General features: G+C 41.6%; 2 protein-coding genes across 2 annotated transcripts; both read right to left on the bottom strand.

Annotated features, from left to right (window-relative positions):
- Positions 1–20950: 20950 nt before the first annotated feature.
- Positions 20951–43756, bottom strand: Mup4-ps4 (major urinary protein 4, pseudogene 4). Its single transcript, XM_087551800.1, has 6 exons — positions 43645–43756; positions 23108–23148; positions 22667–22800; positions 22364–22437; positions 21147–21248; positions 20951–20976 (listed from the first exon to the last, which is right to left on the bottom strand). Exons 1-6 carry the CDS (start codon positions 43754–43756, stop codon positions 20951–20953), a joined length of 489 nt encoding a protein of 162 aa, XP_087407926.1.
- Positions 43757–45044: 1288 nt separating this feature from the next.
- Positions 45045–47767, bottom strand: Mup4-ps3 (major urinary protein 4, pseudogene 3). The gene is made up of 7 exons (XM_087551801.1): positions 47645–47767; positions 47575–47614; positions 47334–47407; positions 46552–46662; positions 46104–46205; positions 45890–45935; positions 45045–45132 (listed from the first exon to the last, which is right to left on the bottom strand). Exons 1-6 carry the CDS (start codon positions 47700–47702, stop codon positions 45910–45912), a joined length of 411 nt encoding a protein of 136 aa, XP_087407927.1. The 5' UTR covers positions 47703–47767; the 3' UTR covers positions 45045–45132; positions 45890–45909.
- Between the last annotated feature and the right edge of the window lie 24322 nt (positions 47768–72089).

Raw genomic sequence — 72089 nt, forward strand, 5'->3', positions numbered from 1 at the left:
ATGCAAATTGTCTTGTGCTAGATGCCCTTGAAAATCAGCACTTTTGTTTCCTGGGCCTCTGCCTAACCTAAAACTGCTTATATAGGAACCAATAAAGGATTTTTCAGGCAGCTGTTGCATGGTTGGAAAAGGTGCTCACATACTTCTCAGCTGCATGGGGTAGATGGAATAAGGGGCTGGGAAAGACTCCAGTAATATCCAGAGTCCTGGAATTTTGAGACCTTGTCAAAGATCTTTCACTCAAGGTAATTACCAAAGGGTCCTGGTCATAACCATCCAGAGGACACCAGACACCAAAGAAACCTTCATTATGGATAGCATGGTTTCTGCAACAAATGATTATCCATCTTCTTAATTTCCAAATATAAACCTTAGCTTAATGGTTCCAGAGTAACCGTACCTGCTCCATACACATATACCTGCTCTAACCTTGCCCAAAATTTTCATCCCAGGGATGCAGGGATGGTTCAATATATGAAAATACATCCGGCTGGAGAGATGGCTCAGCGGTTAAGAGAACCCGACGACTCTTTCAGAGTCCTGAGTTCAATTCCGAGCAACCACATGGTGGCTCACAATCATCTGTAAAGAGATCCGATGCCCTCTTTTGGTGTATCTGAAGACAGCTACAGTGTACTTATATATAATAAATGAATAAATCTTTAAAAAAAAGAAAATCCATCAACCTAATCCACTATATAAACAGAACTCAAAGAAAAACCCCACATCATTATCTCATTAGATGCTGAAAAATTCTTTGACAAAATACTACACCCCTTCATGTTGAAAGTCCTGGAGAGGTTACTAATTAATGGCATATACTGAAACATAATGAATGCAATATACAGCAAACCAACAGCCAACATCAAATTAAATAGAGAGAAACTAGAAGCAATCCTCCTAAAATCCAGGACAAGGCAAAGTTGCCCATTCTCTCCCTATTTATTCAACATAATACTCAACATTCTAGCAAGAGCAATTAGACAACAAAAGGAGATCAAGTGAATAAAGATTTGAAAGGAAGAAGTCAAAGTGCCACTATTTGTAGATGACATGATTGTACATAGACGATACCCAAATTTCCACCAGAGAACGACTACAATGGATAAACAACTTCAGCAAAGTGCAGAATATAAAATTAACTCAAACAAACCAGTAACTCGCTTTTATATATATGATAAACAGGCTGAGAAAGAAAATAGAGAAACAACACCCTTCACAATAGTCACAAATAATATAAAATATTTTGGTGCAACTCTTACCAAGCAAGTGAAAGATCTGAATGACAAGAACTTCAAATCCCTGAAAAAAAGAAATCGAAGAAGACCTCAGAAGATGGAAGATCTCCCATGCACATAGATTGGCAGGATTAAATTATCAGAATGCACGAGACAGTTTATTTCCTAACAATATAAACCAGAAGTACATTTTATATATGATCATTTTGGTGACAGAATTCAAGTTTATTTATGGAAAATGTATCAGAATTTAACATGTATGAGGAAAAAGTGTATTTTCATGAAATTGGAGTCCACAAAGAAATAAGGTGCATGCATACATGAAGTTTATGCCTATGAAATGATGTTGGTTCCCTTAGAATTTACAGCAGAGGGTTTCTGGGTAAGTCACAGCACTTTAAGTCACCATGATTGTTTGATTTGATGCTTCCTCCTTTGAAACAGTGGTTAAGAGCACTAGACACTCATGCAGGGGACTGGGGTTTGAGTCCTAGCACCCACGTGGTAGCTCATGATAGTCAGTAACTTAAGTTCAGCTGATTCAATGCCATCTTCTTGCCTCTGTGGGTACATGCATTCATCCAGCGAAAACACCCATGCACAAATAAAAATAAATTTAAGAAGAAAGATGGACAATTATAGGAAAGAAAACAATAATCACAAATTAGTGAACCCACATTAGTCGGCCCTGAGAACGCAGGTAGTGAGTTTTCTAAGTGACTACAGAGAACTGGGTGTGGATTTTGATTCTATCCCTTCATACTAATGGCGGTTAAAGTTAATTACTCTTTTGGGTTTCAATAAAACCACCAACAAAGCATAAAATTCTTTTCCTGAGGCTCTACGGGAGAATTTTACAACAGTGGTTGTCAACTACTACATACCACAAATCTGGGTACCTGATTGTTCACAACATGTTGGTCATTGATGAAACCACCAAATACCACCTACAATGTATTCTGCTAACTCTACCTACTTGCTAGGAATGACAAGCAATTTCCCAAAATGGGAGTAAAAATGAAACAAAATGTTATTTTCAAACATTGTAGCACTATTCCTTCAGCCTGGTAGCCTGAGACAGAGCTCTGTCCTGGGTTTGGAAAATACATGAATAGTTGAAGAGCTTAGGACAAAGAAACCATTAATTTTATCTCCTCAAAGTACATCCTTGGTAATGTGCTTTACAACTTACAAAACTTTAACATACAAACAAAAGGCTCCCATCCTTAAGACACCGAGATAAACCAAGCTAGGACAAAGGGCAGTGCTGAAGCAACTATGTTTCCAATGTCTTCCTGGACAGTAGCTTCTCTGATACTTTCTAACTTTTTCTGTCATCCCATTCTCCTGTACTTTTAAATGCTGGTAGGAGCAAAGACTCTCAGAATCCAGCAATGAAGAATGACTTGATATTTGACATACTTACTTCATCTGGAACAATCAAAAGTTACAACTATGTAGTCTTGCTTTCAAAAATAATTTGAGCATGTTTTTATGATTTTATATTTGTCTTTTACTTCTTGTTATGAGCTCCTTTCCTCATAATTGTCTTTTTCTCCTGCCACCAAATCCCTCTTCTTGAGTCTTCCTCCTGAGTGTGTGTGTGTGTGTGTGTGTGTGTGTGTGTGTGTCCCACTGAATTTAATTAGGGTAGCTGGCAGAAGCTTGGGTGGAAACTGTTGATTAATTGAGAGCAATATACAAGTAACTACATCATTGAAGATGCAGACTGTTTTTTTTCCTTGATTGTGAAACTAGAAAACAATTAAATTAATATTTTTTGACTCAGATTTTATTCCATTTAATTTTTTATCAAATCTTTGTAATCTAGGTAGATTAGATCATTAACTTTTGTTTTGTTTCAACTTTTGAAGATGAAGAAACTCAATTTCAGAGAGCTCAAACAATGCTCTAAGGTCACATATTGGTTCTGCTTTAGAAATCATATTCATTTTTGTTTCTTCCCAACTTCACCACACAGATCAGTGATTTCCACGGTGGAAGGAGTATTGTTGAGTATGGACACAGTAAGTAAATAGTGTCAGCTTTAAACAACAAGCAACAACAACAACAATTGGATCCCACAGAATCATAATGTCTAGAGAACCAGAAAGTCAGATTTTCAACATCACTTGCCTTGATCTGTGTTTGTGGTAAAGTATAAGAGAGACACTATCCATCAGACACCGTAAGACTTCTGGAGGCTTAAATAATAATTTCATTACTTTTAATCAATAAGATTTGAATAACTCTAGACATTAAATACAAGTAAAAATGACTTAATTCCAGGTAAGGCAAGAAAAAAAGCCAAGAAGCAGGGTAACAAAAATGAGCCGGTTGGAAAAGTGACTTGGCTTTAAACAGGATCCACATACTGTAATTAAGGTAAAAATAAGTCTTTGGAAAAGGTTTTATTCTGACAGCATTAATTTGGTTCTAATATGCCTAGCATTGCAGCAAGAGAAGAGGTGTCTGCCGCATTTTCATTTTCTGAATAAGAGCTCCAGGGAACTGCCTATGGCTACGGTCAGAGACTTGAGTTTAGTGTCTCCCTTCACAATTCTTGTTCTGCCCCAGCATAATTATGTAGTTACAGTAATAACCCCAATTGAGTCTCCACAACAGGTCAAGCATAGTAAACAGATTAGCCTCCTTAATATTCATGAAACCCTTAGGATGCACCCCTCATTTTATGCATGAGGAAACTTAAGTTCAGTAATTTTAAGTAACTTGTCCAAAGGCACACACAAGAATAGAAGAACTGGGACTCACAGCCAGATAGTTCACTCCTACAGCTTCTGCTCCACTGGCTCTCAGATCAGAAGTGAGGAGAACAATCATATACCATGGAAGAAGTGCTCTTGTTGCAAAAGCTTGGCCAAAAACAAAAAAAAAAAAGCAGGGGTTGAGAAAAAGCATGAGGAAACATCAGAACTGCCATGTAAGCAGTCAGTGCTGCAACAGAGTTGCAGACAACCCTTCTTGGGTATGTGATTCCAATTGTACCGGTTCAGTAGGTATTGGTTATCTTGACCACCAGTACGAGTCATGAAAATAATAGCTACATTAGCTAACAGCAAACTAGACTTCATTGGATGCAAAAAAACTCTCAGAATACTTAATTATTATTTGTCCTTCTACAAACTAGACATCTGCGTCAGTAAGTGGCACCAGGAACACGAGCTATTTAGACCAAACAAATGCTGTGCAAATGCTCATTTGAAAAAATGAAAATCCATATTGACTAAAAATTGTTCATTCCATGGTTATCTAGTGTCACTTTCTCCAGTTTCTGTTTGGATTCAATAGGTGTTCTTTAAGTTGTCACAGAGTTTTGTTTTGTTTTAAATCAAATGAACATTCATAAGTAATTTAATAGATAATTAACATGTGACTGAAATATTTGAGACAGTATTTTATACCTATTAAGGCAACAATTTCTGCAATGTTTGTAAGCTCAGATTCAACATCTAGCAATCATTTTAATCCCTAGGATATCTTCTAAGCCCGGAAGTATGCTCAATGTTGTATGTTGTTGTGCAGTTGAAATTCTGAGCTATTAACGTATCTGGGCATTAATGTCTTAATCTCTTATAAGTTAGATAGAAGATTAAATTAGTCTCAATACTTCTTTATTTTACAAACACTGATATATTTTCTAGTCTTATATTATGTGCAACAAGCAATATACATACATATATATTTATACACACACACACACACACACACACACCACATACATGAAGAATTGAGATATTCTTTGTAAGTAATTTAGCATGATGGCTGGCACATAGTAAATGCTCAAAAAACATTTCGCTCCTCTTTTCTCCTCAGCTCAGATCCTTTTCTACTGTGTAACCTCTTTTTGCTTTGGTTTCTAAACCATGCTAACTTGTCCTCTGCATTGCCTTAGAACCAAATAAGAGATGGCTTTAGGGTTACATTTTCAGTAATCAAACCTTACACATGGAAATGTCTATTGTAATTATAGTCCTTATGCACAAAATGCAAGGTATTTTTCTGTTTGCTCTTTGGGAACGTTGGCTGTGACTCCTGCAGTCATAAAGATTATCAAGAGAAACATCACTCTGATTTATTTCCCTTATGTCTTAAAATGGTCTCAAATCGAAGCTCTGCAGGAGCCTGTCATATTAAGCTAGTCGTGAATGCAGAATAGCTGCAGATAACTTTCTGAGGTGTTTTATTTGAGCAGTCATAACAGGCCGTTCTAAGAGCGAGAAGGATGTATTGTGAAGGATTGACAGAAAATGATTTTTCATTCTGTTTTATAAATGTCTATTTTTTTTCAGATGTTTTCTCTGGTCTGAGGCTCACCTAGTGATATTTGCTTTATTTTTTTCCTCTGTGTTGTTTTCCAGCTGTGATGTGAGGCACGATGAATGAATGCCACAGTCAAAGTGGCATCATACCGCTAAAACCAACATCAAGCACTTTTGGTGGTCATCAAGAACAGTATGGCTTTGTTCTGTGTTTAATGTCTAAGATGTGGACTCTGCTGAGGTGTCTCATTTGATACAGCCTTATAATCTTCCTTTTTATTAGCTGTCTGGCAACATCATCCCACTGACTTCTCGGTTTAAATCTTGTTGACTCTCCTAATACAAAAAGACAAGATACTGCCCCTGAAGATATAAACTTTTAGTCTCTTTTAGGATAGACAGACTTTTTTCCAATAGTTTTTTTTCTTGAAACATAATTTCTTTTTATTTCAACAAGAACAGAGACTGTCTCTTTTCCTCCTAACAAAATATTATGCATTTTAATTACCCAGATGAGCAAGATTTCTTGATATATACAGATTAATCCTTGAGATTGTTTGAAAGGGCACACAATACATTGTACATTCTCCTTCACTTGTTCACTTCAATTAGATAGCCATCTATTGGATTCCTGCTATAAACCACAAAGTGTTAGGTATCATGAATAGCAAAAGAATAGTTTTATTTAAGGAATAAGTAGAAATGACATAATGATATTACAGCATGTTAAGTGCTTTGCTGGGAGTGTGAGTGAAGTCTTGGAGTGTAAAGTATTGAAGTCTGATTTGAATGGCTTTTCAGACCAGGTAGAGAAATATTCATGGCCTGTGTTAGTGTGTGTCAGAAAGCAGACAATGGGGAAGGAATTCTTAGTAAGAGGGGATATGGAGCTGAGGGTGGGTAAAACAAAGAGACATTAGGGCAGAGAGAATTGTCACATAAGTGAGAATGGGAGAATTGTTTGTACACTGGGAAAAGTAACTTCAGCATCCCCTTATGAAAGGTCCTGAAGTCACATTGCAGATTTTGTTAAACAGGCCTCCTGGTACGTGTGCACACACGTGTGCATGTGAGTGTGCGTGTTTGTGTGTGTGCATGTGTGTGTGTGTGTACAGAAGTTTAAAGAGATCAGTATAAGAGGCCTGGGAGAAAGCAAAGCAGAAGACAGGTAGAACTGATGGGCACAGGGAGTGTAGGGCGCTGTGGAGGAGATCTCTGCACCTCTTTTGGAGGGACAGGGTGCTATCCCTTCTTTTTTGAGTTAAAGAATAAGGACTAGACATGCAATGTACAAAGGAAATCCCCACCTGGTATTCTCTTTCCTTTTTCCTTTGTGGTTTTTCTGTATAAAAATGGATCCAGTTTCAAGATAGTTTAGAGTGCTTTTAGAAGGAGAGAAAGAAGAAAAAGTAGGAAAAGAGAGGATGCCGGAGTCAGGGTCCACCTGAGTGTAACTAGGAAAGATTGTAAACAAGTGAAGGATTCATGGCTAGACTGATGGCCCTCTTGAGAGACCCCCACTGCGTTCAGAGTGGATGAGACTCCATTCTCAGTGTGCCTGCTTCTCTTTATCCCGGTGTGAAATATAGGACAGAGTTTAGCTGAGAATTCTCTAATTCTCCGTTTCCCCGTGCTTACTGCTACCATGCTTATATATCCAGCTTACCTCTTGAACAAAGCATTTGTCCCAAATGAAGGCAATGTCACACTCCTTGCATTCCCAACTGAGTCCCCCCACACTGCCTCCATCCTTCACCTTGATATGTGCCCTAGAGTTGTGCCCGAGGGACCGTATGAACTCAGCAGTCCCCTGTGCCCTCAGACAGCCTCCCTTTTCTTTAGATTCAGGTACGTTTGGCTTCTTGAGCCTTTGCCTGCTTGTATTTATCATTTAGGTCCCCAGGCCAAAATGCACTTCTTTTCCACGTAAGACATTTTACAATATTCGAACTGCTAGCATCTCTCCTCGCTTCTTCCAGAAAGAAATGAAAATCAATGTGGAGGGTTTACGGCTTTGTACTAGACAGTCAGCACCATCTACCTGCAATTGCTTCCTTATAAGGAAAGAGGACCTGTTGAGTACTGCAAATCCATTGTCCTGCTGATTGTTTCCCTCTTCCTAATCTTTGTCTCATTCTTCTCTACCCCTGTTGATGGTCTGCCCAACTATGCTTCCAGAATATACTTTCACTGACTTTTCTTATTCTTTAAGTATTATACATTTTATTTCTATTTCTTTAATTTTTTCTTTATTAAATTATAGTATTGTATTTTATTTTGGAGAATATGATGTCTCCAACTTGTGGACATTGTAGTTTGTCTAACTCTTTCTGCCCAGTCTGCTTCTCTCTGTTTATACTGCTGTTCCTCTATCATGAAAACAATCCCCTCTGTGTGTTTTAGAGGACCCAAAGAGCTACAGTCACATAGTGAGATCTACAAATTAATAAGCCCGAGTATAACCCACAAACAAAACAAAACAAATCAAAACAACCATACCCCAATGTTATTTACTGAAAGAAGTAAGTATGTCTGTGTCCACAGTTATTTTTTCCTCTGGGTTCAAAGTCTCCAGAAAGTCTCCTATTCTCCTCAACTACATATATGAGATCGACTTTTATAATTCTAAGAGCTAAGTAATACAGATAAGTTAAAGTATTATTTTTTCAACAACCATACTCTATTACCCATCCATCTATCCGTCTATCCATCCATCTATCTACCTACCTACCTACCTACCTACCTACCTATCTTTTCATTCCTCCCTTCTTTCATACATATACAGTCTGTAGGGAGTTGTAAGGGCCAAAGTTAACCTGTAAGCCATACTGGCTCAAGGACAGAAAACTTCCTGGAATTCTGGAGGCTATGATTCTTGTGAGATAAAAAGCCACATATTTTTTCTCCCCTAAACGAATTTGAATAACTCAACAGTACCAGGCGCGTTTGGTTGGGTGCATCTGGAAGGCACATGTCAAGATTTAGTCTTTTTAAAAAAAATGTTTATATAGATCAACTTCTTTTTTATTAGATTTTTTATTTACATTTCAAATGTTATAGCCTTTCCTGGTTTCCCATGTATAAACCACCTATCCCTAAGCCACCTCCCTCCCCTTCCTTTTATAAAGATGTTCCCCCAACCATCTACTCACCCCTTCCTGCCTCCCCACCCTGACATCCCCTAACACTGGGTTATCAAGCCTTGGCAGGACCAAGGGCTTTTCCCCCTGTTGGTGCCCAACAAGGCCATCCTTTTCTACGTATGCAGCTGGAGCCATGGGTCTGAACATATATACTCTTTGGATGATGGTTTAGTCCCTGGGAGTTCTGTTGTTTTTAAGGGGTTGCAAATCCCTTCAGCTCCTTCAATCCTTTCTCTAACTCCTCCAATGGAGACCACATTCTTAGTCCAATGGTTGGATGCAAGCATCTGCTTCTGTATTTGTCATGCTCTGATAGAGCCTCTCAGGAGATGGCTATATCAGGCTCTCTGTCAGCATGCACTTCTTGGCATCAGCAATATAGTCTGGGTCTAGCTGTATGTACATGGGCTGGATCCCTAGTCTCTGGATGGCCTCTCCTTCAGTCTCTGCTCCAAATTTTATCTCCATATTTCCCAAGATGTACTCTTGCCACTGACTCTATATAGGCTGGAGGTATGCAGGCAAGAAATATGTCATGATATATGCTTGCTCCTGATTGGACCTGAATGAATATATGGAGGCTTTATGAGCCTTTTTAAGCCTCTGCAAATGTGATTATTCACCATTTAAGGGAACTCCAGAATTGTCCTGACCAGAGATCATCATCCTGTCTAATATTTGATAAAACCTTGTTTAAATTTTGGCTCAAAACATGTGGAAATTGTCTCTTTCTCCAGATTCTCAGGTTTAGTAGAGTCAAAGGAGCCTTGAGCTAATGTGTAAGAGTAAGCTGATCCCGAATGGATGTGTATTATTACACGGGACCAATCCCTCAGACTCACAGGAACTCACACAGCCTTTATCAGATCAGGTCAGGAAATTGGCAAATCTTTGCTCTAGTCTGTGAATGGTTGTGGATCTGGGTTGTTGCACAGTGGGTGCATCTCCATCTGAGAAAACATGACCACCACGATCCCAGCTTTTATGTGCATGTGTCTTTATGTGTTTCTGTTTTTCTTCAATCCCTCATTCTAGGCCCAAGCCATGATGAACGCAGCAGTAATATTTTATCTCTCAAAGTGTCTGAGAAATTGGTGAGGGGTTGTTAATTGGATTTGTGGTGTGAGAATGAAGAATGGGGGTCTAGTTGCTCCATTTTTAGACTTTCAACTTCTATTTATCAGTGCTTACTTACTTTTCTTTTTTTTTTAAAGAAGGAAAATGTCTTTTTTTAAAGATTTATTCATTTTTTTATATATAAGTACACTGTAGCTGTCTTCAGATACACCAGAAGAGGGCATCGAATCTCTTTTTTTTTTCTTTTTTTTTTTTTCGGAGCTGGGGACCGAACCCAGGGGCTTGTGCTTGCTAGGCAAGCGCTCTACCACTGAGCTAAATCCCCAACCCCCGCTTACTTACTTTTCAATCTTTACCTTTAGTATATCTGATTTCCAACCTATTAGAAGGTTCTGCAATTCATACACTTACTGTATGTTTGTTTCTGCTGCAACTGTGGGCTGTGTGGAGAGAAATGCTTTTTTTCCAATCTATTTTTCCTTATTTATCTTATGATATTAGGTGTACCTACATCCTGTCCTGATTACTCTGACTGGTTAAAGTTCTGTTCCCTATTCTTATTTTATTTATGGTTTGTGAGGAAGTAGTGAGATAAAAGCTATGTTCAGCTATACGTGAATTCACTATTCCATCCTTTATTCTTGTGACTTCTACCTAGCTCTTCTGCCCATAGCATGGTCTTACAGTCATCACCTTACTTTCCTTATGAAATCTGCATAATTACATAATCAAGAGAGTATTTTACATTGGCATAAATTTAGCATTTCTACAATCTTTTTCATCTCTCCATTTCTCACAGGAAAACTCAATGCCAGATAAAATCAGAGAGGTTTTAGAGAAAGAAGGAAAGGTTTAGTCAGAGAAACTAAGTTTAGCTAAATAACATATTTTAAAAAGTAGAAAGAGAAGATAAATGGTGACAACTAAGGATTGAAAGAATGATTGTGTTCTGATGAAGATTCAAAACATTTCTAGGTGGAACACATTTGAAAGGTTATAAAAGAAATTTATGAAGGACTTGCTTTGAGTTATCAAACTGATAACCCATTTAATGGTTTTCAAAGTCTTCAAGTCAATGCTAGATTTTTTTAAATTTATAGTCACATATAATTGATGCTTTCTTGATTGACATGCTGCATATTTTTTTAGAGCAAAAGGGGTTATTTATAATGCTCTAATTTATGATGTTCAAATCTAAACACAATGCTGCCAGCATGAAAATATTTAAATATCTCTAGCATGGAAATACTATCCAAATCTCCTTTCAAATGAAATGTAGTAAAAAACCAAAGGAAATTAGATTTAGAATTTGTAATAAAAGGAAATTAGTTTTCTATTTTTTTACATATTTTTCTGTATTAAAAAAAGAAAAGTCAATTCATTTGGTGTTCAATCTTTGAACTTCATGACAATCTCACAAACATGGTTTCAATGGGTGCTTTCTTTTCTCATCTCATGCCCAATACCTTAGTTGCCAAGTAATTGATGCTGTGTGTCAAATCATGATGCTGTTTATGCTAAGCAAATACATTGTTGTTGAGCTACATAGAAGTCCCAAATGAACATTTTATGGGAATCATTTGGACTAACTCCTCACATAAATCCTAAAATGTATATATGTAAAATTCATATCTACTTTTCTTTGTTTGCCTTCTGATCACACTCAGAGATATCAGTCCCAACCCTGCTGACATTCATCATCCACAGTGTATCAATAAATTGCAATAGGCTAGATGATGGTCAGTGTTCTTGGTTAGATTTAGAGTCACAGTGGAACTATCCAACATTTACTCAGAATTTTCAAATGTAGTAAAAATAGAGAAAAATGGCAAACATCAACTCTACCATCCAATAAGTTATTACGGAGTCAGCGAAAAAAAGAAAAACCAAACAGGCCTTGAGATGCTTAAGAATGGAGACAATTATAAGGCAAAAAGCTGGCATTGGAATGTAGTGTTTGAGAAGATTTTTATCCCCAACAAAAGGCCTTCTCTTGACTTACTGGTCTGAATGTTTTATTGCAAGTAGGGCATTAGGGTTTGGGACTATGATCACTATTTAGTCATTGTCTGCTCTATAACCTAGAAACACATACTTAGCCTCTGTGTGCCTAGACCTTATTAACTGAAAATAAAGATTAAAATTAAGATAGTCATGATAGATTTTATGTAGAAAAAAATCAATGATTTACTTTCAGGAGAAGGGCATGGCAGTTGGAGTATATTAGGGGGCCAGTAACAATATTTATACAATGTTTACATAGTTAAGAACCTTTTTGGCAAAATAACTAGCATCACAAGCACTGGACCTCTTGAATATCCAAGCATCCTGGATGGGAATTAAGAATTATCTAGAATCCCACCTCCTTCAGTTTCTCTATAATGACATTGCACTTAGAGGATCAGAGTTAATCATCATTCCATCTCAAGCCATCATTGATGTTTTAAATCCTTATAGTGAATGGCTCCTAATCATGGTGTTTCAGACCATGTATGAAACCCAAAGAAATTATCATATTGGTAGTTGGTAAAATCTATACTATTTCTCAATTTGTTAGGCTGAAAATCCCAAGGTTAGGGGACAGACTATCATTGTGTAAGATAAGGGCCTGCTGAATCAGAAACAAGGCCTCTAGTGTCCTCACATGATAGGGAACAAGTATGGAACCCATTTCACAAAGGCAATATCCCTATTCATGAGCCATTCTGCCTTGTCTTCCCGAAAGGTCTCATTTCCTACCTTGTCTACCTTGGAGATCAGGACTTCACCATGTGAACTGGGTGTGTAAACCAAAGTCCCTTGTTATTTCACAGCGGTACAACACTTTCATTGAGTGCGCTTATTTAAATACAGTTTAGAATGTCTATTCTCAAGTGCCCCATTAGGAAGTTTTAGGAGGATCTTCTTCCACTTGCATTATCAAGCATTTAATGAGTTTGATTATACGAAGTTATGCTATCATTTTCCCCATTATCTTAAAACCAGTAATCTGTCTTTACTTAAAATCTAATCATGATGCACTTACATGCTTACGATCAGCTGTTGTGTATTGATTGTATATGGCAGCTCTTGAAGCTGACCAATCTCCGTTCCCAAGCTATCAGTCAATAGACTGTGGAGTTCCACTTGCTTCACTGAGGCAGACTGAACAAAGTGGAAACGCTTCACTAAGTTATTGGTTTTGTCCTCAGTATGACACTCCTTACCAAAAGACTGCTGGTCCAAGGTTTATTTTTATGCCAGATAGATAGTTTGACATATTGCTCCAGTCTCAACCAAGGAGCATCACTCTCCTAGCCTGTGATGGTACCTGAAGACAGACACACAGATTACTACATACCTCCCAAGGAAGAATAAGTACTTATTTTTGTTCTTTAATATTTACTCTCCTGATGCATCTTAGGACTTCTTATTCCTTTACTCTGTCAGCTAAAGAATGGTTCTCAACATCTACTAACATTCACCTATATTATATCAATATGAAGCCTCCTCGACAGTTGTTAGCTCTCACATCACCAAGAAAGAGGGTGTGTCCACACACACAGCAATAGCTTTGCGGCTTTGAAGTGAGATTGAAAAGTGGTCACCAAGTTTCTATCCTTCTGTCTTATTATACCTTGGTATTACCTTTCTTTCTTCATCAAAGAAACTCAGTGAACTGAGACAAATGTATAAATTCAAATAATAACCCCTAGCCTCATCAAGATGTAGGGTATTTTCAGCTCATTGGAGGCTTTCCTCATGCTTCATTGCATTGAACCAGAACTCACTAGAAATTAGGTCTTCTATTTAAATAAGTACCATTACCTTAAATTCAAAATTCCCCTGTGTGGATTCCTGAGTAGAGAAATGGGAGCTCGGTCAGCAAGAATCATCAGTCATTCCATTATTTCTTTTCTTACTATTAACATTTATTGATGGAATGGATACACACAAACACATTTTTAAAGCTCTTATGAGCTATTCTTATTCCAGTTCAATTTTTGTCTGCGTGTTTCTTACCACAACTTGTAATTGTCTGTGTACCTATGGATGTTCACTTAAAATCTATCTCATTACTGGACTTGAGACCATATGGAATTAAGAATCATGATTTTTTTCTCTTAAGTTTTAAATTTTTGACTGTATATTTTTCAGGAATGCAAGACACTTTATTTGTACCTTGAGAACTCTATCAATTGGACTTGATAATTATTATCTGTACAGTGATAATAAATACCTGTATTAGTCAGATTTCTATCAGAACTGATAGAATGAACACACACACAAACATATATATATATATATATATATATATATATATATATATATATATATATATATAAAATTTAGTAAGGAACTTATTGGACTGGCTTACATGCTGTTGTCTGAATAATCCAACAATGCTGTGTACTGACAGAAAGGTCAAGGATCCAGTAGTTGTTGAGTCCATAAACTGGTCTCAGGAGTCCCAGTCCGGTGCTAGATTCCTAGGGAGGTCCTAGAGCTCTGCAAGTTTTCAGTCCACATTGGGATTCTCAAGATGTAGGTGTTAACAACAGCAAAGGAACCTCTCAGGATAGATAAACTGTCCAATGAGCATGTGGGCAAGTAGGTGAAAAGCAAAAGCATCCTTCCTCTGTGTTGTTTTTATGTAGGCTGCCTCCAAAAGGTGTGACCCATATTTAAAACGGGCCTGATGACCTCACATGAGTGGTATTGGAGTGGGTCTCCCACCTCAAATAATCTAACCAAGAAAAGAAATATTCCCATGGGTGTGTCCAGTTGCTTCAGTTTTAGTTACTTTGAGACACCATGAAGTTAGCAATTAAGATTAGCCATCATAACACCTTATTCATTTGTAGAGCACTATCAAGTATCTATTCTAGGTAGGTGAGCTGTATTGAAGGATGTAAGGGTGGAAAAGAATTTGTACTAAAGATAGTGTATTTTATGCTAACTCTACAGCTATATGTGAACAAAACTTTCCTGGTATTATCATCTTTTTTTATTTTTTTTACTAAATGGAGTATTTCTTATTTACATTTCAAATGTTATTCCCTTTCCCGGTTTCTGGGCAAACATCCCCCTAATCCCTCCCCCTCCCCTTCTTATGGGTGTTCCCCTCCACACCCTCCCCCTATTGCCGCCCTCCCTCCAACAATCATATTCACTGGGGGTTCAGTCTTAGCAGGACCCTGGGCTTCCCCTTCCACTGATGATCTTACTAGGATATTCATTGCTACCTATGAGGTCAGAGTCCAGGGTCAGTCCATGTATAGTCTTTAGGTAGTGGCATAGTCCCTGGAAGCTCTGGTTGCTTGGCATTGTTGTTCATAAGGGGCCCCGAGCCTCCTTCAAGCTCTACCAGCTCTTTCTCTGATTCCATCAATGGGGGTCCTATTCTCAGTTCAGTGGTTTGCTGCTGGCATTCGCCTCTGTATTTGCTGCATTCTGGCTGGGTCTCTCAGGAGCGATCTACATCCAGCTCCTGACGGCCTGCACTTCTTTGCTTCATCCATCCTGTCTAATTGGATGGCTGTATATGTATGGGTCACATGTGGGACAGGTCCTGAATGGGTATTCCTTCTGTCTCTGTTTTAATCTCTGCCTCTCTATTCCCTGCCAAGGGTATTCTTGTTCCCCTTTTAAAGAAGGAGAGAAGCATTCACATTTTGATCATCTGTCTTGAGTTTCATGTGTTCTATGCATCTAGGGTAATTCAAGCATTTGGGCTAATAGCCACTTATCAAGGAGTGCATACCATGTGTGTTTTTCTGTGATTGAGTTACCTCACTCAAGATGATATTTTCCAGTTCCAACCATTTGCCTACGAATTTCATAAAGTCATTGTTTTTAATAGCTGAGTAATATTCCATTGTGTAGATGTACCACATTTTCTGTATCCATTCCTCTGTTGAAGGGCATCTGGGTTCTTTCAAGCTTCTGGCTATTATACAAAAGGCCGCTATGAACATAGTGGAGCACGTGTCTTTTTTACATGTTGGGGCATCTTTTGGGTATATGCCCAAGAGAGGTATAGCTGGATCCTCAGGCAGTTCAATGTCCAATTTTCTGAGGAACCTCCAGACTGATTTCCAGAATGGTTTTACCAGTCTGCAATCCCACGAACAATGGAGGAGTGTTCCTCTTTCTCCACATCCTCGCCACCATTTGTTATCACCTGAGTTTTTGATCTTAGCCATTCTCACTGGTGTGAGATGAAATCTCAGGGTTGTTTTGATTTGCATTTCCCATACGACTAAAGATGTTGAACATTTCTTTAGGTGTTTCTCAGCCATTCGGCATTCCTCAGCTGTGAATTCATTGTTTAGTTCTGACCCCATTTTTTAATAGGGTTATTTGTCTCCCTGCAGTCTAACTTCTTGAGTTCTTTGTATATTTTGGATATAAGGGCTCTATCTGTTGTACGATTGGTAAAGATCTTTTCCCAATCTGTTGGTTGCCATTTTGTCCTAACCACAGTGTCCTTTGCCATACAGAAGCTTTGCAGTTTTATGAGATCCCATTTGTCGATTCTTGATCTTAGAGCATAAGCCATTGGTGTTTTGTTCAGGAAATTTTTTCCAATGCCCATGTGTTCGAGATGCTGCCTTAGTTTTTCTTCTATTAGTTTTAGTGTATCTGCTTTGATGTGGAGGTCCTTGATCCACTTGGACTTAAGCTGTGTACAGGGTGATAAGCATGAATCAATTTGCATTCTTCTACATGTAGACCTCCAGTTGAACCAGCACCATTTGCTGAAAATGCTATCTTTTTTCCATTGAATGGTTTTGGCTCCTTTGTCAAAAATCAGGTGCCCATAGGTGTGTGGGTTCATTTCTGGTCTTCAATTCTGTTCCATTGGTCTGTCTGTCGGTCTCTGTACCAATACCATGCAGTTTTTATCACTATTGCTCTGTAATATTGCTTGAGTTCGGGGATAGTGATTCCCCCTGAAGTCCTTTTACTGTTGAGAATAGTTTTAGTTATCCTGGGTTTTTTGTTATTCCAGATGAATTTGCAAATTGTTCTAACTCTTTGAAGAACTGGATTGGTATTTTGATGGAGATTGCATTGAATCTATATGTCGCTTTTGGTAAAATGTCCATTTTTAGTATATTAATCCTGCCAATCCATGAGCATGGGAGATCTTTCCATCTTCTGAGGTCTTCTTCAGTTTCTTTCTTCAGAGTCTTGAAGTTCTTATTGTACAGATCTTTTACTTGCTTGGTTAAAGTCACACCGAGGTACTTTATATTGTTTGGGTCTGTTATGAAGGGTGTCGTTTCCCTGATTTCTTCCTCAGCTTCTTTCTCTTTTGTGTAGAGGAAGTCTACTGATTTATCTGAGTTAATTTTATACCCAGCCACTTTCCTGAAGTTGTTTATCAGACTTAGTAGTTCTCTGGTGGAACTTTTGGGATCACTTAAATATACTATCATATCATCTGCAAATAGTGATATTTTGACTTCTTCTTTTCCGATCTGTATCCCCTTGACCTCCTTTTGTTGTCTGATTGCTCTGGCTAGAACTTCAAGAACTATATTGAATAAGTAGGGAGAGAGTGGGCAGCATTGTTTAGTCCCTGATTTTAGTGGGATTGCTTCAAGTTTCTCTCCATTTAGTTTAATGTTAGCAACTGGTTTGCTTTATATGGCTTTTACTATGTTTAGGTATGGGCCTTGAATTCCTATTCTTTCCAGGACTTTTATCATGAAGGGGTGTTGAATTTTGCCAAAGCTTTCTCAGCATCTAATGAGATGATCATGTGGTTTTGTTCTTTCAGTTTGTTTATATAATGATCACGTTGATGGTTTTCCGTATGTTAAACCATCCCTGCATGCCTGGGATGAAGCCTACTTGATCATGGTGGATGACTGTGTTGATGTGCTCTTGGATTCGGTTTGCCAGAATTTTATTGAGTATTTTTGCGTCGATATTCATAAGGGAAATTGGTCTGAAGTTCTCTTTCCTTGTTGGGTCTTGTGTGAAAACCTGGAATTTTTATGAAAAACATTATTTTTCCATATTGGGGATTAAATCTAGGTCCTTGTGAGAAATCACTCTCTAGTCTGAGCTTTATCCCCAGCCCTAATGAAAGTTTTCAAATTACTCTTTGAAGAATCCCAAGCTTACCACCAAGGAACTAGACTTACTTGCACAGGTTCCTGTTTTCTTGAGTCTGTGCATACTACTTGGGCTGTTCTTATTCACTCTCCCTGAAGAACACCACTCTTCTTCTCCATCGAACTTAGAGACTAGGCCTTGTCTGGGATCTTGATATCCTACTCATAAGAAATGGTAGACACTGAGGGTTGGACCAACCATTTCAGAAATCAAGCCCAAACTTTTTTACTTCAGGGTATTTCATGGCTAATGAACATATATGTCTTCTGATGTTTCAAAATAAGCATGCCCATGAACCTCCCTTTTAAGTACACCTTCCCTTTTGGAGGCAATGGCACAAGCATCATTCCTAGCACTTGTTGCTATTCTGTCTAAGCTCCACCCCCACAGCTACTTGGCAGCAGCCAGGTATACTCTGCCCCACAGTTGCCTAGCAACAGCCATATATAGTAACTGACACTATAAAAGGAGCTGCTTCACCCCCACCTCTTATTCCCTCTTATCCTCTCTTTCCTCTCTTGCTCTTTGTTGTTCTCTGTTCTTGCCCCATAGCCTCCATGTGCCCATGACTGGGCCACCTTTCCATTCTTCCACTCTTCTCTCATTAAACCTTGCCATGTGAACCATGGTGTCTTATTACTTTCTGTCCAGGCATGGGCTGAGATTCAAAACCCTAACACTACTAAAAAGGAATCAAAACTCCCTGACTGACCACCACCACCACCACCACCACTGCCAAAATAAAACAAAACAAAACAAGAAAATATCAAGGGGAAACATGAAGGACTTGAGGAAGAAAGGACAACAGGGAACATGTTCTGGGTGGTGGGGAACTGTCTGTACCCATGGTCCTAGATTGCTGCAGTTCTCTAGCTTTGTATCCTTGTACATGTTTCTCTGCCCAGGTTCCAGCTGCTCCCATTCCTTCTGAAGAAAAGCCACAGACACATCCATGAACCTTACTGACTCCTATCATTCTTATTCAGTCCACAGAGAATTGGACAGTTCGACCATATCAACCCTCGCCGCTTCCCTCTCTTCTTCTTTACAAAGGGATTGGCTGTGTCTCTGGTGTTTAGAATTTCTTCCTTGGCTGTGAATGTTTCTACTATTTCACATCTCATTTCCACAAAGTGTTTGGTATCGAAGGGGGAAGGCTTTAGGTGAACTCCAGCTGCCATGTTGACATGGGACTAGCGAGTTTGTCTGTAACTTCTCTGGGTTGCGGTCCCTTGGCTTATGGCACCATTATCAGGCCATTTTTTATCTTCCACAGAGCCCTGGACTGGAACTGTTACCTAATTTGGTAAGTATTCTCAAGGATATCTTAGCTTGTGAACAATTTGTTTTTTTGTCTCTTAAATTTTTGCCAAGACTAAAAGTGAAAAGCCAGGCACGGTGGTGCACGGGTGCGACTAAAGCAACTGAGGAGGCTTTGGTCAGAGAATGATGTGGACCGTGGCAGGGGTGGGGGAGACAGAGAGACACAGAGAGATTTCAGCATAATTGGTTGGCTCTCTGAACAGCGTTTTGCCATATTGTAGCAAACCACAGCAAGAACTTGATTCAGGATCCTGAGCTTGAACCAAATTTAATCTCTCGATGTAGGGGCCAGAGGATGCTATGGGGTGCTGGGCAAACTTTTGTCTTTATCCATTGGGCCTCTAATGACCAGACGTCCCCCAACCCCTGGCATGTCCCGAACCAGGTTGAGCAGCCATAGCCTTAGAAAGATGTGTCTCTCCTCGATCTATGGGAAAAGATCGTCTATGGATGGAAGAATCGTGCAGCAAGTCTCATGCGTCTATGGTCCTTATAAAACCTCTAAGGCAGGAGCCCTAGAGAGCATTCATCAGGTCTTGGGACTGCTCCAGAGGTGGTGAAACCCTGAGAATCAGCTTAGATTCTGGGACATGAGGAAAGATCATGGGTACAGGACTCAGGAGGTGCCCTCATTCTCTCATATGTTAGCCCTGTGGACACATAGACATACATTTAAGTGCAAGGGTAATCATTTATTGAACTGCAAGAGCAAGAAATTTGTGCGGAATGATCATGGGTGGGGCAAAGAGAAATTTAAGAAAGCTTTTAATTCTCGATGTGTTGTCCTGGGTAACTAGGGAAAATGCTGGAGAGACCAGGATTGCACTTTTCTGTGACACAGGATGGAAATCAGATCGCAGAATTTATCTCAGGATGCTCCATGGACAGGAAATGGTGATGCTGGAGTCCTGGTGAGAAGTCTCCACTCAGCACTGAGTAATCCAGGAAGAAAATGCAGGAACCCATTAAGCACTTCTTGGATTGACTTCTGGACAGAGAGGCACTCTTGTATAGAACAAAGGATGAAGAAATATATCTTGCCCTGCAATCTAATCAACATTATTTGCCAGAAAACGGGGATTAAAGCATAGAATAAATGACTCTTTCCTTATGGATGGCCTATGAAAAATGAAGTAACGAAAGGTCTGAGGCTTGTTTCCACAACCTTCGGCATAAGAAGCTCTGAAGAATGGTCATTGCCTTGAGGACTAATGGTGAAAGCCTTGGCCACTTTTAAAGACTTTCCTACATTATCTGAGTGAAGTCTTGGGAAATGGGAAAGAGGGGTCAAAGGAGTCTGCTCTCCAGAATGGAGGAGAAGTAGAAATCATGCAACTCCACTTCCAGGTAAGAAGCCAAGGTTGTATGGAGTTCAGATGAAGATCTTATTGTCCAGAGTGGGATGCAGTGGGACCACAGACTCTGAAGATCAGTCATACTCACATCCTGCTACTCTCCGTTTCAAACTTTAACTCTTAATGACACTTAACACATCGCTGAGCCCTTTTTACACAACCATGCAGCAACTATGGAAAACTCACTCCCTTGTTTTCTTGCCTAAATGCTTGGGTCACTTTACATTAGAGCTCAAAATAGGACCAGATAGTCACAAATCCACATAATTGAAAGCCATTTTCAAGCTCTCCTCAAAGACTCCTTATCAAATTCTTCTTATAATAACTTGGGGGCACAATACTAACGCGTTTGGAAGGGTCTGGTCCATGCCCACCCCCTCCCTGCTCTCACTGAAGATTGCCCACCTGGAGGCTCAGGCCTTTCTTCAACCTCGGGCCTGGAGACATCGATCTGCAGGGTGAGAACAAGAACGTGTTCAGGTACCAGGTCCACGTTATTCCTCGAAGAGGAAATGAGGTGCCTCTCCAGCTTTAAACAAAGGGCTGATAGCCAATCCCCCAGGTTCATTTCTTCTATGATATAGTATTCAGGACGAGAAAAATAAGTGAATCCTGACTTACCAGTGTTTGTTTGGTCAATGATATTGTCCCTAGTGATTCCATGCACCACACATAGTTTTGCAAACTTTTCCTTGATGTCCGAACTAAGATCCTTTGTTCTGCCTGTGAAAAGAGCAGCAGTTAGTGTAGCAGCTGTGTCCTAGGCATTGACACAGGACTAAGTGAGGGGAGAGGGGCTCCCCGATAAGGGTGAGAAAATGGCTGGTGACATGGTTGACAGGTGTGGGTACAATCTATCCTGAATGTGGCACCCATGGAATGGCCTTCTAGCACGGGGAGAGATTTCAGAGTGTGCCCATCCCTGTGCTTGAGGCAGGGTGCAGGTGAGCATCGTCGACCTTCATGAAGTGAGGAAGAGGCAGGACCAAGCTGGGAAGACCATATTAAAGCTAGAGTTTCCTTCCTGTTTTCCCACCACAAGATCAGTGTCCGTGTGGAAATACTTTACCATAGAGCACCATCACCTGGAAAGTTTCTCTGTTCCTGAAATTAACAAGTGAAACGTGACATATCTGTCATAGACTGTATTAACTACAGTAAATGTATTCCCTCCGTCATCTGTGGAGGAAATGGGACACAGCTCAGAAATTCTCTGGTCTGCAAGAAATTATGTAAACCCTTTACTTGTTCTACCCCAAACATAAAAATAATTAAAATACATATCCTGGAAGAGATGGGGGGCGGGGATATCTGCTGCTTCCCATCTGTAGCTTTCTGGACTTGATGAAGTAAATTCTAAGGAAGAGGCTCTAGGAAGACGCCCACTAGAGAACACTTAGCCACAGCAGGGATTACCTCACTCTCATCATCTCTGAGGCTCATCTGCCTCCCTCAGCACCTTCAAGGGACACATCTGACTTTCATAAGTCTGCCGTCTCACATGGCTACATCCTGAGCAATGTACACTGGTGCTAGTTACTGGGAGTATCAGACTCCACCTCACCATACTTATCCCCCTTGCCTGCCACAGGGTCCTAGCTACTAGATGGACCCCATGTCCCTGGCTAAATCAACCATGTCAGGAAGTGCTTGAGATTCTACAAGGGGTTGTGGTAAGTTCGCTAGTAGAAAGTTTGACTGGGAGGTGCAAGTTCCTGAGTTCAAACCCCAGCAACACACACACACACACACACACACACACACACACACACACACACACACGATAAAGGTAGTAGGGTTTACTAAATTCCTTGTGGATAGACATTCTATAAACTTACACTCAACAAAATATTCGACATCCTTTGGCGTTTTGTAGGCAACCAAATATAGTTCCCTGCATTCTCCATTTTCCCTGTAAAACAGAGCAAGCTGATGCTTAGGGGATTTTTGATCTGGCTGGCTTCTTCACCCTCTACTCTATAGGTATCTCCAGTTTCTGATTCCATTTTACTTTTGAATATTTTTGCAAAATTAGCAAAATGGCTTTTTTTAAAGGTTATTTCATTTCTGTCTGATACTTTAGCAATCACGAACTTGCTCTTATTTCTTCTTCTTCATCAAAGGGGAGACACCTCACTTACTTAATACGGAACTTGAAGCCTAAGGAATTCTCCAAGACATCGATGTGCTGCATAAAAACTCTCATGCTGCCGTTCTCTTCTATCTTTTCTCTTTTGTCAGAGGCCACGACATTAGAAAACCAATCCCCATTGAGCTGTAATGGATAAGAAAATGCGTAAGGGAGGAGGGGGCAGGGATACCGCATGGACATGTTTCTTCTTGGTTTTGACTTGATAGAGTTGTCACAATACCTTACATTCTGCCCCTGACTCTCAGTGAGAGCAGAGGTCCCCAAAGGTTGTTATATCTGCAGAGCATACAACTGGTCTTACTTCAAGGTCTGAAGCCATTCGTTTGTCTAATAGAACAAGCCACTGTACGCATCCCCTCAGAGGACCTGCTTGGCTACAAGAGTTCCCAAAGCACTCTCTGAGTCAGAAGTTACTATTCGCTGAGCCTACCTTGTCCACATCGAGGTTCCCTCTATCGGAATTAGCTTCTTCTGCATGGCCACAGACCAGGGTCAGGCCCAGACACAGCAGCAGCAGCTACAGCTTCATGTTGGTAGGGAATAGAATTGCCTCTCTGTCGGGACAATCTCTCTGTTGATGGTGCCCACACTCCACCTCAAGCACTTTGCTCCTCTTTATACTCTCTCTGGGGTCGAGTGTTTTTTAATTTTTCCTTCTCATATGGGCCTCCTTCCCTCAGGCTTTGTGGAATGTTTTCTCATGTACTGATGTGAAGCCAAGGATTGTTCCTGCCCTTTTCAAACTTGGCAATCTCATCTCCTATGGATTGATTTTATCACTCATACATTTCACAAAACATATTCCCAAGAAAAACAATGGATGTTCTAGAGGGCCATCTGGAACCAGATGCAACTTTGGATCTGACTTGGAATCAGAAAGCCAGTTATGGAGTGGGTGGGTACTGAACTGGAGGTCAAGCATGGAGAGAATCTTTGCTCCAAGACTTGAGTGGAGTGTGGAAGAAGCTGAATTACTTGGGTTTTCTTTGAAAAGATTCATTCACATTTCATGCGTATGAGCATTGGTTTTGCATGTGTACCATGCACACACCTGGGGCCAAGAAAGTCAGAATGAGGTCAAAAGAAGGAGGCAGATTCTTTGAAACCTGTTCTTGCTGAGGACCCAGGTTCAATTCCCAGCACTCACATGGCATCTCACAACTGACTCTAACTCCAGTCACAGGAAATTACCCTCCTTTGGCCCCTGTGATCTCCTGTACACATGTGGTACATATGAACTCACTCATTCAGGCACATATGCATAAAAATAATAAATCTTAACTTAAAAAGATTATCAGGAAGGGTCTTCCGAAGCTAAGCTAACAGCCCCCACCCCCAAACCTACCCCAAAAGATTGACCTCAGAATGCAAACTGCTAACTTAGTAAGGTAAACTGCTTCAGCTGTTTACCTCAGAGAACGTTGGACTTTAAATGACTGGACATAATCTCATCATTAAAGAAAAACAAAGATATTGTTCAAAGTCATATTTGCTGATGGAGGTCCAAGTAGAAATGATGTCAAGAGTCTGCTTACAAAGACACACAGCTATAAATAGGAACATATTTTGTATCCGTATAAATTGTATTTACCCTGGAACTAGAAACATAAAATAGTGTTTGATGTGGGGAAATAAAGAATTCAAGAAGGAGGCAAGTCCTCGATAGGGTTTATTTCCACTTTGCATCAACTCTCTATAGTATGTACTATTTATTTTCATCTTTCCATAGTGTTAGCTAAGACTCAGAAAGATCAAGTAACTATACAAGGCCATACAGCCAGTCAGCGAGAGAACTTAGATTTAAACCCAAGTCTGTCCATCTGACTCAGGAGCCTTTGTTCTTATTAACTCCACTCCACAGGTCTGGATGTTTTTACTGGAAGGGAGGATGGTTAAATAGGAGAAAGAGGAATAAACAGCACTGTAGAGCTCCAGACACATCAGACTGAAACTGCATGTGGGTTTCTTTAAAATATGGAGGAGTGGGTGTAGCTTGAGATTGAATGAGACATGACTACTGGCTCCTCTTGGTCTACAAGCATTTGGTAAATGCTTGACTAGGGGATGATCATTTTTCTTTTCTCCTCTTCCTCTTTCTCCTGCTCCTCTCCCCTCCTCTTCCTTTTTTGGTTGATTACAGTGTGTGTGCACACATGTGCACACATATGCACAGGCCTTTGCTCATATATGCAGGAGTCAGAACAGGGTGCCAGTTGTCTCCCTCTGTCTCCTTTTACTTTATCCCCTTCAGACAGGGTCTCCCTCTGAATTTGGGACTTAATGTGTTTCAGATAGGCTGGCAAGCCAGTAAGTTCCAGCAATTCTCCAGTCTCCACCATCTACCTAGTGTTGGGGTTAAAGGCAGCCATGGCCAGCTTTTTTAATGTGAGTTCTGAGCATCTGCTCTGATCTTGCTGGGAGCCCGCACAGCCCTCACAGCAAGTACTTCTCAACTGATCTGTCTTCCCTGCAACTCACATAGAGGCTGGCCTTGAGCTTCCTGAGTTTCTGAATGGTCTTGGATCTGTGGCAATCCCCCAGCTCCAGCCTCCTGAATACTAAGATTACAGGTTGTAGCACCACATCTGGCTATAGATTACTGCTTTTCTAGTAATGAACGAGAAGATGCTTCCCCAGCAGAAGGCAACAGCCATTCCCTTCCACTTAACACTCCTCAGTACATGTGGGCTATTCGTGTGACTGAAGCACTGAGGCTGTTAAGAAATGACTAGACAAAGCAGGTGGGTAATGGGTTTAAGGAGTGTATGTGTAACCAGCTAATGGCCCATTTGTAACTAGCTAGCATTTCTGAAACTGACTAATAGGAAGATGATTTAATGACCTTTACCTGAGTCTTACTCTCAACTAATTGAATAAATACCCCATTCAGAAAGCCTGCGGAAACATTCGAGTCACTTACATGGTGCCAGGGTGTGTTCGGGGCCAAGAAGAACATCAACGAACATGGGCTTATTTGATTCATTTCCCAGAGAGGAAATATTCTGTAGTCCCTCCAGCAGAGTGACAGATAGGACTGCTGACCCCAGCTCGACAGCAGTTCTAAAGCACCTGCTTCTGTCAGCGTCAGAGGATGCTTGGAGCCACTGGAATCCACCTGGTTAACTCCCAAAACCTAAAGCGGGCCCCAGAAAAGAGAGGCAGAAACAAACTGTAGGGGACAAAGATTATTGGCCAGATAAAGAGAGCATTCAAAATCAAAAAAAAAAAGATTATTGGCCAGGAACTCGTGAAGGACGAAGGGAGGTAGGAGACAGCAGAATCAAGGAAGGGAAGTTATCCTGTGGTAGGCAGAAATGCTATGCCACAGTTTTGCTCAATCTTGGGGGGGTGCACCCCAAAGAGACCAGCATCTCAGCTCAAAGACAAGGGAGTCTGAAGCAGTTAACAGTTGGGACAGCTAGCTATTCACACTCCTCACGACCAAGCAGTCTTTTCTTCAAGGTTGGAGGTGGACTCTAAGCTATACTGCATCATGATGTCTGGGATTTCATTCTGCTATCCATGAGTAGTCTTTCTGCACAGGGCTCGAGTCCTCTCCCCAATTAGGTATCTGTCACAGGAACCTTGCAATACAAAGATGTTTAACTCAGGGGAATCTGTAAGCCACCGAGGCCAGGAACCATGCATCCACACTACTGCATGCTCAGAAGGGTCAGCGCATTGGCAGTGTTAGCCTTCAGTCACCAATGGCTGATGGAGGGAAGGCAGGATGAACCAGAAGAGGGAGAGACTGGAGAGATGACTCCTGGTTAAATTCCCAGCACCCACAGGAGTCCATAAGTCTAGTTCCAGGGATCAGACACCCTATGTGGGCTCTGCGTGCATGTGCTGCACAGACATACGTGCAAGCAAAACATTCATACACATAAAATAATCTATTGTTTTAAGCACAAGAGAATTGACCAGACTAACAGGAACTAGGCAGAGGGCCTTCTAGGGTGTGGGGAGAATGGATCCATACGTGAAGGCCATGGCAAACAGGAGTACAAATAGTTCAGAGCGCCAAAGGAAACCTTGCTAGAACACAGTGAACACAGGAATTATGAAATGAGTCGAGGCTAGAAAGGGAGTTGTGTCAGTTTGTAGGGGCTGCCCTCTCGAACTCATGCAGTATGGGTGATTTCAGCAAAAATTAGACTTTCTCATTTCTGGCAGCTAGAACTCTGGGAGCAATGTGTTTGATGGGGCTTGCTTCTTCTGAGCTCTTCCTCATTGGTGGAATCATGTTCCCGGGTCTTCAGGAAGTCTCTACTCTGATCCATCCTGTATCCCAGTCTTTTCTTTTGAGTACACTGGTCAGTCATCTTGACTTACGGTTCACTCAGAAGACCTCATCTTACCATAATTACACCAAATCACACCCTCAGGCACTATGGGTAATGCTACCAATGTATGTATTTTTTGTGGACACTCTTATCCCGTATCAGCTTATGTGGGCCCGTGAGGAGCTTGGTAGGGGTTGGTTTTCATGTATCTGGGAAGGACCTGAAGCATTTTAGAATTACAGTCGGAACATGGTCAGAGGTGTGCTTTCAAAGTTCATCTGGCTGCATTTGGATAACAAAGACCAACAGGAAGGCAGGAGAAGAGAGAAAAAAGTTGCTATCAGTGGCTCTCAGACATGTGGATCGAGACACTACCTGGATTCTCAATGTGTGGGTTGTGACCCCCACCTGGGTCACATGTCCTATATCCTGCATATCTGATATTTACATTTCATTTAATAACACCAGCAAAATGACATTTATGAAGTAGCAGGGAAATAAGTTTATGGTTGGAGGCCACTGTAACATGAGGAACTGTATTAAAGGGTCATAGCATCAGGAAGGTTGAAAACCTTTAGGCAGGAGATCGTGAAGGAAGTTACTGAAACATGCTGGCAAGAGATCATGTAAGCTTACTCTCCATAGCTGGAATTAGAGGGAAGTCTATAGAGAAAGTACATGGTGTTCAGAGAATGTGAGGTGTTAAGTACACATTGGTATTCAGTATCCTTATATAGATACAGTTTAGAATTATTGTGATTAATATCATGACCAAAACAACTTGAGGACGAAAGGGTTTATTTTAGCTTACAGTCTATCATGAAGGGAAGTTGTGTGTGTGTGTGTGTGTGTGTGTGTGTGTGTGTGTGTGTGTGTGTGTGTGTGGTGGGGGGACTCTATGAGAGAGCGTGGAGGCAGGGACTAAAGCAGAGTCCTTAGGAGAACATGGCTTCCTGTCTCGTTCCCTGTGCATTGTGAGCCTGCCTTCTTATATACCTCAGAACACCCTGCCCAGGGTGGTACTGCCATAGTGAGGTGGGTCCTCCCGAATCAGTTTCCTAGAGGCATTTTCTCACTTGAGGGTGCCTCCTTCCAAATAACTCTAGCCTGTGTGGAATTGAAACAAAAACAAAAATAAAGAAATGACCCAAGAAAGTTAGTAATGAAGGAAAAAAACAAAACAAAACACCACAAGAAACAAAAAACAACTGTACATGAGAAACAATAAAGATAACGCCTCTGCCTAGTGTTTTCAAACCTGACGTCCGTATCCCTGTGTACAGGGGGGTGTGAAGGCATCTATGTGCCGTTGACTGATCCACACAGATGCTGGATGCATGAGAGTCGCTGAGATGCTGGTTTCAACCTTCGTGATGTAGGCACCTCTTGCTTCTGTCTTCCTTTTATTCTTCTTTCTTCATTACTCATAATTTTCTGTGTTTTATGCTGCAAATAGTTTCATAAGTTATCTCAGGACTTCTCCCCCTTGACATTAACTGAACCGAACCTATATAACCACCCTTTACAGGTCAGAAACTGAATTGTGCTGGCGGTTCATACACTTCACTGAACGGTGGATGCTTCCTGGACGTTAATTCTTTTTTAACTGAAGCATGATTAGTGGTTTTAAACTTCAGAATGTTTTAAACTTCAGAACACCTCGGTCGTTGATACTGTCTCAAGACATGCTTCCAGAGGGCAGGATGGACAGAAGTTCCCAGCAGCCCCATCGAGCAACTCACAACCACCTGCAGCCCAAGTGCCCTTGTCAGGCCTCGCCGTGCACCTGCACGCGCGCACTGGTGCACACACGCACACACATTAAAATTAATCTAAATGGTCAAATATAACAAGAAATGCTACAAATGGGCTTATTATATGTGTCTATGAAAATGATATGGCAATGATTGCTTTATCCCTCATAATTTATTTGATAAACAGCAATTCAGAAGTAATTTCATTGTAAGCCTGAGAACTGGTTTTCTGAAGACATGATCGCTTTGGTTTTATTTAGATGCAAAGGAACTTTAAATAGTTTTCAAATGACTACAAAGAATGGACCTACTTGAGATGGAAATTAAAATAAAAACGAAACTCCAGTCTTAAATACAGTATAAATCTAGTATCAGAAATTTGTTTATAAATAATAAAATAACTATAACTGTGTTAGAGTGCAGAGAAGTACCACTCTGTGTGCCATTCCGTGTTAATTGGTTGTGGCGCTCAGCTTAATCGCATACAGTTTCATCCATCCACTACGCAATACAGTTTTAATTAGATATATAAAAATATAGAGGAGCCAGTCAATTACTACTAACAAACCAAATAAGGACTGAAACTCTGGAGAGAATAGGACAGACCCGACAACCACACCACGGCATCTGAAATTACGCATGCGTAGTTCTGTTAAACTCATCTACAGAAGAAAGAGTAAGAATCTTACCACACCACGAAATCGCTGCTGGAGGCTCACAGAGCCAGTGCAGCAAGGTGTAGGGTTGCCCCCTACTGGCCAACCTCAGTGTTGTGCTGTATCCTACAGCCGCATTGCTGGGGCTTCCTTTGTGCGTGTTAGGTCTCTGTTAAGTTTGTGCTCATAATTTGCAGCCAGTAGCTGGAGAGTTGGAGCACAAAACTTGTACTCATTATCGTCCTTTTTAAAAATAGAAAAGTCAAGGCTGGAGAGATAGCTCAGTGGATAAGAGCACTCGATGCCCTCACAGAGGACCTGACTTCAGTTTCCAGCATACACAGGATAGCTCGAAACCATCTATACATCCAGTTTCAGAAGATAGGACACCTTATTCTGACCTCTTCAAGCACGAGTGGTATATGTGGTGAACAGACATACATGCAGCCAAAACACTTATATACATAAAATAAAACTAAAAAACGTCTAACTAGACAAGTCAGGACTGGAGAGCTTTGTCACCGGTTAAAAGCATAGGGCTGTTCTTTCAGAGGACTTAGGTTTGGTTCATGGCACCCACATGGTGGCTCACAACCATCTGTAACTCCAGCTCCAAAGGATTCATTTTTAATATACGTTAAAATATTAATCTCATCTTTCATTACAAATGTTTCAGGCTAATGTTTCAACTAAAAGCCTTGGTTACTAGTCTTCTAACCTCGGAGTTACATTCTGTTCTTTTGTTTTTGGGGTGCTGATGATTGAACAGAGGGTGTCATGGTTACAAAGTCACCATTCACCACCAGCGGCCTATACCCCTATTTCTGAAGTTCCATTCTTTCACTGCAGTTACTTTAGATAGTCTGAGGTCTTTCTCCATAGGAAACTGTTCTTGGTCCTTTCTTGTGAGTTTGTCTTAGCATATTTTTTCTGTTCCTTTCCTTTCGTGAATGCTTTCATTACTTCTTACCCAATACAAATCAAATGTAAGTGTCTTTGTGGTATTGTATTAAGTGGGGTTACCTAGAGGAATAAAACTTACAGTGTGTGTGTGTGTGTGTCTGTGTGTGTGTCTGTGTGTGTGTCTGTGTGTGTGTGTGTGATTAGTTTATTAGAATGATCTACAGACTGTAGTTCAGGTAATGTATTAACATAAAGTCCAAGAATTCAGGAGTTGTTTAGTCCACAAGGTTGGATGGCACAGCTGTTTTTCAATGTATGTCAGAATTCCAAAGTAGGCACTAATGCTCATGAAGGAATGGACCTTCTAGCCAGAGTAAGAGGAGGCTCTAGAGAGGGATCTTCCTTCTTCCCCATCTTCTATGTAAGCTGTCAACAGAGGGGGTGACCCAGTTTCAAGGTGCACCTTCCCTCCTCAAAAAAATCCGGATTAAAAGTGGGTCTTTCCGGGATGATCAAAATGCGAATGCTTCACTCCTTCTTTAGAAGGGGAACAAGAATACCCTTGACAGGGAATAGGGAGGCAAAGATTAAAACAGAGGCAAATGGAGCACCCATTAAGGACCTGTCCAACATGTGGCCCATACATATACAGCCACCCAATTAGATAAGATGGATGAAGCAAAGAAGTGCAGGCCAACAGAAACCAGATGTAGATCTCTCCTGAGAGACACAGCAAGAATACAACAAACACAGAGGCGTATGCCAGCAGCAAACCACTGAACTGAGAACAGGACCCCTGTTGAAGGAATCAGAGAAAGGACTGAAAGAGCTTGAAGGGGCTTGAGAACCCATATGAACAACAATGCCAACCAACCAGAGCTTCCAGGGACTAAGCCACTACCCAGAGACTATACATGGACTGACCCTGGGCTCCAACCTCATAGGTAGCAATGAATGGCCTAGTAAGAGCACCAGTGGAAGGGGAAACCCTTGGTTCTGCCAAGACTGAACCCCGAGTGTACATAATTGCTGGGGGGAGGGCGGTAATGGGGGGAGGATGGGGAGGGGATCACCTATATGGAAGGGGAGGGGGAGGAGTTAGGGGGATGTTTGCCCAGGAACCGGGAAAGGGATTAACATTCAAAATGTAAATAAGAAATACCCAAGTTAATAAAAAAAAAGAAAAAAAAGTGGGTCTTTCCATCTTCAATTGACTTAGCCACTCTCTCACTCATGCATTGTCTGTTAAGGTTTAGTTAATTCCGATGTCTTTGACAACCAAGAACTGCCATTACAAGCCCAACCCTGGTCAATGTGACACACAGTCACATCTCTTTGCCATGCTTAATTTTCAGGTGGAAGTAACAGCCAGGTCATAACTATGCCTGTGTGACTACCCCATGTACAGCCTCAAAGGCGTTATGTGTTTAACAGAGTCGTAATTGTACACAGCGTGATGTAAGCATCCCTCATACAACCATAAATGCATTATAAGCTTTATGATGTTCCTTCAAGGGACATTCCTTTGATATGTCAAAAGTTAAATATGACATCCTCTGATATTCTGTTAATCGTTCTGATACTCCATGACAAAGAAATAAAACATGAAAATCTGTACAAACACATTCTTAACAAAATACTCCCCTGAGCTGCGTGCTGTCCTCTCCTGGACCCCCAGCTCCATTGTCCAGCCACTGGAAATAAAGAAATGAATTAAGCACTTTCTAGAATTCAATGATACCTAAACAACACAAAGACTCAATAAATAAAAGAACTTCACACCAATTTCCACTATGAACATTGATACAAATATTCTCGATAAAATGCTTGCAAACTGAATCCAGGAACACATCAAAAACATTATTCACCATGATCATGTAGGCTTCATCCCAGGGATACAGGTATGGTTCGATGTACAGAAATCCATCAATGCAATCCACTGTACATACAAACTAAAAGAAAATATCACATGATCATTTCTCTAGATGTAGAAAAGGTCTTTGACATAATCCAACACTCCTTAATATTAAATGTCTTGGAGAGATCCGAGATATAAGGTGCATTTCTAAACACAATAAAAGCAATATACAAGCAGCTCGCTTCTCACAAACCCCGTAGGAGAGAGAACTCACCACCTGAGACTGCAGAGCAGAAGAGACCACCAACACTGCCCACCCCTGCCCACATCCCTGGCCCAAGAGGAAATTATATACGGCCTCTGGGTTCCCGTAGAGGAGGGCCCAGGAGCAGCAGGTCCGCTGTGTCTGAGACACCTCTGGAACCTGAAGGGACTGACCAGATAAACAGTTCTCTGCACCCAAATCCCTTGAGAGGGAGAGCTAAACCTTCAGAGAGGCAGACACGCCTGGGAAACGAGAAGAGACTGCACTCGGCGCACATCTCTGACTCCAGAGGAAAACACCAAACGCCATCTGGAACCCTGGTGCACGGAAGCTCCCTGAAAGGGCGGCGCAGATCTTCCTGGTTGGTACCCCCACGGAGAGCTCATAACCAACACCCCACAAGCAAACTTGAGCCTCGGGACAACAGGTAAGACAAACCTTCCTACTCCAAATGACTTGCCTAGTGATCTCAGAACACAGGCCCACAGGAACAGCTAAAGACCTGTAGATAGGAAAAACTACACGCCCGGAAGCAGAACACTCTGTCCTCATAACTGGCTGAAAGGAAACAGGAAAACAGGTCTACAGCACTCCTGAAACACAGGCTTATAGGACAGTCTAGCCACTGTCAGAAATAGCAGAACAAAGTAACACTACAGATAATCTGATGGCAAGAGGCAAGCACAGGAACCCAAGCAAGAGAAACCAAGACTACATGGCATCATCAGAGCCCAATTCTCCCACCAAAGCAAACAATGAATATCCAAACACACCACAAAAGCAAGATCTAGTTTCAAAATCATATTTGATCATGATGCTGGAGGACTTCAAGAAAGATGTGAAGAACTCCCTTAGAGAAACACAGGAAAACATAAATAAACAAGTAGAAGCCTACAGAGAGGAATCGCAAAAATCCCTGAAAGAATTCCAGGAAAACACAATCAAACAGTTGAAGGAATTAAAAATGAAAATAGAAGCAATCAAAAAAGAACACATGGAAACAACCCTGGATATAGAAAACCAAAAGAAGGGACAAGGAGCCGTAGATACAAGCTTCACCAACAGAATAGAAGAGATAGAAGAGAGAATCTCAGGAGCAGAAGATTCCATAGAAATCATCGACTCAACTGTCAAAGATAATGTAAAGCGGAAAAAGCTACTGGTCCAAAACATACAGGAAATCCAGGACTCAATGAGAAGATCAAACCTAAGTATAATAGGTATAGAAGAGAGTGAAGACTCCCAGCTCAAAGGACCAGTAAATAGCTTCAACAAAATCATAGAAGAAAATTTCCCTAACCTAAAGAAAGAGATACCCATAAGCATAAAAGAAGCCTACAGAACTCCAAATAGATTGGACCAGAAAAGAAACTCCTTCTGTCACATAATAGTCAAAACAACAAATACACAAAATAAAGAGAGAATATTAAAAGCAGTAAGGGAAAAAGGTCAAGTAACATATAAAGGCAGACCTATCAGAATCACACCAGACTTTTCCCCAGAGACTATGAAGCCAGAAGATCCTGGACAGATGTCATACAGACCCTAAGAGAACACAACAGCCAGCCCAGGTTACTGTATCCTGCAAAACTCTCAATTAACATAGATGGAGAAACCAAGATATTCCATGACAAAACCAAATTTACACAATATCTTTCTACAAATCCAGCACTACAAAGGATAATAAAGGGTAAAGCCCAACATAAGGAGGCAAGTTACACCCTAGAAGAAGCAAGAAACTAATTGTCTTGGCAACAAAACAAAGAGAAGAAAAGCACACAAACATAACCCCATATCCAAATATGAATATAACAGGAAGCAATAATCACTATTCCTTAATATCTCTCAACATCAATGGCCTCAACTCCCCAATAAAAAGACATAGATTAACAAACTGGATACGCAACGAGGACCCTGCATTCTGCTGCCTACAGGAAACACACCTCAGAAACAAAGACAGACACTACCTCAGAGTGAAAGGCTGGAAAACAACTTTCCAAGCAAATGGTCAGAAGAAGCAAGCTGTAGTAGCCATCCTAATATCAAATAAAATCAATTTTCAACTAAAAGTCATCAAAAAAGATAAGGAAGTACACTTCATAGTCATCAAAGGAAAAATCCACCAAGATGAACTCTCAATCCTAAATATCTATGCCCCAAATACAAGGGCACCTACATACGTAAAAGAAACCTTACTAAAGCTCAAAACACACATTGCACCTCACTCAATAATAGAAGGAGATTTCAACACCCCACTCTCATCAATTTACAGATCATGGAAACAGAAATTAAAGAGACGTAGACAGACTAAGAGAAGTCATGAGCCAAATGGACTTAACAGATATTTATAGAACATTCTATCCTAAAGCAGGATATACATTCTTCTCAGCTCCTCATGTTACTTTCTCCAAAATTGACCATATAATTGGTCAAAAAACGGGCATCATCAGGTACAGAAAGCAATAATCCCATGCGTGCTATCAGACCACCACCGCCTGAAGGTGGTCTTCAATAAAAATAAGGGAAGAACGCCCACATATACGTGTAAGTTGAACAATGCTCTACTCAACGATAACCTGGTCAAGGAAGAAACAAAGAAAGAAATTAAAGACTTTTTAGAATTTAATGAAAATTAAGGTACAACATACCCAAACTTATGGGACACAGTGAAAGCTGTGCTAAGAGGAAAACTCATAGCTCTGAGTGCCTGCAGAAAGAAACAGGAAAGAGCATATATCACCAGCTTGACGGCACACCTAAAAGCACTAGAACAAAAAGAAGCAAATACAACCAGGAGGAGTAGAAGGCAGGAAATAATCAAAATCAGAGCTGAAATCAACCAAGTAGAAACAAAAAGAACCATAGAAAAAATCAACAGAACCAAAAGTTGGTTCTTTGAGAAAATCAACAAGATAGATAAACCCTTAGCCAAACTACCGAAAGGACACAGAGAGTTTGTCCAAATTGACAAAATCAGAAATGAAAAGGGAGACATAATTACAGATTCAGAGGAAATCCAAAAAATCATCAGATCTTACTATAAAAGCCTATATTCAACAAAACTTGAAAATCTGCAGGAAATGGATGATATCCTAGACAGATACCAGGTACCAAAGTTAAATCAGGAACAGATAAACCAGTTAAACAACCCCAAAACTCCTAAGGAAATAGAAGCAATCATTACAGGTCTCCCAACCAAAAAGAGCCCAGGTCCAGACGGGTTTACTGCAGAATTCTATCAGACCTTCATAGAAGACCTCATACCAATATTATCCAAACTATTCCACAAAATTGAAACAGATGGAGCACTACCGAATTCCTTCTATGAAGCCAAAATTACTCTTATACCTAAACCACACAAAGACCCAACAAAAAAGAGAACTTCAGACCAATTTCCCTTATGAAATCGATGCAAAAATACTCAATAAAATTCTGGCAAACCGAATCCAAGAGCACATCAAAACAGTCATCCACCATGATCAAGTAGGCTTCATCCCAGTCATGCAGGGATGGTTTAATATACGGAAAACCATCAACGTGATCCATTATATAAACAAACTGAAAGAACAAAACCACATGATCATTTCATTAGATGCTGAGAAAGCATTTGACAAAATTCAAAACCCCTTCATGATAAAAGTCCTGGAAAGAATAGGAATTCAAGGCCCATACCTAAACATAGTAAAAGACATATACAGCAAACCAGTTGCTAACATTAAACTAAATGGAGAGAAACTCGAAGCAATCCCCCTAAAATCAGGGACTAGACAAGGTTGCCCACTCTCTCCCTACTTATTCAATATAGTTCTTGAAGTTCTAGCCAGAGCAATCAGACAACAAAAGGAGGTCAAGGGAATCAGATCGGAAAAGAAGAAGTCAAAATATCACTATTTGCAGACGACATGATAGTATATTTAAGTGATACCAAAAGTTCCACCAGAGAACTACTAAAGCTGATAGACAACTTCAGCAAAGTGACTGGGTATAAAATTAACTCAAATAAATCAGTAGCCTTCCTCTACACAAAAGAGAAACAAGCCAAGAAAGAAATTAGGGAAACGACACCCTTCATAATAGACCCAAATAATATAAAGTACCTCGGTGTGACTTTAACCAAGCAAGTAAAAGATCTGTACAATAAGAACTTCAAGACTCTGAACAAAGAAATTCAAGAAGACCTCAGAAGATGGAAAGATCTCCCATGCTCATGGATTGGCAGGATTAATATAGTAAAAATGGACATTTTACCAAAAGCAATCTACAGATTCAATGCAATCCCCATCAAAATACCAATTCAATTCTTCAAAGAGTTAGACAGAACAATTTGCAAATTCATCTGGAATAACAAAAAACCCAGGATAGCTAAAACTATCCTCAACAATAAAAGGACTTGAGGGGGAATCACTATCCCCGAACTCAAGCAATATTACAGAGCAATAGTGATAAAAACTGCATGGTATTGGTACAGAGACCACAGATAGACAAATGGAACAAAATTGAAGACCTAGAAATGAACCCACAGAGCCATGGTCACTTGATTTTTGACAAAGGAGCCAAAAGCATCCAATAGAAAAAAGATAGCATTTTCAGCAAATGGTGCTGGTTCAACTGGAGGTCAACATGTAGAAGAATGCAGATTGATCCATGCTTATCACCCTGTACAAAGCTTAAGTCCAAGTGGATCAAGGACCTCCACATCAAAGCAGATACACTAAAACTAATAGAAGAAAAACTAGGGAAGCATCTGGAACACATGAGCACTGGAAAAAATTTCCTGAACAAAACACCAATGGCTTATGCTCTAAGATCAAGAATCGACAAATGGGATCTCATAAAACTGCAAAGCTTCTGTAAGGCAAAGGACACTGTGGTTAGGAAAAAACGGCAACCAACAGATTGGGAAATGATCTTTACCAATCCTACAACAGATAGAGGCCTTATATCCAAAATATACAAAGAACTCAAGAAGTTAGACTGCAGGGAGACAAATAACCCTATTAAAAAATGGGGTTCAGAGCTAAACAAAGAATTCACAGCTGAGGAATGCCGAATGGCTGAGAAACACCTAAAGAAATGTTCAACATCTTTAGTCATAAGGGATATGCAAATCAAAACAACCCTGAGATTTCACCTCACACCAGTGAGAATGGCTAAGATCAAAAACTCAGGTGACAGCAGATGCTGGGGAGGATGTGGAGAAAGAGGAACACTCCTCCATTGTTGGTGGGATTGCAGACTGGTACAACCATTCTGGAAATCAGTCTGGAGGTTCCTCAGAAAATTGGACATTGAACTGCCTGAGGATCCAGCTATACCTCTCTTGGGCATATACCCAAAAGATGCCCCAACATATAAAAGAGACACGTGCTCCACTATGTTCATCGCAGCCTTATTTATAATAGCCAGAAGCTGGAAAGAACCCAGATGCCCTTCAACAGAGGAATGGATACAGAAAATGTGGTACATCTACACAATGGAATATTACTCAGCTATCAAAAACAATGACTTTATGAAATTCGTAGGCAAATGGTTGGAACTGGAAAATATCATCCTGAGTGAGGGAACCCAATTACAGAAAAACACACATGGTATGCACTCATTGATAAGTGGCTATTAGCCCAAATGCTTGAATTACCCTAGATGCCTAGAGCAAATGAAACTCAAGACGGATGATCAAACTGTGAATGCTTCACTCCTTCTTTAAAAGGGGAACAAGAATACCCTTGGCAGGGAGTAGAGAGGCAAAGATTAAGACAGACACAGAAGGAACACCCATTCAGAGCCTGCCCCACATGTGGCCCATACATATACAGCCATCCAATTAGACAAGACCGGGCTTTGTGTGTTTAAGTGGGCAATTATATCTTACCAATTGGGTCAAAGATCGTTGTGTTGTGTGTTCTTTTATGTGAGGGTTTGAGTATAAGAAAGTGTGTGGCTAGGACATGTACCCGCCAAGATACCTAGAAGATATCTTGGGGCACCGCGGTGCAGACATAGCTGGGTAAAAGACATCCATATTTTTTTATTTTTATATTTTTACAACAACATATTCATATACAAATATATCGGTATGAATGCATATATATGTACACAGAGGCATAAAAAGACAGACACACATTCACAGTCTTTGTCCACAGAGAGAACATACTTTATACACTGTTCAACAATCTGATTTCTGTACTTAAACGATATAACAAGTAACATTCACTACAACACATTGCCAGCTGTTTTCCACATTTTTATTCAACTCTTATTAACAATATCTAGACAAAACCCCTCAAAGTTTTCTATTGAAGTCTTTAATTCTAGCACTTGGGAGGCAGAGACAGGAACATCTCTGTGAGTTCAAGGCCAGCCCAGTCTACATAAAAAGTTCAAGGTCACCCTGGTCTATATAACAAGTTCCTGGTTAGCCAGATCTATATGGTAAGATTCTGTCTCAAACAAAACAAAACAAAACAACTCCCCAAAGTTTTCTATTAATTCAGAAGCTAACGAAGACATTAACAAAGAGAGCTAGATGATATCAGAGGGTACCCTCACCTGTATTTTACTCAGGCCCTAGTATGCAGTAAGCATAAATGCAAATTAAATACTAATTGTGGTGGCTAAGCACACACGTAAAAAGTTCATGAATTATTGTATTTTACTGTTTGTTGCTCTAATTAACATTTACACCAATGAGCGTGTGTGTGTGTGTGTGTGTGTGTGTGTGTGTGTGTGTGTGTGTGTGTTAACACAAGTACCATTTTTCAGGAGCACTGTACCCTGTCTTGAAAAGTTTTTCCCTCTGACCTATGGCTTGTAAATTAAGCAAGTCTGGTTGGCCAGGTAGTCTCAGGGATTCTCCTGTCTCAACTTTCCCAATTATGAGGTTGCAAGAGCACAGCAGCACATCTAGATTTTGACGTGGGTCCTAGGGATGGGATTCATATACTGCTTCATATACCAAGCTTTTACTGATTACACTATCTCCTCATTTCCTGTTCACAATTTTAAGAGTTTCCTATTTTAATCTAAATATGGAGACAATTTGTTACAAGTGTAAAAACACAGTATTTCATGTAAAGGTTTAGGATGAAGTTTAAACTTTATTACCATCTAATGATCTCATGTAAAGATTCATACTCTTAAAAAAGACTCTAACATCATCAAACTGAGACCATCTTGAAGGAATAATCTGAGGTAAGAGTTTTAAACATTTAAAGAGAGAAACATAGGTAAGAGTGAATAGCCACTCCAGTTTATATGGAGGAAATCAGAGCATCTGAATGGATGTCTGGAATTCTCACTTTTATGGAGGGCATTTAGGAGATCCTGGTTTGGGGTAAACTATGGAGGCACACATCTTTAATCCCAGCATTCATGAGGCAGAGTTCCAGACCAGTCAGGGCTACATAATAGAAATTCATGTTAGAAATGTTAGAGAGAAAGAGAGGGAGAGAGAGGAGACAGAGAGAGAGAGAGAGAGAGAGAGAGAGAGAGAGAGAGAGAGAGAGAGAGAGAGAGAGAGAGAGAGATCTGCAGAGATGCCGAGACAAAAACAGATACAGAAAGAACAGAAAGAGGAAAACACATACACAGTGAGACAGAGAAACAGAAAGACACACACACACACACACACACACACACACACACATACACACTCAGAGACAGAGAGAGAGAGAGACTCCCAGTGGGGGGGGGGAGAATGTTTGGTGGAAATCTGTATAGTATAGAAGGGAGAGTCCAGAAAAGCTGAACTGGAGCCTTTCACCCAGGGACTCAAGACCCGCACCCTGGGATAGAGAGATGAGCAGGACTCTCCGGGTAGCAGGACTCTCCGGGTAGCATGGCACCACAAAGTCTTCTGATACCCAGTGATGATGGAGACAGGGACAATTTTCCTTCTTAAAGGAAGTGATCAAGACTTACACCTGTTCTCTTGACATGTAAGATTAAAACAATCTTTGCCCGCGTGTACACATGTTCATCTGGATGTGTGCACATATCCACATGCCCATGCATGTGCATGCAGTTTGTCATCAAGCCGTTCCTGGACTGTTTTCTTCATCTTAGGTTTGCAACAAGTTTTCTCACCAAACAGCTCAGCAGTTGGCTAGACACGCTGGCCAACAAGTCCCAGCTCTGGTCTTCACCACCTTGGTGCCAGATTACAGGTGTGCACCTCCAGGCACAGCTTCTTACATAGAGGTTGTAGGGCTGAACTCAGGGTCACGCTCATGAGGCCAGTACTTTACAAACTGAGCCATCTCTCTAGCCCCATAACCAACTTCCTACAGGGATGCATGGAGCTGTCAAAATGGGTATCCACTCCCCCAAAAGACAGAAAGTATGAAAAGACAACTTCACTATGAAGGTTTTATGAATCACGTTCCTATTACGTGACAAGATAATACCCGGGCACTAATAATTAAGGTTGAAATCATTTTCTCTTCCTTTCTTGTTTTTTTTCTTGTTTTTCAAGGCAGGGTTTCTTTGTATAGCCCTGGCTGTCCTAGAACTCACTCTGTAGACCAGGCTGGCCTCAAACTCACATAGATGGGTCTGCCTATACCTCCTGAGTGGAAGATCAGAGGTGTGTGTATCCCCTTCTCAGGAAAATAACTTTCTTAATTTGAGACAGCAACTGGAAGCTGAATTTTAAGGGAAACATAATGTCACTTCAGAATCTGAAGCATGGGCTCACTGGGCCGTGCAAGTGCAGGTAATGCTTATGAGTGACACATCTGTACTGAGAATTACAAAATGTGGGCTCCTTAACACTGCTAAGTACTAGACTGAGACATAAGACAAGCCGGATTTGAGTAGTGTCAGTGTCAACTAAGAAAAACCAACAAATGGGACTTGACAAGAGGATCATAGAACACAGGACAAAAGCAGGGAGGGTTAAGGACTAATAAGAATGAGACTTTCTATAGCTGAATTTCATACAAGCCACTCCAATAAGAAGGTACAACAAAGACGTCGGTTATGTCCACTTAGAAGCTGCCAGTCTAGAAAAATTAGCTTGTATTTGCATACTGGGAGATCTTTTGGAAAGATGCAATAGAGGACTACAACACCAGGACAAATGACTTTAAGGGACCATCAGCAAAGTAAGGGAGCTGGTAACTCATCCATTAAAAGACACAGCAAGAACTTAAGGTTGACAGCCATTAACAAGGGCACTAGAGGGCAAGAAGGTTAACTAGAGAGTGATTGAATTAGTTACTTTCATATTGCTGTGATAAAACGCCATGACCGTGTCAACAGGGGGCAGATGGTTTCAGAGAGATACGTCTCTCTCTCTTCAGTCATGACAGGGAGGCATGGCAGCAAGGGACCGTCACAGAGCAGGAAGCTGAAAGTCACATCTTGACCTGTAAGTAGGAAACAGGCCATACCTCTGTGTGTGGCACACAAATGTTGGGCCGGCCCTAATGAAAACACCCACCAACTGGGTGATGTCTCAAATGCCTGAGACTATGGGGGGATATCTCATTCAAATCATCCCAGGGATTAAGGACGGATGGACACTTACAGAGCAGGGGTATGAGGAGTTTTGCAGTTAATGGAAGGAAACAAAATTATTAGGAGTGTCCACCATATCCAGAGGTGCAGAACAGAGACTGATCACAGAATGTCTAAAATTATTACAAGAAAATATGACAATTAGGGAAATGGTGTGCAGGGAAAGGAAAGGGAAAATTGAGGATTCTTTCTTAAATATCGTGAAGAGGAACGAGATTGAACATTGAAGAGTCTTCTGGAGGCTAAGTGATAGGTATACAGTAGGGAAGGGGCTAGGTGAGGGAGGTGACTTCAGGCTACTGAACCCTGGATTTCAGCTTTCTCCCTACAACTGTCAGAATGGTGATTGACTATACTCTTGCTCCTTATGGAAGACCATGCCTCTTGGGCTACCCTGTAGCATGGCATTTGGAATTGCTGCACCTCCTCTATAAAGAGATTATGCATGCCTACCCCTGAGCCAGGCAGCTCGCTCTGACCATCTGAAAGTGAGCTACAGTGGGTAACTACCACATCCAAGCAGTGATTTAAGGAGTAATTAAGTGGTTCCCTACACCCAATCTTTTCTTCTCGATGAAATAAAAGCTTGTTGTGAGCTGCTCAAGTGGACAGGTTTACAGGAGAAGGTGATATTAGAATCTCCAAGGTAAGAAAATATCTGTACTGTGAATTCCTTTTCTCCTGGGAGATTCTGGTGTTATTTTCTACTAGTTCCTGGTTAAGAGACAAAAACCCGGCACTTTTAAGAAAAAATAATTTTTTCCATATTGGGGATTAAATCTAGGTCCTTGTGAGAAATCACTCTCTATTCTGAGCTGTATCCCAAGCCCTATGGAAATTTTTCAAATTACTCTTTGACGAACTCCAAACTTAACCACCAAGAAACTAAAGACTTACTTGCACTGGTTCCTGTTTTCTAGAGTCTGTGCAGACTACTTGGGCTGTTCTTATTCACCCTCCCTGAAGACCACCACTCTTCTTCTCCATCCAACTTAGAGACTAGGCCTTGTTTGGGATCTTGATTTCCTGCTTATAAGAAATGGTAGACACTGAGGGTTGGATCAACCATTTCAGAAATCAAGCCCCAACTTTATTACTCCAGGGTCTTTCAAGGCTAATGAACATATATATGGCTTCTTATGTTTCAAAATAAGGATGCCCATGAACCTCAACTACGCACACCTTTCCTTTTGGAGGCAATGGCACAAGCATCATTCCTAGCACTTGTTGCTATTCTGTCTAAGCTCCACCCACAGCTACTTAGCAGCAGCCAGGTATGTTCTGCCCCACAGTTGCCTAGCAACAGCCATATATAGTACCTGACACTATAAAAGGAGCTGCTTCCCCCCCGCACACCTCTTATTCCCTCTTATCCTCTCTTTCCTCTCTTGCTCTTTGTTGTTCTCTGTTCTTATCCCACCCTCCTACCCCATGTGCCCATGACTGGGCCACCTTTCCTCTCTTGATTCTTGTCTCATTAAACCATGCCACGTGAAACCATGGTATCTTACTATTTTCTGTCCAGGCATGGGCTGAGATTCAAAACCCTAACAGTACTAAAAAGGGATCAAAACTCCCTGACCAACCACCACCACCACCACCACCACCACCACCACCACTGCCAAAATAAAACAAAACAAAACAAGAAAACTTCAAAGGGAAACATGAAGGACTTGAGGAGGAAGGGACATCAGGGAACATGTTCTGGGTGGTGGGGAACTGTCCTTACCCATCGAGGCTGGATTGCTGCAGGTCTCTAGCTTTGTATCTTTGTACACGTTTCTCTGCCCAGGTTCCAGCTGCTCCCATTCCTTCTGAGGAAAAGCCACAGACACAGCCATGCACGTTACTGACTCCTATCATTCTTATTCAGTCCACAGAGAATTGGACAGTTCGACCAAATCAACCCTCATCTCTTCCCTCTCTTCTTCTTTACAAAGGGATTGGCTCTGTCTTTGGTGTTTAGAATTTCATCCTTGGTTTTGAATGTTTCTACTATTTCACATCTCATTTCCACAAAGTGTTTGGTATCGAAGGGGGAAGGCTTTAGGTGAACTCCAGCTGCCATGTTGACATGGGACTAGCGAGTTTGTCTGGACCTTTCTCTGGGTTGCGGTCACTTGGCTTATGGCACCATTATCAGGACATTTTCTATCTTCCACAGAGTCCTGGACTGGAACTGTTACCTAATTTTGTTAGGATTCTCAAGGATAGCTTAGCTTGAGAACAATTTGGTTTTTTGTCTCTTAAATTTTTGCCAAGTCTAAAAGTGAAAAGCCAGGCACGGTGGTGCATGGATGCGGCTAAAGCAACTGAGGAGGCTTTGATAAGAGAATGATATGGAAGGTGGCAGGGGTGGGGGAGACAGAGAGACACAGAGAGATTTCAGCATAATTGGTTGGCTCTCTCAACAGCTTTTTGCCATATTGTAGCAAACCACAGCAAGAACTTGATTCAGGATCCTGAGCTTGAACCAAATTAATCTCTTGATCTAGGGGCCAGAGGATGCTATGGGGTGCTGGGCAAACTTTTGTCTTTATCCATTGGGCCTCTAATAACCAGACCTCCCCCGACCCCTGGCATGTCCCGAACCAGGTTGAGCAGCAATAGCCTTAGAAAGATGTGTCTCTCTTCGATCTATTGGAAAAGATCGTCTATGGATGGAAGAATCGTGCAGCAAGTCTTATGCGTCTATGGTCCTTGTAAAGCCTCTAAGGCAGGAGCCCTAGAGAGCATTCATCAGGTCTTGGGACTGCTCCAGAGGTGGTGAAATCCTGAGACTAAGCTTAGATTCTGGGACATGAGGAAAGATCATGGGTACAGGATTCAGGAGGTGCCCTCATTCTCTCATATGTTAGCCCTGTGGACACATAGACATATATTTAAGTGCAAGGGTAATCATTTATTGAACTGCAAGAGCAAGAAATTTGTGCGGAATGATCATGGGTGGGGCAAAGAGAAATTTAAGAAAGCTTTTAATTCTCGATGTGTTGTCCTGGGTAACAAGGGAAGATGCTGGAGAGACCGGGATTGCACTTTTCTGTGACACAGGATGGAAATCAGATCACAGAATTTGACTCAGGATGCTCCATGGACAGGAAATGGGGATGCTGGAGTCCTGGTGAGAAGTCTCCACTCAGCACTGAGTAATCCAGGAAGAAAGAATACAGGAACCCATTAAGCACTTCTTGGATTGACTTCTGGACAGAGAGGCACTCTTGTATAGAACAAAGGATGAAGAAATAGATCTTGCCCTGCAATCTAATCAACATTACTTGCCAGAAAACGGGGACAAAAGGCATAAAATAAATGACTCTTTCCTTATGGATGGCATATGAAAAATGAAGTAACGAAAGGTCTGAGGCTTGGTTCCACAACCTTTGGCATAAGAAGCTCTGAAGAATGGCCATTGCCTTGAGGAATAATGATGAAAGCCTTGGCCACTTTTAAAGAGTTTCCTACATTATCTGAGTGATGTCTTGGGAAATGGGAAAGAGGGGTCAAAGGAGTCTGCTCTCCAGACTGGAGGAGAAGTGGAGATCATGCAACTCCAATTCCAGGTAAGAAGCCAAGGTTGTATGGAGTTCAGATGAAGATCTTATTGTCCAGAGTGGGATGCAGTGGGACCACAAACTCTGAAGAGCAGTCATACTCACATCCTGCTACTCTCTGTTTCAAACTTTAACTCTTAATGACAATTAACACATTGCTGAGCCCTTTTTACACAACCGTGCAGCAACTATGGAAAACTCACTCCCTTGTTTTCTTGCCTAAGTACTTAGGTCACTTTACTTTAGAGCTCAAAATAGGACCAGATAGTCACAAATCCACATAATTGAAAGCCATTTTTCAAGCTCTCCTCAAAGACTCCTTATCAAATTATTATTATAATAATTTGTGTGCACAATACTAACGCTTTTAGAAGGGCCTGCTCCACGCCCACCCCCTCCTTGCTCTCACTGGAGATTGCCCACCTGGAGGCTCAGGCCTCTCTTCAACCTCGGGCCTGGAGACAGCGATCTGCAGGGTGAGAACAAGAACGTGTTCAGGTACCAGGTCCACTTTATTCCCTGAAGAGGAAATGAGGTGCCTCTCCACCTTTCAACACGGCTGATAGCCAATCCCCCAGGTTTATTTCTTCTATGATATAATATTCAGGACGAGAAAAATAAGTGAATCCTGACTTACCAGTTTTGGTTAGGTCAATGATATTGTCCCTAGTGATTCCATGCGCCTTGCATAGCTTTGCAAACTTTTCCTTGATGTCTGAACTCAGATCCTTTGTTCTGCCTGTGAAAAGAGCAGCAGTGAGTGTAGCAGCTGTGTCCTAGGCATTGACCACAGAACTAAGTGAGGGGACAGGGGCACCCCCATAAGGATGAGAAAATGGCTGGTGACATGGTTGACAAGTGTGGGTCCAATCTATCCTGAATATGGCACCCATGGAATGGCCTTCTGGCACACAGAGAGATTTCAGAGTGTGCCCATCACTGTGCTTGAGACAAGGTACAGGTGAACATTGTCGATCTTCCGGAACTGAGAAAGAGGTGGACCAAGCCGGGAAGACCATACTAAAGCTAGAGTTCCTTTCCTCTTTTCCCACCCCAAGATCAGTGTCCGTGTGGAAATACTTTACCGTAAAGCTCCATCAGCTGGAAGGTTTCCCCGTTCTTGACATTAACGTGATGAAACATGACATAATTGTCATAGTCTGTCTTAAGTATAGTAAATGTATTCTCTCCGTCATCTGTGGAGGAAATTTGATACAGCTCAGAAATTCTCTGGTCTGCAAGAAAACATGTAAACCCTTTACCTGTTCTACCCCAAACATAAAAAAATCATTAAAATACATATCCTGGAAGAGATGTGGGGCGGGGATGTCTGCTGCTACCCATCTGTAGCTTTCTGGACTCGATGAAGTAACTTCTAAGGAAGGGCCCCTGGGACGATGCCCACTAGAGAACACTTAGCCACAGCAGTGACTCACTCTCTCTCTCATCCTCTCTGAGGCTCACCTGCCTCCCTCAGCACCTTCAAGCGACACGTCTGTCTTTCATAAGTCTGCCGTCTCACATGGCTGCATCCTGAGCAATGTGCACCAGTGCTAGCTACCAGGCAGTATCAGATTCCACCACAGCATACTTATCCCCCTTGCCTGCCACAGGGTGCTAGCTATTAGATGGACCCGTGTCCCTGGCTAAATCAACCATGTCAGGAAGTGCTTGAGATTCTATAAGGGGTTGTGGTGAGTTCCCTAGTAGAAAATTTGACTGGGAGGTGCAAGTTCCTGAGTTCAATCCCCAGGAAAACACACACACACACACACACACACACACACACACACACACACACACGATAAAGGTGGTAGGGTTTACTAAATTCCTTGTGGATAGATATATAGACATTCTATATACTTACACTCAACAAAATATTCGCCATCCTTTGCCGTTTTGTAGGCAACCAAAGAAAATTCTGTGCACACTCCATTTTCCCTGTAAAACAGAGCAAGCTGGTGCTTAGGGGATTTTTGATCTGGCAGGCTTCTTCACCCTCTACTCTGTAGATATCTCCATTTTCTGATTCCATTTAACTTTTGAATATTTTTGCAAAATAAGAAAATGGCTGTTTTTTTAAAGGTTATTTCGTTTCTGTCCGATACTTTAGTAAACACGAATTTGCGCTTATTTCTTCTTCCTCAGCTAAGGGCAAACACCTCACTTAATTAATACGGAACTTGAAGCCTAAGGAATTCTCCAAGACATCGATGTGCTGCATAAAAACTCTCATGCTGCCGTTCTCTTCTATCTTTTCTCTTTTGTTAGAGGCCACGACAATAGAAAACCAAGCCCCATTGAGCTGTAATGGACTGCAAAATGCTTAAGGGAGAAGGGGGCAGGGATACCGCATGGAAGTGTTTCTACTTGAGTTTGGCTTGATAAAGTTGTCACAATATCTAACATTCTGCCCCTGCCTCTCAGTGAGAGCAGAAGTCCCCAAACGTTGTTAGATCTGAATACCATACAACTGGTTTTACTTCAAGGTCTGAAGCCATTCGTTTGTCTAATAGAACAAGCCACTGTACCCATACCCTCAGAGGACCCACTTGGCTTCAAGAGTTCTCCAAAGCACTCTCTGAGTCAGAAGTTACTATTCACTGAACCTACCTTGTCCACATCGAGATTCCCTCTCGAGGACCTAGCTCCTACTGCATGGCCACAGACCAGGGTCAGGCCCAACACAGCACCAACAGCAACACCTTCATGTTGGTAGGGAATAGAATTGCCTCTCTGTTGGGACAATCTCTCTGCTGATGGTGCCCACACTCCACGTCCAGCACTTTGCTCATCTTTCTATGCTCTCTGGGTTCGAGTGCTTTTTTTTTTCCTTCTCATGTGGGCCTCCTTCCCTCATGATCTGTGGAATGTTTTCTCATGTATTGATGTGAAGCCACGGATTATTCATGCCCTTTTCAAACATGGCAATGTGATATCTTATGGATTGATTTTAGCACTCATACATTTCACAAAGCATATTCCCAAGAAAAACAGTGGAAGTTCTAGAGGGCCACCTGGAACCAGATGCAACTTTGGATCTGACTTGGAATCAGAAAGCCAGTTATGGAGTAGGTGGGTATTGAACTGGAAGGTCAAGCATGGAGAGAATCTTTGCTTCAAGACTTGAGTGGAGTGTGGAAGAAGCTGAACTACTTGGGTATTCTTTTAAAAGATTCATTCACATTTCATATGTATGAGCATTGGTTTTGCATGTGTACCATGCATATACCTGGGGCCAAGGAAGTCAGAAGGAGGTCAAAAGAAGGAGTCAGAGTATTTGAAACCTGTTCTTGCTGAGGACCCAGGTTCAATTCCCAGCACTCACATGGCATCTCACAACCGACTCTAGCTCCAGTCACAGGAAATGAACTTCTTTTGGCCCCTGTGATCTCCTGTACACATGTGGTACATATGAACTCACTCATTCAGGCACATATGCATAAAAATAATAAATCTTAACTTAAAAAGATTATCAGGAAGGGTCTTCTGAAGCTAACCTGACAGCCCCCATTCCCAAACCCACCCCAAAATCTTGACCTCAGAATGATAACTGCTAACTTAATAAGGTAAACTGCTTCAGCTGTTTACCTCAGAGAACGTTGGACTTTAACTGACTGGACATAATCTCATCATTAAAGAAAAACAAAGGTATTGTTCAAAGTTATATTTGCTGATGGAGTTCCAAGTAGAAATGATGTCAAGAGTCTGCTTACAAAGACACACAGTTATAAATATTTTTTGTATCCATATAACTTGTATTTACCCTGGAACTAGAAACATAAAATAGTGTTTGATGTGGGGAATTAAAGAATTCAAGATGGAGGCAAGTCCTCGATAGGTTTATTTCCACTTCGCATCAACTCTCTATAGTATGTACTATTTATTTTCATCTTTCCATAGTGTTAGCTAAGACTCAGAAAGATCTAGTGCAATGCCCACCTCATCCAGCAAGGAAGATGCAACACTGTTGGATTCTTCTCAACACCCTTTATTGCAGGAACACCTCATTCTTGATACAGGAACCCCAAGCAACAAAGGCACCAGCCTTATATACAAAACAGGCTATGGCTATATACTTGTCCTCTAGGGATTGGTGGATCATGAAATACCTCATTAGCATGACTATCACTCCAGCCTGATAGCTTGCCAGAGAAATGCCAGGACATGTGCTTTGTGGGTGTTAACCACAAACGACCACCAGATGTCAGCGCCATCTTTTATCTATATGTGCCACCCCTACAACTCCTCCTTTTTTGTATTATAAAAGAAAAGAAGCCATTAGATGGAGGTAGTGGTCTGAGAGAGATCAGACATGTCTCACAGAGTGCCCAACTCGGCTATGGCAGGCCACTCTTGCACCCCAACGGCAATAAATGAACTTATGCTGTAACACACCGTTCTTGGCTATATGTGCCTTTTTATTGGGGAGAAATTGGGCAGAGGAGCATTTGGCCAGCCCGTATGTTCAAACGGGGTGTAGCCACCTCTGTCTATGACTGGTCTAGATCAGGGTGTCACGTCAATATTGTCATTGCTCCTGTCTTAGGTTGTTCCTCCTGGCAGCTCGGCCATTCCCATTACTGGGTTACCCTATCGCCACCGGGGCCCTGTCTTAGGTTGGTCTGAGCCCAAGGAAAGTTGCCCGTCTCTGGATACAATGAGTTCACATGACAGTGACAAAATAGGATCTAGGGCAAACTCTTAATTTTTCAAAGAGGCCAGCCATGTGTTGGGAGTAGCACAACTTTCAATGGCGACCATAGCCTGGTAAACAATCGCTTTGTGTCTGGCATGCTCTCGTTTTAAATGGCAGAAGAGCTATAGACATACTCCACATTCCAAAAGGTCAATGGCCCCCCAGGCAAACATGCCAGTCCATTCTTTAAAAAAGGAGGAAGCATCGGTAATCCATGAGGTCAAATCTCCAAACGTGATAGGATTCAATCTAGTGTTGTTAAGGACAGCAATCTGCATCAGCAATTGTCTCGATAGTTGCTCCACTTTCATGGACCAGTTTCCTTTCAGATAATTCGAGATTTCTTTGCTCTCTTGAGAATACTGAGAAAAATTAGCTTGCAAAGGAGTAACGCATAAACCTCTAAGGGAGGAAATGCAAGACAGCTGTGTCATATGATATATTGCTTCAATTTGTTCTTGAATTAAATCTATTCATTGATTTGCTAATAGAAAGCCAGATGTCAAATAGGCATTAAATTTTTCTTGTATCTCTAATGCCACTGCTGTTCTTTCCACAATCTGGTTGATAGTCTCAGCCGTCTGTACTTGATTAGTTATGGCAATCGCGGCTGGTGTTGCTGCAGCGGCTGATAGTACAATGTCTGAAGTTATAGCTGCCATAATACCAAAATCCCCTTTGGTTCTTAGTAAATGAAGTATGGAAAACTATCTGGATTGGCCTCTACTGGGATTGGCACAAAGGAGGGAATCTTGACCATCACTGCAGTATCATTGGTGCCATCGCAGTATTCAGCTAAATAGCAGACTACATCAGAGTTGTTACAATTTAAAGTATCATCACTTACATTAGTGCTTATCAGAAAGAAGAAAGGTGGTCTAACACATACTGAAGCTCCAACGGCAGTATCATTTGCTAAACAGCCATTAATCTTTACATTTACTAAACTGGTTTTGTTATTTGTTCTAGTGGCTGAAATATTATACAATGTAAAGTCTTCACCTAATAATCGGGCAAAAGGAATTAGAGATGTGTATGCTCCCTGCTCATTTGATAATACCCATTGATACCAAGGCCAAAATAAGACTTACCAGACTTATCCCCCGCCCCCGATCATACTGTACATTGCCAAGAGGAGGGGAAAATTCAAGTCGCTGTAGGAATTGTTTTGCTCTATGGAATGGACTCTGACATGGGGAAAAATTAGGTGGAAACGCTTGATATGGGGGCAAGTAGGTCGGACTCTATGACAGGTAGAGTTATCCAGTGTGTGATTGCCTTGCCCCAGGCATGATGGAAAACTACAATTATGCATCAAAATCAAAGTTGTAATGTTCAACTGGGCAGAATTATTGATTGATGTATCTCCACTGCCTGAAGAGGCTCCTTGGGTAACTTGACTCAAAGCACCCAGGATGGTCCCAGTGCCCATAGCACTATTGCTCATAGGATCCAACCAATTAGCCAATTTTGGCCTTCGCAGCCATATACAAGGCTGGGAGGAATTTTTAAGAGTGAAACATAATGTATGCAACAAAGAAAGATTAGTGGCAATATACCGTTGGGACAATTCTCCATTAGGCACTATACAGGGAACATCACGCAAACAGGAGGTGGAGAAGAAGGTTGGCAAAACAGTAGAATTGCTATGAACTGGCATAAGTACTGGCCAGGATCTGGCAATAGCCCACAGAGTGAGTGAATCAACCTGGATTACCATTCCCAGCAATAATAGAGTGCATAGTTCCATTGTCAGGAGTAGCAGGAGGCAGTTTGCAAGTCAAACGCTCAGGCACACAAATTGGATTGTCTTGATTCTGTGGAAAAACACAAACAGCTCCCCTAGATCTTGAAATCATGGGATCTGGGCCACGCAATTCATCAGTTAAGACATCCTTCCACTTTAATTCTCCATTACTCATAAGTGTAGTGCGGCCATGTGCATCCAAGATTAAAAAGTTCAAAGTAAAAAGCACTAATGACAACTGTTCTCTTGGTGTTTTGCCATAGGCAATTCCCCCCTTTTGTTTTTGTATAAGCTCTTTTAAGGTATGATGTGCTCTTTCCACAATTCCTTGACCCTGGGGATTGTACGGTAATCCAGTAGTATGCATGACCTGCATTGTCTGGCAAAATGCCTGAAAGGACTTTGCAGTGTAGGCAGGCTCATTGTCTGTCTTGAGACTATCAGGCTTTCCCCAGGCTGCTCACACCTCTAAGCAATGACTAATGGCATTACGAGCTTTTTCACCAGTCATCAGAGTGGCATGTATAATACCGCGGAACAGGTATCAACAGAAACATGAGCATATTTTAAATTTCCAAATTGAGATATGTGTGTGACATCCATCTGCCAAATTTTTAGCAGAATCAGACCACGAGGGTTAATTCCCACCTGAGGAGGGTGGTGAAATTGAACAAAATTCTGGCAACGATGTACCACAGCACGAGCTGCAGCTCTAGAGATTTTAAATTTTTGTTGAAGAGTGAAGGCAGGAACATGAAACTTTTGATGAAAATCTCTAGCAAGATCAACCGGAGCTGCATGAAAAATATACTCTCTACGAGTACTGGCATCCACCAGGGCGTTATTGCTGGCCATGGGACCAGGCAAATTAGTATGAGCTCGAATATGTTGTCTGAAAAATGTATTTTTCTGGCACAAATCAATTTTTGTAATTCTGAAAGATTTTGACGTGCAGTACTAGTCGACCTAATTGGCCGTGCAATTTCAAGTGAGCGCACAGCATTAACTACATAAGCAGAATCAGAAATTAAATTAAAGGAATCATGAAATCTTTTTAAAACTTCCAATACAATATTACATTCTGTAATTTGGCAGGTGCCTGGACTGTATTGAATTAATACTGGTTATTGAGAATCAACCATATAGGCATCTACACCTGTTTTGGAGCCATCTGTGTAAATATCTAATGCTCCAGACAAAGGCTCTGAGGCAGTGATCTTAGGAAAAATCACTGGATGTTCAGTAAAAAATTGTAACAAAGGATCCTTAGGATAATGATTGTCAAACTCTCCATCAAAACTACAGCGTAATGTGGCCCAATCATCTATCAGGGCACACAATGTTTCCATCTGAGCTGTAGTATAAGGTATAATAATTTTCTTGGGTACAATACCAAAATTCTGAATGCAAGATTTTGCACCTAACATAGCAAGCTGTGCAACAGCAGAAGGGTAATATTCAAGGGTCTTATTAAGAGAAATATGGGGATAAATCCAAAGAAGCGGTCCTTGTTGCCATAGCACTCCTGTAGGCTGATGAAAGATTCTCAGTATACACTAAAGGAGATCTTCCTTTTCCTTGCACCTTCTTAGCATTGCCTTATCCAGTCTTTCTTCTACTTTCCTTAAGGATAATCGTGCTTCCTTGGTTAAAGCACGGGGTGAAGTAAGCTGAGAATCCCCTTTTAGGATCTCATAGAGTGGTTGTTACTCTACATTGGGCATTTTAATATAGGGTCGAATCCAATTTATGCTTCCTAGTAATTTCTGAAAGTCATTTAATGTTTTTAAATGATCTTTTCGTCAAGTGGCTGACAAAAGAATTGTAACCAGTTCACCTGGGACTTTCAGGACATCAGTAGCAGCCCTTTATCAAACTGTCTCAGTGGGCTAAAGGCCCATGGAAAAGAAAACATTAATCTTGACCTTGGCCACAGCCTCCAGTTGGAGTAAGTTGAAGAGCTGGTGCCAAGACATTCTCCTCTTATCATCATAGAGTAAAGCCTGTTCTGTCTGGGAAAACAAAGTTACTCACAGTCTTCTGCGGACTTTTTCTGAAACTATTTCAGGGGCTCCCCTGTCCCCAAACCTGGGGCATTTTGACCATAGGGACAGGAACTGGCTGTTGAGGGGATAGGACCAAAGGCACTCTCCATGTTAATGATGACCAACGGGAAAAGTAACTTAATGTTGGAGATCAACTCCTCTCTTGGAATAAGGCCAGCAGATAAGGCATGCTCCCTTAAAGAACTTCTCTTCATAAACGCTCTCCTTCTGTGAGCAAGCGTTGAAGGTCAGGCCACTAAAGGCAGCAACTGGAATTTTTTTCTCTTACCCTGTTACTTGAGGGATGGATAAATTCTTTTCTTGTTCTTGTTTTCCTTAGAGTCCTTCGCTCTCAGCCTTTTCAGATCATTACTCCTGTAGCATTTCTAACGCAGCCTGTCCCTTTTTTATAGCCTGCTGACAGCATTTCTGATCTCAGCTGCCCACCGTGAGATTCCCAGACACAGTGAACCAAGGTGCAATTGCATCACATTCACTAAGAAATCTCTCTAGGGTGCTTCTTTTCATCCTAAGACTTTTTCTTTCAAACAGCTCTTGAAGAGCCAGAAATATTGGGTGAGAATGAGAAGTCCCCATGCTCACTAAAGCAGCTCCACAGCTAGTTTTGCTCCCCCCTACTGTGTGGGCTGCAAGCAGAAGCACAGATAAAACACTATGTTTCAAAAAATAATGTTGGCTATCAACCAACACACTGCCACTAGATCAGGGTCCATAAAATTAAATTTCCTTTTGATTTTAAGCTTACGCTCACCAAGAAGCTCCTGAGGAGCTAACAGGAGCGGGGTGGAGTGTGAGTTTCCAATGCTTTACGAGCTTATTTACGATCCATTTAAGAGCAGGGTGGGCTGACGTGTTTATTTACACACGATCTTGTAGCTCATCATTAGTGGGCTCTTCCCAGCAAATGCACTCATGCCCGGGATGGTGGCAATTCAAACAGTAACAACACCACCACACAAAAAGGGTAAAAGGCAAAAGTGCCTGTCCAACCCACAGAGGATCAATTGGGGAAAACAACATTGCTGTGTTCCACAAACCTTTTTGCCTCTAAACCAAGGCTTTCATCGCCTCTGCTTAGTCCAGAGAACTTTATTGTCCCTAATAGGGAACTTTAGAGTCCCTTGTCCAGGAGCTCTATAGTCCCTCACCCAGGAGGTTTATTGTCCCTTATCCAGGAGCTTTATTGTCACTTATCCAGGAGCTTTATTGTCCCAACTGGAAACACCGACTTCGCCGTCCTGAGGCTGAAGAGTTGTGAAACCAGGAGGATGTCCTCGGATCCCAGTAAAGGCCACCAGTTGCAACGCCACCTCGTCCAGCATGGAAGACACAACACCGTTGGATTCTTCTCAACACCCTTTATTGCAGGAACACCTCATTCTTGATACGGGGACCCCGAGCAACATGGGCACCAGCTTTAAATACAAAAACAGACTAGGGCTATATACTTGTCCTCTAGGGATTGGTGGATCATGAAATACCTCATTAGCATGAATATCACTCCAGCCTGATAGCTTGCCAGAGAAATGCCAGGACATGTGCTTTGTGGGTGTTAACCACAAACGACCACCAGATGTCAGCGCCATCTTTTATCTATATGTGCCGCTCCCTACAATTAAGTAACTATACAAGGCCATACAGCCAGTCAGCGAGAGAACTTAGATTTAAACCCAAGCCTGTCCATCTGACTCAGGAGCATTTACTCTTATTAACTCCACTACACAGGTCGGGAGGTTTTTACATGAAGGGAGGATGGTTAAATAGGAGAAAGAGGAATAAACAGCACTGTAGAGCTCCAGACACATCAGACTGAAACTGCACGTGGGTTTCTTTAAAATATGGAGGAGTGGGTGTAGCTTGAGATTGAATGAGACATGACTACAGGCTCCTCTTGGTCCACAAGTATTTGGTAAATGCTTGACTAGGGGATTATCATTTTTCTTTTCTCCTCTTCCTCTTTCTCCTGCTCCTCTCCCCTCCTCTTCTTTTTTTGGTTGATTGCGGTGTGTGTGTACACACGTGAACACATGTACACACGCCTTTGCTCATATACGCAGGAGTCAGAACAGGGTGCCAGTTGTCTCCCTCTGTCTCCTTTTACTTTATCCCCTTCAGACAGGGTCTCACTCTGAATCTGGGACTTAGTGTGTTTCAGATAGGCTGGCTGGCCAGTAAGTCACAGCAAACCTCCAGTCTCCACCATCTACCTAGTGGTGGGGTTAAATGCAGACATAACCAGCCTTTTTAATGTGAGTTCTGAGCATCTGCTCTGACCTTGCTGGGAATCCACACAGCCCTCACAGCCAATACTTCTTCACTGATCTGTCTTCCCAGCAACTCACATAGAGGCTGGCCTTGAGCTTCCTGATTTTCTGAATGGTCTTGGATCTGTGGCAATCCCCCAGCTCCAGCCTCCTGAATGCTAAGATTACAGGTTGTAGCACCATGTCTGGCTATAGATTACTGCTTTTCTAGTAATGAGCATGAAGATGCTTCCCCAGGAGAAGGCAACAGCCAGTTCCTTCCACTTAACACTCTTCAGTACATGTGGGCTGTTCATGTGACTGAAGAACTGAGGCTGTTAAGAAATGACTAGACAAAGCAGGTGGGTAACGGGTTTAAGGAGTATACATGTAACCAGCTAATGGCCCATTTGTAAGTAGCTAGCATTTCTGAAACTGACTAATAGGGAGATGATTTAGTGACCTTTACCTGAGTCTTAACCTCAACTAATTGAATAAATAACCCATTCAGAAAGCCTGCGGAAACATTCGAGTCACTTACATGGTGCCAGGGTGTGTTTGTGGCCAAGAAGAACATCAATGAACATGGGCTTATTTGATTCATGTCCCAGAGAGAAAATATTCTGTAGTCCCTCCAGCAGAGTGACAGATAGGACTGCTGACCCCAGCTCAACATCAGTTCTAAAGCACCTGCTTCTGTCAGCATCAGAGGATGCTTGGAGTCACTGGAATCCACCTGCTTAACTCCGAAAACCTAGAGCGGTCTCCAGAAAACAGACAGAAACAAACTTTAGGGGACAAAGAGATTATTGGCCAGGAACTCATGAAGGACGAAGGGAGCTAGGAGACAGCAGAATCAAAGAAGGGAAGTTATCCTGTGTCCGGCAGAAATGCTATGCCAAGTTTTGCTCGATCATAGGCTGTGGGATGTGCACCCCAAAGAGACCAGCATCTCAGCTCAAAGACAAGGGAGTCTGAAGCAGTTAACAGTTGGGACGGCCAGCTATTCATACTCCTCACAACCAAGCAGTCTTTTCTTCAAGGTTGGGGGTGGACTCTAAGCTATACTGCATCATGATGTCTGGGATTTCATTCTGCTATCCATGAGTAGTCTTTCTTCACAGGTCTCGAGTTCTTTCCCCAACTACCTATCTGTCACAGGAACATTGCAATACAAAGATATTAACTCAGGGGAATCTGTAAGCCACCGAGGCCAGGAACCATGCGTCCACACTACTGCATGCTCAGACAGGTCAGCGCCTTGGCAGGCACAGTGTTAGCCTTCAGTCACCAATGGCTGATGGAGGGAAGGCAGGATGACACCAGAAGAGGGAGACATAGGAGAGATGACTCCCGATTAAATTCCCAGCACCCACAGGAATGCATAAGTCTAATTCCAGGGATCCAACCCACTATGTGGGCACTGCGTGCATGTGCTGCACAGACATACATGCAAGCAAAACATTCATACACATAAATTAATCTATTGTTTCAAGCACAAGAGACATTCTTTGATATCTCAAAATTTAAATATGACAACCTCTGATATTCTCTTAATAGTTCTGACACTCCATGACTAAGAAATAAAATATGAAAATCTGTACAAACACATTCTTAACAAAATACTGCCCTGAGCTGCGTGCTGCCGTCCCTGGACCCCCAGATCCATTGTCCACCCACTGGAAATAAAGAAATGAATTAAGCACGTTCTAGAATTCAATGATACCTAAACCACACAAAGACTCAATAAATAAAGAGAACTTCAGACCAATTTACACTATGAATATTGATGCCAATATTCTCGATAAAATGCTTGCAAACTGAATCCAGGAACACATCAAAAACATTATTCGCCATGATCATGTAGGCTTCATCCCAGGGATATAGGGATGGTTCAATGTACAGAAATCCATCAATGCAATTCACTGTACATACAAACTAAAATAAAAATATCACATGATCATTTCACTAGATGCAGAAAATGTCTTTGACATAATCCAACACTCCTTCATATTAAATGTCTTGGAGAGATTCGAGATATAAGGTGCATTTCTAAACACAATAAAAACAATATACAGCAAGCCAAAAGCCAACATCAAAAAAAAAAAATAAGAAAAGTATAAAGAAGTTCCACTAAAATCAGGGATAAGACAAGGCTGCCCATTTTCTCTCTATCAATTTAACATAGTGCTTGGAGGAAGTTCTAGCTACAGCACTAAGAAAACTAAAGGAGATCAAAGGGGAACAAATTGGAAAGGAAGAAGTCAAGGTACCACTATTCACAGATGATGTGATAGTACACGCATGTGACTCCCAAAATTCTACCAGCTGATAAACACCTTCAGCAAAGATGCAAGATACAAAATTAACTCAGAATAAATCAATACCCCTCATTTATAAAACAATAAACAGGCTGAGAAAGATATTAGGGAAGCAGCAACATTTACAATAGCCATGAATAATGCAAACTATGGTGGTGTAACTCTAACCAAGCAAGTGAAAGACCTGTATGACAAGAACTTCAAGTCCCTGAATAAAGAAATCAAGGGAGTTATCAGAAGATCGAAATAACTCCCATGCTCATAGGTCAGTAGGATTGACACAGCGAAAATGGCCATAATGCCCGAAGCAATCTGTGAGTTCAGGGCAACAGCCACCATAATTCCAACGCAATTCATTACAGACCTTTACAGAGCAGTTCTCAACCTCAAATAGAAAACCAAAAACCCAGGATAAACTAAACAATCCTGAACAATAAAAGAACCTCTGGAGGAATCACCATCCTGATTTCAAGCTGCACTACAGAGCCAATAATAGTAAAAACTACACCGTGTTGTTACAGAGACAGACGGGTTGATGAATGGAATAAAATCAAAGGACTGGAAATCACACACACACACACACACACACACACACACACACACAAACACACACACACACACACACACACACACCTATGGACAATTGATTTTTGATAAAGAAGCCAAAATCATACAATGGAAAAAAGGAGCATCTTCAATCAAATGGTGCTGGTTTAATTGAATGTCTGCATGTAAAAGAATGCAAATAGAGCCATATCTATCACCCTGCACAAAACCAAACTCCAAGAGGATCAAGGACTTCAACATGAAACTGGACATACTGAACCTAATAGAAGAGAAAGTGGGGGAACTTCCTTGAACACATTGGAACAGGAGACGAATCCCCAAAAAACGCCAATAACTCTGAGCTACAGAGCTAAACAGAGAATTCTCAACAGAGGAATCTTGAATGGCTGAGAAGCAATTAAAGGAATTTTCAGTGTCCTCGGTCCTCAGGAAATGCAAATCAAATGACTCTGAGATTCCTTCTTATACCAATCAGAATGGCTATAATCAAAAACTGAGATGGCAGCACATGATGGTTAAGATGTGGGGAAAGGAAATATTCACCCATTGCTGGTGGGAGTGGAAACTTGGACAACCACTTTGGAAATCAATTTGGCAGTTTCTCAGAAAATTGGAAATGAACCTGAAGTCTCAGCTATATGCCCCAAACATACCCTGCTCTACCACAAAGACACTCGCTCAGCTGTGATCATAGCAGCTTTATTTGTAGTAGCCAGGAATTGGGAATAGCTCAGATGTTCCTCAACTGCTGAATGGAAAAAAGAAAATGTGGTACATCTACACAGTGAAATACTATTCAGCTATTAAAAACAAAGACTTCCCACCCGCGGATCCCGGCCCGCAGCAGCTCTCTGCTCCCAGACCCTGTGAGAGAGAAACCCAACCGCCTGGTCAGGTGGGCACTCCTGACGCTGCAGAGCGGAAGAGACCACCAACACTGCTCACCCCTGCCCACATCCCTGGCCCAAGAGGAAACTGTATAAGGCCTCTGGGCTCCCGTGGGGGAGGGCCCAGGAGCGGCAGGACCCCGCCGGACACTGAAGGAAACAGACCGGATAAACAGTTCTCTGCACCCAAATCCCGTGGGAGGGAGAGCTAAACCTTCAGAGAGGCGGACAAGCCTGGGAAACCAGAAGAGACTGCTCCCTGCACACACATCTCGGACGCCAGAGGAAAAAGCCAAAGACCATCTGGAACCCTGGTGCACTGAAGCTCCCGGAAGGGGCGGCACAGGTCTTCCTGGTTGCTGCCGCTGCAGAGAGCCCCTGGGCAGCACCCCACGAGCAAACCTGAGCCTCGGGACCACAGGTAAGACCAAATTTTCTGCTGCAAGAAAGCTGCCTGGTGAACTCAAGACACAGGCCCACAGGAACAGCTGAAGACCTGTAGAGAGGAAAAACCACACGCCCGAAAGCAGAACACTCTGTCCCCATAACTGACTGAAAGAGAGGAAAACAGGTCTACAGCACTCCTGACACACAGGCTTATAGGACAGTCTAGCCACTGTCAGAAACAGCAGAACAAAGTAACACTAGAGATAATCTGATGGCGAGAGGCAAGCGCAGGAACCCAAGCAACAGAAACCAAGACTACATGCCATCATCGGAGCCCAATTCTCCCACCAAAACAAACATGGAATATCCAAACACACCAGAAAAGCAAGATCTAGTTTCAAAATCATATTTGATCATGATGCTGGAGGACTTCAAGAAAGACATGAACACACTTAGGGAAGCACAGGAAAACATTAATAAACAAGTAAAAGCCTACAGAGAGGAATCGCAAAAATCCCTGAAAGAATTCCAGGAAAACACAATCAAACAGTTGAAGGAATTAAAAATGGAAATAGAAGCAATCAAGAAAGAACACATGGAAACAACCCTGGATATAGAAAACCAAAAGAAGAGACAAGGAGCTGTAGATACAAGCTTCACCAACAGAATACAAGAGATGGAAGAGAGAATCTCAGGAGCAGAAGATTCCATAGAAATCATTGACTCAACTGTCAAAGATAATGTAAAGCGGAAAAAGCTACTGGTCCAAAACATACAGGAAATCCAGGACTCAATGAGAAGATCAAACCTAAGGATAATAGGTATAGAAGAGAGTGAAGACTCCCAGCTCAAAGGACCAGTAAATATCTTCAACAAAATCATAGAAGAAAACTTCCCTAACCTAAAAAAAGAGATACCCATAGACATACAAGAAGCCTACAGAACTCCAAATAGATTGGACCAGAAAAGAAACACCTCCCGTCACATAATTGTCAAAACACCAAACGCACAAAATAAAGAAAGAATATTAAAAGCAGTAAGGGAAAAAGGTCAAGTAACATATAAAGGGAGACCTATCAGAATCACACCAGACTTCTCGCCAGAAACTATGAAGGCCAGAAGATCCTGGACTGATGTCATACAGACCCTAAGAGAACACAAATGCCAGCCCAGGTTACTGTATCCAGCAAAACTCTCAATTAACATTGATGGAGAAACCAAGATATTCCATGACAAAACCAAATTTACACAATATCTTTCTACAAATCCAGCACTACAAAGGATAATAAATGGTAAAGCCCAACATAAGGAGGCAAGCTATACCCTAGAAGAAGCAAGAAACTAATCGTCTTGGCAACAAAACAAAGAGAATGAAAGCACACAAACATAACCTCACATCCAAATATGAATATAACGGGAAGCAATAATCACTATTCCTTAATATCTCTCAATATCAATGGCCTCAACTCCCCAATAAAAAGACATAGATTAACAAACTGGATACGCAACGAGGACCCTGCATTCTGCTGCCTACAGGAAGCACTCCTCAGAGACAAAGACAGACACTACCTCAGAGTGAAAGGCTGGAAAACAACTTTCCAAGCAAATGGTCAGAAGAAGCAAGCTGGAGTAGCCATCCTAATATCAAATAAAATCAATTTCCAACTAAAAGTCATCAAAAAAGATAAGGAAGGACACTTCATATTCATCAAACGAAAAATCAACCAAGATGAACTCTCAATCCTAAATATCTATGCCCCAAATACAAGGGCACCTACATACGTAAAAGAAACCTTACTAAAGCTCAAAACACACATTGCACCTCACACAATAATAGTGGGAGATTTCAACACCCCACTCTCATCAATGGACAGATCATGGAAACAGAAATTAAACAGTGATGTAGACAGACTAAGAGAAGTCATGAGCCAAATGGACTTAACGGATATTTATAGAACATTCTATCCTAAAGCAAAAGGATATACCTTCTTCTCAGCTCCTCATGGTACTTTCTCCAAAATTGACCATATAATTGGTCAAAAAACGGGCCTCAACAGGTACAGAAAGATAGAAATAATCCCATGCGTGCTATCGGACCACCACGGCCTAAAACTGGTCTTCAATAACAATAAGGGAAGAATGCCCACATATACGTGGAAATTGAACAATACTCTACTCAATGATAACCTGGTCAAGGAAGAAATAAAGAAAGAAATTAAAAACTTTTTAGAATTTAATGAAAATGAAGATACAACATACTCAAACTTATGGGACACAATGAAAGCTGTGCTAAGAGGAAAACTCATAGCGCTGAGTGCCTGCAGAAAGAAACAGGAAAGAGCATATGTCAGCAGCTTGACAGCACACCTAAAAGCTCTAGAACAAAAAGAAGCAAATACACCCAGGAGGAGTAGAAGGCAGGAAATAATCAAACTCAGAGCTGAAATCAACCAAGTAGAAACAAAAAGGACCATAGAAAGAATCAACAGAACAAAAAGTTGGTTCTTTGAGAAAATCAACAAGATAGATAAACCCTTAGCCAGACTAACGAGAGGACACAGAGAGTGTGTCCAAATTAACAAAATCAGAAATGAAAAGGGAGACATAACTACAGATTCGGAGGAAATTCAAAAAATCATCAGATCTTACTATAAAAACCTATATTCAACAAAATTTGAAAATCTTCAGGAAATGGACAATTTCCTAGACAGATACCAGGTATCTAAGTTAAATCAGGAACAGATAAACCAGTTAAACAACCCCATAACTCCTAAGGAAATAGAAGCAGTCATTAAAGGTCTCCCAACCAAAAAGAGCCCAGGTCCAGACGGGTTTAGTGCAGAATTCTATCAAACCTTCATAGAAGACCTCATACCAATATTATCCAAACTATTCCACAAAATTGAAACAGATGGAGCCCTACCGAATTCCTTCTACGAAGCCACAATTACTCTTATACCTAAACCACACAAAGACACAACAAAGAAAGAGAACTTCAGACCAATTTCCCTTATGAATATCGACGCAAAAATACTCAATAAAATTCTGGCAAACCGAATTCAAGAGCACATCAAAACAATCATCCATCATGATCAAGTAGGCTTCATCCCAGGCATGCAGGGATGGTTTAATATACGGAAAACCATCAACGTGATACATTATATAAACAAACTGAAAGAACAGAACCACATGATCATTTCATTAGATGCTGAGAAAGCATTTGACAAAATTCAACACCCCTTCATGATAAAAGTCCTGGAAAGAATAGGAATTCAAGGCCCATACCTAAACATAGTAAAAGCCATATACAGCAAACCAGTTGCTAACATTAAACTAAATGGAGAGAAACTTGAAGCAATCCCACTAAAATCAGGGACTAGACAAGGCTGCCCACTCTCTCCCTACTTATTCAATATAGTTCTTGAAGTTCTAGCCAGAGCAATCAGACAACAAAAGGAGATCAAAGGGATACAGATCGGAAAAGAAGAGGTCAAAATATCACTATTTGCAGATGACATGATAGTATATTTAAGTGATCCCAAAAGTTCCACCAGAGAACTACTAAAGCTGATAAACAACTTCAGCAAAGTGGCTGGGTATAAAATTAACTCAAATAAATCAGTTGCCTTCCTCTATACAAAAGAGAAACAAGCCGAGAAAGAAATTAGGGAAACGACACCCTTCATAATAGACCCAAATAATATAAAGTACCTCGGTGTGACTTTAACCAAGCAAGTAAAAGATCTGTACAATAAGAACTTCAAGACACTGAGGAAAGAAATTGAAGAAGACCTCAGAAGATGGAAAGATCTCCCATGCTCATGGATTGGCAGGATTAATATAGTAAAAATGGCCATTTTACCAAAAGCAATCTACAGATTCAATGCAATCCCCATCAAAATACCAATCCAATTCTTCAAAGAGTTAGACAGAACAATTTGCAAATTCATCTGGAATAACAAAAAACCCAGGATAGCTAAAGCTATCCTCAACAATAAAAGGACTTCAGGGGGAATCACTATCCCTGAACTCAAGCAGTATTACAGAGCAATAGTGATAAAAACTGCATGGTATTGGTACAGAGACAGACAGATAGACCAATGGAATAGAATTGAAGACCCAGAAATGAACCCACACACCTATGGTCACTTGATTTTTGACAAAGGAGCCAAAACCATCCAATGGAAAAAAGATAGCATTTTCAGCAAATGGTGCTGGTTCAACTGGAGGGCAACATGTAGAAGAATGCAGATCGATCCATGCTTATCACCCTGTACAAAGCTTAAGTCCAAGTGGATCAAGGACCTCCACATCAAACCAGACACACTCAAACTAATAGAAGAAAAACTAGGGAAGCATCTGGAACACATGGGCACTGGAAAAAATTTCCTGAACAAAACACCAATGGCTTATGCTCTAAGATCAAGAATCGACAAATGGGATCTCATAAAACTGCAAAGCTTCTGTAAGGCAAAGGACACTGTGGTTAGGACAAAACGGCAACCAACAGATTGGGAAAAGATCTTTACCAATCCTACAACAGATAGAGGCCTTATATCCAAAATATACAAAGAACTCAAGAAGTTAGACCGCAGGGAAACAAATAACCCTATTAAAAAATGGGGTTCAGAGCTAAACAAAGAATTCACAGCTGAGGAATGCCGAATGGCTGAGAAACACCTAAAGAAATGTTCAACATCTTTAGTCATAAGGGAAATGCAAATCAAAACAACCCTGAGATTTCACCTCACACCAGTGCGATTGGCTAAGATCAAAAACTCAGGTGACAGCAGATGCTGGCGAGGATGTGGAGAAAGAGGAACACTCCTCCATTGTTGGTGGGATTGCAGACTGGTAAAACCATTCTGGAAATCAGTCTGGAGGTTCCTCAGAAAATTGGACATTGAACTGCCTGAGGATCCAGCTATACCTCTTTTGGGCATATACCCAAAAGATGCCTCAACATATAAAAGAGACACGTGCTCCACTATGTTCATCGCAGCCTTATTTATAATAGCCAGAAAATGGAAAGAACCCAGATGCCCTTCAACAGAGGAATGGATACAGAAAATGTGGTACATCTACACAATGGAATATTACTCAGCTATCAAAAACAACGAGTTTATGAAATTCGTAGGCAAATGGTTGGAACTGGAAAATATCATCCTGAGTGAGCTAACCCAATCACAGAAAGACATACATGGTATGCACTCATTGATAAGTGGCTATTAGCCCAAATGCTTGAATTACCCTAGATCCCTAGAACAAACGAAACTCAAGACGGATGATCAAAATGTGAATGCTTCACTCCTTCTTTAAATGAGGAAAAAGAATACCCTTGGCAGGGAAGGGAGAGGCAAAGATTAAAACAGAGACTGAACGAACACCCATTCAGAGCCTGCCCCACATGTGGCCCATACATATACAGCCACCCAATTAGACAAGATGGATGAAGCAAAGAAGTGCAGACCGACAGGAGCCGGATGTAGATCGCTCCTGAGAGACACAGCCAGAATACAGCAAATATAGAGGCGAATGCCAGCAGCAAACCACTGAACTGAGAATAGGTCCCCTATTGAAGGAATCAGAGAAAGAACTGGAAGAGCTTGAAGGGACTCGAGACCCCAAAAGTACAACAATGCCAAGCCACCAGAGCTTCCAGGGACTAAGCCACTACCTAAAGACTATACATGGACTGACCCTGGACTCTGACCCCATAGGTAGCAATGAATATCCTAGTAAGAGCACCAGTGGAAGGGGAAGCCCTGGGTCCTGCTAAGACTGAACCCCCAGTGAACTAGTCTATGGGGGGAGGGCGGCAATGGGGGGAGGGTTGGGAGGGGAACACCCATAAGGAAGGGGAGGGGGGAGGGGGATGTTTGCCCGGAAACCGGGAAAGGGAATAACACTCGAAATGTATATAAGAAATACTCAAGTTAATAAAAAAAAAAAAAAGATAAAAAAAAAAAAAAAAAAAAAAAAAAAACAAAGACTTCGTGAAATTTGCGGACAAATGGATGGAAGTAGAAAATATCGTCCTGAGTGAGGTGTTTCAGATCCAGAAACATACGCATGGTATCCAGTCACTTATAAGTAGACATTAGCCATAAAGTGCACGATAACCATACTACAATCCACAGACTCAAAGGTAATTAGGAGGGCCCAAGGGAGGATTCATGAATCTCACTCAGAGGAAACAAAACAGTCATCAAAGGGAGATAGGTGGGAGAGGGGGTGAGGAGGGGACTGTGATCAGGTGTGGGGAGAGGGTGCTGGGGAGGTCTGGGTGTGAGAACAGAAACTGGTGGGGGGCAATTCTGGAACTAGGAGATCCAGGATAAGGGAGGCTCTGGGGAGGCTATAGGGATGACCTACCTTAGACTCCTACTAGCAGTGAATATGGAGATTGAAGTGGCCATCTCCTACAGCCAGGCAGGACTTCCAGTGGAGGGAGGGAGACATTAATCCAGCTGCAAAACCTTCAACCTGTCCGGCCTCCATGATGTTCAGGGACAAAGATGGAGCAGAGTTTGAGGGAATGGCCGACCAATGACTGCCCACCTTGAGATCCATTCCATTGGAGAGTCAACCATGACGGTCTTAGTGATACTCTGCTATGCCTGGAGACAGCAGCCTGGCATAGCTGTCCCCTGAGAGGCTTCATCCAGCACTGAATGGAAACAGATGCAGACACCCACAGTGAAACATCAGGCCGAGCTCGGGGACTCTTGTAGAAGAGCTGGGGATAGGACTGAGCGCTGAGCTGGACAGGGCAAGGACACCACTTGCAGACCTACTGTTGTGCTAGAACCTCTTCTGGTACTAAAATCTGTATTAGTCAGGGTTCTCCAAAGGGACAGAACTTGTAGAATGAAAGAGAGGGGCTCTAATCTTTACTTCCTCCTTCTGTAATGTAAATTATAGTACATCATTTTCAGTTGAGTTTGTCCTTTTTTGGTAGATTCAGAAGGTGTAGAATTTGGTTGCCACTTGAGGTAGTTATATAGGGGGAATCTACTGTTATAACCTTTGACATTGCTTTTTCACCCAGTGAACTGTAATGTCCTGTTCTCATCCCATTGTCTTGCAACATTTTCTAACTTACTTTTGAATTTATCCTTTGAACCAATAGTTATCTATATTTGCTTCATTTAATTTCCATGAATTGCTCAAATAAACTCTGCCCACTACCCCAAGTTCTTAACCCTGCATGACTTCTTCAAAGCCTCTACTGTTGGTTTTTAAGCAATATTAATCCATGACCCTGAGGGCCAGACTCTGTCACACAGACACCCTTATGAGTCCTAAACCATCCACGGATGCTCAGAAGACAAACACCGTCTGCGTTGATCTTATGAGTATCAATAAAGACACCGTGGCCACCAAGATGTGCTCAGATTCTGGTTAAATATGAGTTGGTAAAAAAGGGAATATTTTTAGCATGTGAACCTAGTAAAATTGCTTAAGGTTTGCTCTGTCAGTGTTGGATAGAGGGAGAATCTGGTTTTTACAGGCTGTATTGTCCTGTGTCCTTCCCCATATCTAGTCCAGGGGTGATTTTTGGTTTTGTGTTTTAAACTCTTTTTCAGAGAATGGTAGGTTGTGGGTTGAAGTGGAATCTTAAAGGCTGTTGGAATGTCTGTTGTGTAGGATGTCACACAGGTGAAGGCAGGTACAAGATAGAATGAGGCCTGCCATTGGATGAGAAGGAGGGATGAGGGGAGAAAAGTTTTAGAGAGAGGAGGAGACTGGAGTGAGGCAGAGGAAGCAGCGGAGAGAATATGGAGGTTGATGTGAAGATTCCTCTGTGCACATTTACAGGTTATGATTATTCATAAGAGATGGATGTGGACAGGGCTTTGTATGTTCAGGTGGGCAAATGTATCTTACCAATTGGATCAGAGGTTATTGTGTTGTGTGTTCTTTCATGTGGATATTTAAATCAAAGAGAGTTTTGTGGCAGCCGGAGACACTAAGCTGCCACAGACTTGGAATGTATACTTCTGGCCTAGTTCATTCTGCCTTGGGAACTGGATGGATAGAGAGATTGTTGCCAGGCTCAGAGCGTAGTCATAGGCAGTGTGGTATGGGATGGAGCAGAGCAGGTGAGAAGCTTTGCTGACTGAGATGAAGATATCCACCAGATGTCTTGGGGCAGTTTGTTGCTGTATCTAGTATGGGGTAAAAGAAAGCTTTTTTTATAATTTTACAGCAACACAGTTGGATGGTGTTTTGCTAAGGCAAACACGTGAAGGAAATTTGGCCAAAGCAGACCCAGGAGAGACAATATTCTGCTAAAGCAAGCACAGGAAAGGACACATCATAAAGGATTCTTTTCTAACAACATGCATGTGTTGGTCCACCTTACATGGCATAGTTGAGGTGCAGTTGTTAGGACTCCATAGAGAGAAATGCACCAAAACCTTCTGGTAGAATAGTGGTGTGCTGCAGTTTCTTGGCGGACTCAGGTTGATTGGATGCATATGCTGAGAGCCACGACCCATGCTGAGGCACGACACATGGTGGACACATGATGCTTGGAGGGTGTAAATAGGACACCACAGAGTGACAGACAGAGCCTCACTTACTGGTACAGCTGTACAAAGCTTGTGGGTCTCGAGGCTTTGTCGATCTTCACATCCCTAAGGCACACAGAGCCAAGAATTTCTGGTGTTACTGTTGGCCCCTGCTGACTGGATCCTAGGCTGAAGCCTGGCTGTCTCCACTAGGTTGTTCCCATTGTTGCTAACTGGATTCTACCAAAATGGACTACTGGTGTATCTGTTAAGTGTTTGCCCGTGGATTGAGCTGCTGCTGCTGACACACAAACTAAAATGCCAATTTCCGGACAACACAGATTGGAGTTGCTCCAAAGAACTTTTCTAAACAGGTCTACTTCCCTTATATCCTTTCCTTTTTACTGCCTCTGGTGGGTGGTGGGTTACAAGGAAGGTTAAAGCATTTAAGAACCATCATTAAAAATAGGATTTGAAAAAAAATTAAGGTTACAGTGGATTGTATTGGCTTAAATATGCTCAGCTCCTGGGAAGTGGCATTAGGGTGTTTGGCCTTGTCAGAATAGGTGTGGCCTTGTTGGCAGAAGTTCATCACTGTTGGGGTGGGCTTTGAGCTACTATCCTCAAGCTCCCCTCCTGGCAGCCCACATTATACAGTCTCTTCCTGGCTGCCTTTGGATCAAGATATGGAACTCTCAACTCTTCCATGCATGCCTGGAAGCTGCCTCGCTTCCGACAGTGATGATAATGAACTAAACCTCTAAAACTGTAAGCTGCCCCAATTACTTGTTTTCCTGTATTAGAGTTACCTTGGTCATGATGTCTCCTCACAGCAATGAAACCCTTAGACACAGATCACTGATTTAAAGGCGACATAAATCATAAAGGAGAACTTTCTCTTCTCCTTCAGTCTCAGCTGAGGGGAACTTTTCTGCTTCTCTGGAGCTGCTTAGAGCAGATATGGGTGGAACAGAGGGAGACTCACCTTAGGTAGCTATTTCCTCCTCCCTGTGTTCATGCTGCTTAGAGTAAAGGTACCCTGGATGAGAGGCCTGGCCTCTCCCCACGTCCACACAGGGAGCAACCTTGATTGAGACTGAGAGTCAAGCAACAAAAGAAGCAAGTGCTCCTGCTCCCTGAGTGGGGCACATGGAGGGTGTGTGTGCGTGTGTGCATGTGTGTGCATGTGTGTGTGTGTGCATGTGTGTGCATGTGTGTGTGTGCATGTGTGTGTGTGTGTGCATGTGCTTGGGAGTGCGTGTGTGTGTGTGAGTGTGTGTATGTTTCTTTCTTTAGGTGACCTTGCAAAGCCCAAAGCATTTGGGTCCCCAACAGGATTGGGCATAGGTCTTAAGCCAGGGGCTCTCATAGCAGAGGAATCCACTGGTCATTACAGGTAAACAGAACTGACCGACACACATAGAAAGACACACAGACACACAATGGATTAGGCCCTGAGTTCTGGCAGGTGGTGCTGTCTACACACTGCTTACAGCCTGAATGGTACCTCCATCACGGATGGAGTTATAGGATCTGGGGCCCTCTTACACTCCCACTACAGACATAAGTGTTTGGAGATAAAATGAAGGCTAATTCAGAACCTCTGGGTTCTCTTTTCAAATACATCTTAAACTTGCTCTGTGGGCTCACATCAACCACATTCCTTCCTTGACCCTAACTCCTATTTTAAAGTATAAAGGTCATTTGGGCCAATACAGGCTGATAAGAGTGTCTCCCTTCTAGTGAGAAGCACCTTGGAGTCCAGTTTATCAATCACAAATACGTCATAATATGCTCCCAGTGAACAGGTCCCCAGACTTAGTAGGCCCCAGGACCTGCTGTGTGAGTGCTGGGAATCAAAGCCAGATCCTGTGGGAGAGAATCCAGTGCTCACTGGAGCCATCTCTCCAGGCCCCACATCCTATGTCTTAAAGAGCTCTTCCTTAGGACTCTCTGAGCACATGCTTTAGAACCCTGAAGAACAGAAGTTTTGGTTTGAAGAAAACTGCTATATGACAGACACAAGTACAGTGCACATTTGTCGCTAAGCAGAGCCTCGTTCTAGCTCATTGAAGTAGTCACTTAAATTCTGACAATTAGATATAGTGGGGAGAAATCTGGAGTTCTCTGATGCTTGACCTGGATTTGGTGCAACCCGTGCATGCCTGGCCTTCCTTCTATGTAGTTGCTGGTCCTTATCCTTACACTTCAGTGTCTACTGAACCACCCTCAGCCCTGACATCTAGTTCTCTTACTTTTTTTTTTCATTCACCAAAGAGAGAATTTATTTTTACTACACAAAATGACTTGAAGCACTAATGTCTACCATTCAGGATACCCTTCTAAAAAGATGCAGGCTTGGGGATGAGAGATGGTTCAGCGGTTAAAAACACTGACTGCTATTCCAGAGATCCTGAGTTTAATTCCCAGCAACCACATCGTGGCTCACAACCATCTGTAATGGAATCTAATGCTGTCTTCTGGTGTCTGAAGACAGCTACAGTGTACTCACATGCATTAAAAAAAAAAAGATGCAGGCTTTCTGCAGCTCTGTATACAGTGCCGGACTTCCACTTGGAGAGAAATTACCAATGCCAATGGATCTCGTATTGCACTTTCTTCACTGAAGAGCAATTATTTGGATATGAAAGCACAATATTCCTAGGGTAATCAATAATCCCCCAATACAAGCATGCACATGTGAACACACAGACTTTGCCCATATTTATGCTCATTGTTCTCTGAAATGAGGACGTTGGAAAGAACCAGAATGAAGTATTTAATCACCTATGTTTGGGACCTACTATTGTGCTACACTGCCTTGTAGATAAAATCCCGAGGGGGACAGAACAGGACTAGACAAGTTCTAACAACTGGGCCATGGTGTTGTGAGATGGGATTTAATGGATATGCTGTCAGAATATAAAAGGTTACAGACAATCAGATATTTTCTTTTCAGGGAAGGGGGTGAGATGGGCCGGTTTTTGTTTTGTTTAGTTTCACTTTGTTTTGACTGGAGAGACTGCTGTGGGTGCTGGGAACTGAATGTTTATTCTTCTGGTTGTGAGATTATCCTTTAATGACCAAGCCATCTCCAGCCCAAGAGTGTATTTTGTAAGCTTGCTTCAGAGACATGATCTTAAACCAGTTTCCCGAGTTGGGATTATGATGTGTGAGGGGGATGTCAACT

This window comes from Rattus norvegicus, chromosome 5 (assembly GCF_021556685.1).
Source record: "Rattus norvegicus strain SHRSP/BbbUtx chromosome 5, alternate assembly SHRSP_T2T, whole genome shotgun sequence".
Lineage (NCBI taxonomy): Eukaryota > Metazoa > Chordata > Mammalia > Rodentia > Muridae > Rattus > Rattus norvegicus.

Coding starts and splice junctions, on each gene's coding strand:
- Mup4-ps4 (XM_087551800.1), bottom strand. CDS start 43,756: ATGGCTGTGTCTGTGGCTTTTCCTCAGAAGGAATGGGAGCAGCTGGAA. Junction 22,801..23,107: donor GGAACCTCGATGTGGACAAG/GTAGGCTCAGCG, acceptor TATCCATTACAG/CTCAATGGGGATTGGTTTTC. Junction 20,977..21,146: donor CATTGACCAAACAAACACTG/GTAAGTCAGGAT, acceptor CTCACCCTGCAG/ATCGATGTCTCCAGGCCCGA.
- Mup4-ps3 (XM_087551801.1), bottom strand. CDS start 47,702: ATGAGAGTTTTTATGCAGCACATCGATGTCTTGGAGAATTCCTTAGGC. Junction 47,408..47,574: donor GCAAATTCGTGTTTACTAAA/GTATCGGACAGA, acceptor TCTGTTTTACAG/GGAAAATGGAGTGTGCACAG. Junction 45,936..46,103: donor CATTGACCTAACCAAAACTG/GTAAGTCAGGAT, acceptor CTCACCCTGCAG/ATCGCTGTCTCCAGGCCCGA.